General features: G+C 38.1%; 9 protein-coding genes, 2 long non-coding RNA genes and 1 pseudogene across 11 annotated transcripts; 10 read left to right on the top strand and 2 right to left on the bottom strand.

Annotated features, from left to right (window-relative positions):
• Positions 1-14,958: 14,958 nt before the first annotated feature.
• LOC122074378 (cytosolic sulfotransferase 15-like) lies at positions 14,959-15,411 on the top strand. Its single transcript, XM_042639203.1, has one exon. The coding sequence runs from the start codon at positions 14,959-14,961 to the stop codon at positions 15,409-15,411; it is 453 nt and encodes a 150-aa protein (XP_042495137.1).
• A 9,599-nt stretch (positions 15,412-25,010) lies between these two features.
• Positions 25,011-26,048, top strand: LOC122074377 (cytosolic sulfotransferase 5-like). Its single transcript, XM_042639202.1, has one exon. It carries the CDS (start codon positions 25,011-25,013, stop codon positions 26,046-26,048), a length of 1,038 nt encoding a protein of 345 aa, XP_042495136.1.
• Positions 26,049-30,724: 4,676 nt separating this feature from the next.
• LOC122072849 (cytosolic sulfotransferase 5-like) lies at positions 30,725-31,967 on the top strand. Its single transcript, XM_042637279.1, has 2 exons — positions 30,725-31,231; positions 31,319-31,967. Exons 1-2 carry the CDS (start codon positions 30,820-30,822, stop codon positions 31,855-31,857), a joined length of 951 nt encoding a protein of 316 aa, XP_042493213.1. The 5' UTR covers positions 30,725-30,819; the 3' UTR covers positions 31,858-31,967.
• A 4,173-nt stretch (positions 31,968-36,140) lies between these two features.
• Positions 36,141-38,737, top strand: LOC122072852 (ervatamin-B-like). The gene is made up of 4 exons (XM_042637281.1): positions 36,141-36,440; positions 36,933-37,192; positions 37,295-37,432; positions 38,307-38,737. Exons 1-4 carry the CDS (start codon positions 36,170-36,172, stop codon positions 38,577-38,579), a joined length of 942 nt encoding a protein of 313 aa, XP_042493215.1. The 5' UTR covers positions 36,141-36,169; the 3' UTR covers positions 38,580-38,737.
• A 3,656-nt stretch (positions 38,738-42,393) lies between these two features.
• LOC122072848 (cytosolic sulfotransferase 5-like) lies at positions 42,394-43,613 on the top strand. The gene has a single exon (XM_042637278.1). It carries the CDS (start codon positions 42,417-42,419, stop codon positions 43,458-43,460), a length of 1,044 nt encoding a protein of 347 aa, XP_042493212.1. The 5' UTR covers positions 42,394-42,416; the 3' UTR covers positions 43,461-43,613.
• A 4,399-nt stretch (positions 43,614-48,012) lies between these two features.
• LOC122072853 lies at positions 48,013-49,109 on the bottom strand. The gene is made up of 3 exons (XR_006138595.1): positions 48,690-49,109; positions 48,513-48,579; positions 48,013-48,435 (listed from the first exon to the last, which is right to left on the bottom strand). It is a non-coding gene; the product is annotated as an uncharacterized LOC122072853 (long non-coding RNA).
• A 366-nt stretch (positions 49,110-49,475) lies between these two features.
• LOC122072851 (ervatamin-B-like) lies at positions 49,476-51,923 on the top strand. The gene is made up of 4 exons (XM_042637280.1): positions 49,476-49,861; positions 50,143-50,399; positions 50,502-50,639; positions 51,497-51,923. Exons 1-4 carry the CDS (start codon positions 49,507-49,509, stop codon positions 51,743-51,745), a joined length of 999 nt encoding a protein of 332 aa, XP_042493214.1. The 5' UTR covers positions 49,476-49,506; the 3' UTR covers positions 51,746-51,923.
• A 2,567-nt stretch (positions 51,924-54,490) lies between these two features.
• On the top strand, positions 54,491-55,830 carry LOC122074113 (annotated as a pseudogene).
• A 3,514-nt stretch (positions 55,831-59,344) lies between these two features.
• On the top strand, positions 59,345-60,382 carry LOC122074376 (cytosolic sulfotransferase 5-like). The gene has a single exon (XM_042639201.1). It carries the CDS (start codon positions 59,345-59,347, stop codon positions 60,380-60,382), a length of 1,038 nt encoding a protein of 345 aa, XP_042495135.1.
• A 173-nt stretch (positions 60,383-60,555) lies between these two features.
• On the bottom strand, positions 60,556-61,854 carry LOC122074112. Its single transcript, XR_006138963.1, has 2 exons — positions 61,144-61,854; positions 60,556-61,087 (listed from the first exon to the last, which is right to left on the bottom strand). It is a non-coding gene; the product is annotated as an uncharacterized LOC122074112 (long non-coding RNA).
• Positions 61,855-64,809: 2,955 nt separating this feature from the next.
• On the top strand, positions 64,810-65,850 carry LOC122074375 (cytosolic sulfotransferase 5-like). Its single transcript, XM_042639200.1, has one exon. It carries the CDS (start codon positions 64,810-64,812, stop codon positions 65,848-65,850), a length of 1,041 nt encoding a protein of 346 aa, XP_042495134.1.
• A 2,564-nt stretch (positions 65,851-68,414) lies between these two features.
• Positions 68,415-69,455, top strand: LOC122074374 (cytosolic sulfotransferase 5-like). The gene has a single exon (XM_042639199.1). The coding sequence runs from the start codon at positions 68,415-68,417 to the stop codon at positions 69,453-69,455; it is 1,041 nt and encodes a 346-aa protein (XP_042495133.1).
• Positions 69,456-70,449: the final 994 nt, after the last annotated feature.

Below are 70,449 nucleotides of genomic sequence, written 5' to 3'. Positions count from 1 at the left end.
CTCCTTGCCAACTATGTAATGACAGGAGAGGGTACTAAAGCGGCAACACAGGGATTTCTGCTCGGGTTAGAAGAAACAATCAAGAAGAGATGGGAGGTGCATCAAATATGGAGTGATCTCGTGGAACTTGAATCTCTAGTGACAAAGTTGAGGTAGTGGCAAATTTAGAGATGGTGTTCAAACCTATTTTGACGTGCAATTCATGGCAATTGCCTCAGGGATTAAGAATGCAGTGAGATTAGGTGTTCACCGTCTATGGATCAAGTGTGATTCGGTAGTGGTGATTACCTTGATCTTGAAAAAGAAAACCCCATGGAATGTTCGTCTGTGATGGATGAATTGACTTTTGTATTTGGAAGCAGTGAAATGGAAAATCACTCATTTTTACCGTGAAGCAAACTCAATTGCTAACTATCTATCCAAATTGGCTGCAAGATCTGAAGATTCAAATCCTATTCTGCCTTGGCCTCCTATGGTCAATTTGGATTTGAAAATTGATGTTGTAGGATGGCCTAGGTATCAATTTACCTAGTCTTTGATTTTATGATTTATCTAGTCTGGGATGAGTTTTAGTTTGATGTCCTAATCTGCTGATGGCAATGCCGAAGGTGGATCAGTGACATCACTATTCTCGTCTTGTTTTGGTTGGGTTGTATTTTGACCTGCTTTGTATTTGGCTTTTTTTTTTTTTTTCTCTTTTTTGTTCATATTTTTATTTTAATAAAAAAGACTTTTTAGCAGAAAAAATATTCCTAACAATAGTGGCCATGGGTCATTATTCCTCTTCGAACTGAAATGGAGAGTTTTTTTGTTTAAACCCAATGTTTGTGTAAAAATGCTAATAACAAAGCAGTAAGTATGATCAAACATATTGCTTACAAGGTCATGGTAGGGAAATCCTGATAAAGGATACTAACTATTTATATCAAACCCTAGACAATATGTAATTCTCTTTTTATTTCTTCTCAAAAAAAAATCGTGGGGAAAGACATGTTTTCATTATAATTACAAGTATGCTCTCCCACTAAGCTGCGTTCTATTTAACCTATCCATGAATTAGATTTACCTAATTAACCTCTAGTGCTTTAATTCTTTGAATGCATTCACATTGTTATATTCCAGAAATACCCTCATATGTCAAATTGAGTTTGATAGTGTTTCTCATGCCAAAAGGGACCCTACGCTATTTAATAGACTGTCATTATCCCTTGCAAATCAGTATGTATATTACCAAATTGCCGTTACTATTACACTTGTCCTATCCCATTGGCTCTTTTGCTTACCAATTCCCTTGGACATTTTTGGTTAATTACGGTTCAGCCTTTACCTCTTGCTATTTCCTATTATGTTACTTGGATGGGTTTATACCGAACCCAATTTGAGTATTATGAGCCAGGTTCCGAATCAAATTGAGATTGCATGGATTATTTATAGCACTACCATTGGTCTATATATTTTTCTGACGGACTCAAATCACATTTTTGGGATTGACAGTGTTTCTGGCACACTGGTAATGACATGTCATGGTGGTTGGAAATTCTGTTCAGCTTAGCTGCCTTGAGGGGGAGTTGGAAACTATTCCATTATGATGCTCATTCTTCGGGATGCTAATAATTGGAATTATTTGTTCACGTGTAATGCTACACATGTAGGGAAGTTTAGTGGGGAGAGGAAGAGAAGAGCCATGCACCTCTCCACCACCCACGTACATATATTCTTTGCGTTGAGTAATAGCTTCATCCTCCACCTTGAATTCAGGCCTCCATCGTTGGAAACACAATAGCTGACCTTCTACCCGGATTGGTCCACGCTTCCAAACATACATCATGTCCACCTCCAATTGAAAGCGAAAGAGCACAAACTCCTTGCCTAGTGACTTCAGAACGACCGCCTCCTTAACAGCCCAAGAAGTTTGCACCATAGCTCGCAACACATCCATCGTGATAACCCTAAAATTCACCCTTCCAAGAAAGGGAGAATTTAAGCTTTGTCATCTACTTCACATACGCAGCCTGTGGAATCTTAATACTTATAATCAAGTTCCCAACTCGAACAGATTATCTATCCTGCCATTCCCCTCCAAGCCTCTCCAATCACTATCGCCCTTCACTCTTGGGAACCCTATTCGCCGCTCCGTTCTTACTCATTCTTCCTAATTAGATCATGTTTTAATTCACAAGTAAAGACATTTACCAATATATACATAAAACGTAAAGTAACTCTAACTTCTCCCACTTACTATAGTTGATTACGTTTAGATGTCTCCACTTAACAATATCTCGTAATACTGTTCAGAGAATGGTAAAAAATATTATTGCCACCCTAAATCGTCATAATAACATCAACAGAGAATTTGTACAATCGGACTAATAGACTATTTCAAAATTTTTAATTATTAATACTAATATTTTCAAAACCTTTTGTAAAACTTACCATCGGATCTAAAGGGATATAGGTGTTAAGGATTAGTTATGTTATGTATTCCATTGTAGCTAACCATGTGAGGTGATCAGTTAGGTTGTTAGAATATTCTTTCCCACTTGTAACAATGTATATATATGTGTAATGCAATCGGTTAATGTAATATGAGAAATACTTAAGTTCTTACAGTTGGGACCTTTAGTGCCACAACAATCCGTCCCCTAGAACCATAATTTCTTGTACTAGAATTACTATTAACTTCATCCATTCAAATAAGCTTCTCTCATACAGTGTGGAAACGAAATTCCAACTTACCAACTGACTTCTTAACCCCTTCTAGCAATGCACTCAGCTGGACCCCAAACATGTTAACTGGTAACCATTTAGGGAAATTATGTGTCAGAATATTGAGAGAGCAAACCTAGAGTCACCTTTGTGTAGGAGAACTTTCAATCTATCACCTGCATGGAATTATCATAAACCTGTAATAAAAATTGTTAGAAAATTGGTGGGCTGAGTCATGTCAATTGACACTGTCCTTAAGACCGTAGATGCCCCCTATGGTGCAACCGGGAATAATGCAAATCGGCCACCAAGATAAAACAGCCCAATGGCTCCCCCAGTAATTTTGCACTTGGCTACTGGACTCCTCCAAATGTTACAGGGTTGTGCTCAAACTAGAAAACAAAACACCTTATTGAAATGGACATGTAAAATCCGAACATAAGTTTAGGAGGAGAATATGCAAGGAGGAGAGAGAGTGCCTGGCGATTCAGGGGAGAATGGAGCTATGGCTGTGGAGGATGAAGATGGTGGAGCTCGGGAGTCTCTGGATCGTGGTCCAGATGGTCCTCCATAGGATGAAAGACACAAGGATGCAAGCCAGCGACGTACATATGCAAAAGCCTTGGGTTTTTCGTCTTGGCCTGCCATTGATACTCTCCCAGAGCCGATTCAGGTAGGGAGTAAACGACGAGTAATGATCCCGCAGAGAGACTATGAATCGAAGAGACAAAATTTCCGTTTTGCCTTAATCGGTAGGGTTAACTTCCGATTGATCTCTTTGGATGCCTTGAGAGGGGAGGCTCGGGAAAAATGGAACCTCAGTCAAGGGGTGCTAATGCATCCATTGGGAAAAGGTTATGTAATCTTTCAATTTCAGTGCGAGGGCGACAAGGCAGCGGTGTGGCGAAGGTCTCCCCTTAGGATTGGTGATCAGGTCATTCGATTTCAACATTGGAAACCTGATTTCAATATTCACGAGAAGCAACTTTTTACAAAGCTTGCATGGATACGGTTTCCTGATCTCCCGCTTGAATACTGGCACGAAAATGTGTTATTGTCTATAGCAAAGGCGGTAGGGCGCCCTGTGGCCCTAGACAGACGAACATGACAAGGCATTCTTGGCTTCTTTGCGAGAGTGCTGGTGGAGATTGATATCTCTGACTTGGCAGAGAGGGTGGAGGAAGTACAGGTCAAAAGATTAGAACCAGGTACATCTCAGGTGTATGGTTTTTGTCAAAAGGTGGTGTATGAAGATAATGTGGAGCGTTGTGGCTACTGTAAACGAGTAGGACATTTGATTTCCAAGTGTAGGCTGAAAAGATTGGATGATGAAAAGCAATGTGCGGATGAAAAATTAGCAAAGGTTCCAGGGGCGGTATATGTTGAAGATGGAGTCAACTCAGGTGGGAGTAACTCGGTGAGAGAGTCTCCTTCTAGGGGAAGATCTTTGCCACATCAGCAGAATAATTTTGATCCTATTCAAGATTCAATCTCTCCTAATTCAAATTCGTCTAACGCTGGGGGAGATATTCAAATACTTTTGGATCCTTCCAACTTTGTCTCAAACGTCTTAGGAAAGGAGTCCAACGGAGATGAAAATTCTGGAATTAAGGAAGGCTTTGTGTCAGGGACGGTTATAGAATTAGAGTCTGATTCTAATCCTCTAAATAAGGAAGGAGAGATTTCTAATACTCTACCTAAGGAAGGAGAGATATTTGGAATGGAAGAGGGATCGGATGCTGATTCTGACCCAAAGCCAACTGAGAACCCGATCCATGGAGTTCCTGGTGATCCGCCAGTGGATCCATTGGGGAGGAACGAACCCAGAATGAGGATTACTCCTGAGGGCGAGGTTGTTGATCCGGAGGGGAGGTATCCTTCTCGTTACAGAAGACTCGGTGGGGTTCAAGGACCTGGATGTGGTGTTGCCATGGCCAGTGCTGTGCAGCCAGTTGTTGAAGACCCTGGTGAGGATCACGTGGTTTCTTCTTTGCCCAGGGTGGAATGTTCAAGGGGAACAGTCTCTATTGTGCATTCAGAAATTATGAGAATGGATACGGTGGCAGTGGCTCGGGAGAAGGAGGCTGGAGGCATGCTTGTGGGTGGAAAGCAAAGAAAGAAAACAGCTAGTCAGGCTAAAAAGTCTGATAAAAATCAATTCTCTAAGAAGTAATTCATAAAGATTCTGTATTGGAACATTCGGGGTGTTAGGAAGGCAGCAGGGTTGTGCGCTTTACGTCAACTGGTGAAGGAGCATGCCCCGGATGTGCTATGCTTGGCTGAACCCATGGTTCAGGTATGTAAATTTCCTGTTATTTTCTTTAGTCGGCTGGGGTATGCTGTGGATTTCATTCATAATATTCGGGATGAAAAAGTCCCAAATTTATGGATTATATGGAAGTTGGGGGTTTCGAGACCAGTCGTTGCAGGTATGTCTGATCAACATATATCAGTCATCTTTGATTGGCCAGGTAGTAAAGTGGGTTTCTCTTTTGTACATGCAAGTTCTTTTAAAATTATGCATAGGCAATTGTGGTTAGATTTGGAGTTGTCGATATCCGCTTTGGTTCCGTGGTCTGTGATGGGGGATTTCAATGCAACCCTGCTCTCGCATGAGAAAAGAGGTCCTGGTAAGTTTAATCTTGGATCAGCTGCGGAATTCCAGGCAATGGTTGATGCGTGTGAATTGCTTTCTATCCCTTCTCAGGGAAAGAAATTCACTTGGACTAACAATCGTCGAAGGGGTCATGCAGTTGCAGTGTTAGATCGGAGTTTTTGTAATGGGAAGTGGATAGATGTGTTTAGAAATGTGAAGCAGCGTGTTTTGTTGTCTTCGGTATCAGATCATGCCCCTCTAATTGTTGTCTCTGATGATGTTCAAAGACCTACAAATATCCCCTTTAGATTCCATAGCTTTTGGATGGAAAATGATCAATTTATCTCCGTGGTTGAGGAAGCTTGGAAAACTCCGATAGGAGGTAATCCAATTTTCGTTCTGGCACAAAAATTAAAGCAGGTCAAGGAGAATTTAAAGGTTTAGGCGAGGGCTACCTTTCCTAACCTGAATGATGAGGTCGATAAAGCAAAGCTGGAATTAAAGAAGGTTCAAGACATGATAGAGGTGGCTGGGATGACTGATGAATTATTTAACAGAGAGGCAGATGCAAAAACAGTATTATTGAAGGCCAACCAAATGTACGAGAAGTTGTGGGCTGAAAAAGCTAAACTGAGATGGATGAAAAATGGAGATTGTAACTCAAAAATTTTTCATCTTTCCGTGAAGCTTAGGAGGTTGAAAAATCAGATCACCTCCCTAAAAAAGGAAGATGGAACTTGGGTTTCAGACCAACAGGGAATATCGTCTTATGTCTCTGATTTTTTTGAGAAATTTCATGAGGCTGATGCAATCACTGTTCATAATGACCTTCTTGATAATATTCCCAGAGTGTTGGAGGAGGAGGAGGACGTGGTAGGATTGGAGATTGTCCCGAGTGGGGATGAAATAAAACAAGCTGTTTGGGATTTAGATCCTGTAAGCTCTCCAGGTCTTGATGGGTTCCTAGGTAGTTTCTTCAGGCGATGTTGGGCTATTGTTGAGGGTGATTTTTGCAGGGCAGTGAAAAAATTCTTTGAGGAAGGGCGGCTTCCTAAAGGAATAAACAATTGCTTTATTTCCTTGATCCCCAAAGTTGAGGGTGCGGCCTCTCTAGATAGGTTTCGACCTATATGTATGGGGAATTTTTATTGCAAAGTGATATCAAAAATTCTATCTTCAAGATTACTTGTTGTTTTGCCTAAATTGGTTTCGGAAGAGCAAGGCGCTTTCCAGCAGGGTAAAATAATTTCAGCAAATATCAGCCTCACCTCAGAACTATCAAATTTGATGCATTCTTCGGTTAGGGGTGGTGGAATGGGGCTGAAGCTCGATGTTCAAAAGGCGTATGACTCTCTAGCTTGGGAATTCCTCTTTGCAGTTCTGTGCAAATTTGGGTTCTCCTCTAGGTGGATTTCTTGGATTCACAACCTTCTTCTATCCTCCAGAGTATCAATTTTGGTGAACGGTGGCCCGGTGGGGTTCTTTGGGGTTGGTAGAGGTCTCCGGCAAGGAGATCCTTTGTCTCCCTTTTTATTTATTCTGGCAGAAGAGGTTCTTTGTAGAGGTCTTAGAAGCATGGTAAAGAATGGTTTGATAAAATCTCTTCCTGGGCCTCGAGGTGTGTTAACTCCCTCCCATTTATTGTTTGCTGACGACATTTTCATTTTCATTAATGCATCTGCTCAGTTCGTCAAAAATCTTAAGGCCTTTCTTGATAAATATCAGGCATTCTCTAGCCAAATATTTAATCTAGAAAAAAGTAGTTTGTTCTTTGGAAAGGTTGCCCCTCACAGGAAACATTTTATAAGTAATTTTATGGGAATCCAATATGCAAGGCAGCCTACTAAATATTTAGGTGTGGAGCTCTTCAAGGGGAGAGTTAAACGGGACCACATGTTACCGCTGATGGATAAAATCAAGAAGAGGCTATCGGGATGGAAGGGTCGGCTTCTCTCCATGGCTGGTAGGGTGGAGCTGGTTAAATCAGTGATTTCAAGCATCCCAATTCATAATTTTGGGATTTATTGGTGGCCAGGAAGCTCAATAAAATTAGTAGAAAAGTGGATGCGAAACTTCATATGGTCTGGTGACATGGAGACAGGGAAGAAGATAGTGGTGAAGTGGGATGAGGTATGTAAACCTACCAGGGAAGGCGGTCTTGGCATTAGGAGGTTGCGAGACATTAATTTTGCATGCCTGTGCAAATTAGCATGGCAAATCAAACATGGAAATTCTCTAATGAGTGTTTTCTTTCGTGCCCGTTTTCTGAAGGTTGATGGTTCGCTGAAAACTACCTACCTTTCCTCTTCGATATGGCCTGGTCTTAAAAAGGTGTGGCGGTGGGTACAGTCTCATGAGCAATGGACTGTTAGGAATGGTCAGAGGATAAATTTTTGGAAAGATAGCTGGCTGGGAAAGAAGCCTATTGAGGAGTTGTATGGCCTGCAGTTAGATATCTTTGATTCGATGCAGGCAAAGGTTTCCGATTTCATTTGCCAAGATGAGTGGAATTTTCCCCAGGTGAGTTCTGAATTATTTCAAAACATCTTTGATCAGGCCAAGGATATCATAATTTCAGATCTGGATGATATTTGTCATTGGGAATTAAATTCATCTGGAGTTTTTACAATAAAATCGGCTTGGGAAAAAGTAAGACGGGAATCGCCAAAGGTGGGGTGGTATTCATTGATTTGGAATTCTCATCTCCAGCCTCGCCAATCGGTTTTTGGATGGAGAATGTTGAAAAACAAGCTAGCTACTGATGATAATGTGAAAAAGAGAGGGGTTCCATTGCCATCTCAGTGCACTCTCTGTGGCATAGCGGAAGAGTCTATAAATCATACCATGTATGAATGCTCTTTTGCAGATTTCATGTGGCAGAAATTTTGTTGCTGTTTTGGGTTTAGGTGGCCTGGATTTGAAGGAGTTGAAAGATTGATAGCTTGGTGGAAAGATCAGGCCAAGAAGACCATCTTTAAAGGGGTGTGGCTGAAGGGTTTTGTTTTAATCCCTTACTTTACTTGGTTGGAGAGGAATGGAAGAAAATTCGAAGGAACCTCAAAATCAAAAGAGCATTGTTTTGGCCAAGTGAAGAGCGAAATTAGCTGCCAAGAACTGGTTCATTCAGGGGCAGCCATCTCAATTTCGGATCTTGTCACTGCAAGAAGCTTGGGTATTTTAGGGGTGCGGAGAAGGCCTCGGGAAATCTTCAATATTTTATGGTGCCCTCCTAATCCAGGTTGGATAAAAATCAATTCGGATGGTTGCTCTATTGGTAATCCAGGGAAGTTTGGAGTAGGGGGAATCCTTCGCAATGAAAAGGCAGAGGTAGTGGCAAACTTCAGAAAATTTCTAGGAACTCGCACAAATTTCGAGGCTGAATTTCTAGCGCTTATGATAGGGATTGAATTAGCTAAGCAGCACAATGTGAAACGGCTATGGATAGAATGTGATTCAGTTGCAGTTGTGACTATTTTTCAGAAGAGGCAAAGTCCATGGATAGCTCGTCAAAGATGGATAAATTGTAATTCTTATTTGGAGGATGTGGAATGGAAAATAACCCATTGCTATAGGGAAGCAAATTCAGTGGCGGATTTTTTGTCAAAGTCAGCTGCTCGTTTTGAAGTGTCAGAGCCGATTTCAATTTGGCCAACTCTGGTCCAGATGGAATTAGACATGGATGCATCGGGTCGGCCTAGGTTCAGATTCACCTAGGAATTTTTCTTTTTCCAGATTTTTTGTTTTGGTGGAGTTGGGTTGTTGCGTAATTCTGCTGATGGCAATGCCGAAGGTGGAATTTCTGCTTCTCCCTCTCTTCTTATTGTGAGTGTTGGGTATTGCTCCCACCCTCATCTGATGTACTATATTTCTTTTTTCTTCTTTTTTTCCATTTAATATACATGACTTTTTTAGCGAAAAAAACTATAGCCACGGAGTCATATTCAATCCATAATTGTATTGTTCACAGTTCTTTAGTAGCTAACAACAAGATAATTACTTAAGAAATTAAAAAAATAATAATAAAGGGAATAAGATCCGCACATTGTTTGCGGACTCTTTCCCATTCTCTCACATAATGTGAGGGCCCAATGCATGAAGCAAATCCTGTGGCTGATTTCTTGGCAAAAACAGCAGCAAAATTCGAAGTTTCTTCTCCTATCCAATCCTGGCCTGCGCTGATTGCTATAGAGTTGGAAGTGGATGGTCAATCTCGGCCTAGATACCGCTTCTTTTAATGTATTCTGTTTTTTATTTCCAATTTTTGTGATTTGGTTTCTGTTGTGAGTTCTTTCTCTGCTGATGGCAATGCCGAAGGTGGAGTAGAATTTTCCAGATTCCAAATGTGTTATTGCTTTTGTATATTCTTTTTCCCCTTCTTTTAATACAATGAATTTTTAGCGAAAAAAGTGAGGGCCCAATGCATGTCTTTGTTTTATCTTTTCTTTTATATATTTTGAAAAAGTGTGATCCACAAAGATTAATACCTTTTTTTTTTAACCATTGTGGTGGTTGCGTGCAGATTCCTCCCACTCTTTCACTGTGGGAAATCCTCTCCCAGTAGCAAATTATTAAATAATGTTTCATTTTACACTAGTTAAATGATAAAACATTTAAAAATTCTAAAATTTAATTAATTATTACTTAAAAATGATAAATCTGTAAATAAATATAAATTAATAATAATTCACATTGTTGAAACATTAAGGATTAAGGGAAAGAGTCCATTACAAAGCCTTGTCTTTGTGGCCTAATAATTTTGGGTCATATGAAGTGCTAATTTGGTCAGACGGACCATTTGATAATTGTTTCCCATTTGAATTAGTCATATGTCAAGCTTTTTGAACCCAATTTCCATTGTATGGCCTAGGATGTTTGGACTTTTACTCTTTTATTTTCAGTGGCTGAATTGAAGTTGCCTAAAGTTGCAAAAGTTGAATTCTCAACCAATCAAGACTCAAATTTGATAGATGGATAGGTGGTGATTTGAAGAACTCTCAAGTCATCAGAGCCTTAAGGGAATTGCCATGTAAATAAAGTATCTAAGCAATCAAGAGAAATTTATCTAAGTGGACCAACTAAGAACTGTTGCCACATTAATTACGAGTTATATGAGAATTTTCCAATAGAAAAATCTTCTTCCTCCTTCCTTTTCATATGTTCTTCACACCCCTCATTCTTTCCTAAATGAAGCGTGTGGGATACGCTTTATGCTTAGCATACACTTAGCCTAAGTGAAGTGCTTGGATTGCACTTTCATGTTATCATTAAATTGCGCATTCATGTCCTTTTGGCAACAATGAATAAGGCCATAATGTCCATTCCATCGCTTGTATATTTAAGTGTGACTAAATCCTGGATATGGATGCATACAGTATTTAATGTATTTGAAAGTTGATTATATAATTATTTTCTTAGAAAAATAAGAACTAAGCAGATGCCACAAAATTTCAGATACAGCTACGTTCATGTTTCATTTAAGAATTTGAGGATGGAAATTTTGAGATGTGCTCAACATATAAAATAATGTTTATAATTCAATTAACATCTAATAAAATTAGAAAATAATAATCATTCAATAATTGGATTAAATAAATTAGAATAAAATATTTTCCTTTAGTTTCATCCCTGATGATGGCCCGTGTGTAACTATCAACTATCCAAAAAAAAAAAAAAAATTGTCAACTATCTACATGTATGCAACTCAAATTTAAAAAATCTCTCATAAAAAAATATATATCATTCTCTAACAAACTATACATTATTCATTACATATTATTATTATTATTATTATTATTATTATTATTATTATTATTTTGGTATACATTGTACCTAACTTCTTTTATTTGAACCTTGTCTTGTAGCAATACTATATATCTGTAGCACGAGAACTATCACGATTGGCTGGAGTATGTCAAGCTCCAATTACACAACATTTTGTTGAATCTAGTTTAGGTTCAACAACAATCAGGTGCTTCGATCAAGAAGATAGGTTTATGGACACAAACCTCAAGCTAGTGGATGGATATTTTCGGCCCAAATTTTATTTTTCTGGTGCAATAGAATGGTTATGCTTTCGCATGGATATATTAGCATCCATCACATATGCCGTCTTTTTGGTTTTCGTGATCTCAATGTCGAAGGAAGTACTTAGTCCTGGTAAACGTTGAACTTGAGATCTTATAAAATCATTATTTCAGGCACCCATGATGGTTATTTATACGAAAGCATATTTTTGAGTTTAATTTTTTCTTTTTTTTTTTTAATCTCTTGAAGGTGTTGTGAGTTTAGGAGTCACATACGGGCTTGGTTTTAGTATGCATGGGGTCATTTGGGATCTTTGCGGTCTTGAGAATAGCATCATATCTATTGAGAGAATATTGCAGTACACATCCATCCCTAGTGAATCCCCTTTGTTGGTGGAAGAAAACAAGCCAGGTCCTGAATGGCCATCACAAGGGAAAATTGATGTTATTAATCTACAAGTAATTTCCCTATTCTAGGTTCCTCGAAGTCTTTTATCTCCATATTTGTTTTCTCGTCTTGTGGAATGGATTCTTTAAATTCTAATATTTGTGGACATTCTTCTTGCTCTTATGAAATTCCGCTAAGCTTCATGATTTGATTGTTTAATATGAATGTAGGTCCGGTATGCCCCACATCTTCCTCTTGTCTTGCGAGGTCTCACATGTACGTTTCCTGATGGGATCAAGATTGGTATTGTTGGGCGAATAGGAAGTGGAAAATCAACTCTCGTACAAGCACTTTTCCACATGCTTGAGCCTACTGCTGGTCAGATTTGGATAGATGGTATCAACATTTTCAAGATTGGCCTTCATAATTTGCGGTCAAGATTGAGCATCATCCCCCAAGATCCAATAATGTTTGAAGGGAGTCTAAGAAATAATCTTGACCCACTTGAAGATTACACTGATGAACAGATCTGGGAGGTGGGTTTTTTTTCTCTTCCTCCATTTGATGAATAGTCTTCAATCATTGACAAACATAAGATAGACAAATTTTCTTCTAAATTGAGGATTTGCGCACAAAACAATCACATGCAATTGATTGGTTAGGACATATATCTCAAATTTCCTTTCTCGTGGTCATATTCTTTTTCTTTTATTTAATTTTTTCAATTATTTCATTGGATGGATTGGATCATCTTTGGGGCTAAGTTTGGCTTAATGTATTCTCTTAGTTGGGACCTAGGAAGTGCAATGTGTTTATTGCCTTGTTTTAGATTCCACTTGCAACCCCTTGCTTGTTCATTTCATCTTTTGCTTAGCTCATTTTTAATGATCAAATCTATGTCCGCTAAATCAAGCAAAGTCATAAGTTGACATTGGCCTTTCATTGTCATAGGTTTTAGATAAATGCCAACTTGGTGATGAAGTTAGAAAAAAGGAAGGGAAGTTGGATTCTCCAGGTTGGTTCTTCTTATATTCACTATATACCAAATTTGCCAATTTCCATTTATCGATGCACAATCCTTTCAAAATCAAATTATTATTGTACAATATATCTAACTTCTAGTGCAAAACAACCCGCAATCTCAACCCCTTTTTCCAAAAAAANCGTGAAGACCACACTTCCCCGCAGAAGAAATTTTCCCTATTGTGAAGAAGGTCGCCATGGAACAATTTGATAATGTTTAGCTCAATTCTATACTCTCACTGCTAGAAATGATATCAAGCTTCTCACCAGAACTTTCTTAGAAATAGAGGTTGAAAGGAACCCAACTAGGAATTGGTATCTCATATGAATGTGGTTTTCGGTAATTGTCTATTTTTCTTTTTGGTGTCCATGTATCTGTACTGTTTGTGTCATCTTCTCTGTTACATTATTTTCTTTTGTGGAATGTGGTTTTGGATTACTGTCTTTTTTTTCCTTTTGGGGGTCCATGTATATGGGCTGTTTGTGTCATCTTCTCTGTTACATCTTTTTTTTCTCTTGACTTCATCCAGTCAACCTAAAGCCACTGATTTACTTCTCCTCTCTCCCTTTTTTCTTTGGGTAAATTTTGACATTAATTATATCTTATAAAATCATGTAATCTTCTATTTGTTTCAATATTATTTCTTAATTATATCTTCAGGGGTGTTTAGTTCTCTTGATTGTTTTTGGTGAAAGTTAAATGATCCTCATTCAACCCTGATATAACCCGGTCTATGTGATTGTGGGGTCAGTATGAATCCGCTAGACTAATCAGGCCGAATACATGGATATCTGTTGGGTAATTGTACTACAATTTCTTACAAAAATATAACACATTGCAATACAAAGCTTTTGCAGTAGAAACTACTATGATGTTGTAGTATTGATCCTTGGCTGAAATGAGACGGGGACAAACTTCAAATAGATATTGAATCACCACCACAACAACTGAAGAAGCTTCGATCAGAATTGAGGTTGAGTCACACTTATAGTGCTGCCTTTAAGGTAATTGATGCCTTCTACTGCCAAGAGTTGTTCTGCATCTCTACCTCCAAGATAAAACAACCTTCCACTAGAAGATGAGACAGTTCTTCTAGTCCCTTCTAGGAGCAAAAAGCTACAGCACAGCAACCCCCTCTTACCTTACACAAGACTTAGAGAAAAAGGAGAAAGAGAAAGACTTGTATGGTTGCAAAGAGTAGAAATAGATAGAGTGTGAATGTGTGAATGTATGTCTCTGCAAGGTATTTGGTTAGGTTTATATAGACCCAAAACCAACCCTTGCACCATCTTGGAGTCCCCAAGAGTAACCTCCAACTAATGGTAAGTTAATTGAAAAATAATGTCATATGGACATGAATTGGGAATTAATTCAATAAATTGAATTAATCACAATCAATTCCTTAGCCCACCTCCCCACTCATGATAATAACCATGAATGAAATTTAGAGCTCTCATAGGGTGTTATTGACCATTTCCTAGCCCACCTCCCCACTCATGGTAGTGACCATGAATGGACTTTAGGGCACCCACATAGTGACATTGACCATTTACCTCCATTTGGCAATAACCTATGGCATGAATTAAGAATTAATTTCATAAATGAAATTAATCACAATCAATTCTCTTTGCCCCATCTCTCCACTCATGGTAATGGTCATAAATGGAATTTAGGGCACCCATAGGGTGTTATTGACCCTTTTCCACTACCTTGACCCTAAGGGTCCCACACCATTACAAGTCATAAAACACATAAAAGAAAAACCTCATTTTGAAACTTAATTATAATAAAACAAATATAAATTCTAACAATATCCGTTATTAGAAAGAAAAAAAAAATGAAAAGATTATTTCTTAAGATGCCAATAAAATGCATTTTGAAGTGTCAATACAAAAGATCTTAATGTAGGATATTGACACAAGTTTGCATTATGTTAGGGCGCTAAAATATCTTACAACAATTGCTCAACAAGAACAGATAAATTGACCAGGTTAACCTGGGATTTTAGGCAGAAAACAGAGAAAACTAAGGCATGAGTCTCTGTCTTCTGGTATTGTGAATTTGTGATGAGACATCACCCATCCAAAAATTGGCCTACCATATATCAATAGTTTTTTATCTGCTCTGGGTGGGACTGTGGGAGGACTGGTTTGGGTTATAAAAGCTCTTCAAGGGGCTGGCCTAGCTACTTCACAACAAAGCCTTCTTATTTCTTTCACTCATGGCTCAAATCCCTCCTTACAAAATATGTTCTGGACCCAAAAGCAACGAAGAAGAGGAAGAAGATGAGAAAATCTACAAGAGATACAGCGAAATTGCTGCAACTACACTTCCCACAACTGAAGGTTGGACGGGTAAACCAATGTACCAGTACCAAGGCTTTTGGTACAACTCTGGATTGCATGGTATTGGGCCATTGGCAGTTCAAGATCACTTCAAGGCAAGACCCAGTGACATTCTTCTTGCTAGCATCCCCAAGAGTGGAACGACTTGGCTGAAATCACTAGCCTTTGCTGTCATCAATCGCAAATCTAATCCTCCTTCAGCTCGGCAGCAGCACCCTTTGCACATATTCAACTCGCATGATCTCGTGCCAGGGCTGGAGTTGTTGCTATATAACAACAACTGGAATAGTAACCGAATTCCTAACCTTGATGTCCTTCCATCACCGTGATTGTTTAGCACACACATGCCTTACCCATCACTACCACAATCTGTAGCACTTTCAGGCTCCGGGATTATTTATATTTGTAGGAACACTAAGGATAACCAAGTATCTTGGTGGCATTTTATCAACAAAATAAGGACTGATGTTTCCTTGGAGCCAATGAAATTGAAAGATTTCTTTGAGTTGTTTTGCAAAGGGATGACTTCATGCGGGCCATTTTGGGATCATGTAATGGGTTATTGGAGAGAGAGCTTAGAGAGGCCTCAAAATATGCTATTCCTCAAGTACGGCGAGATAGTGGCTGAACCAGCTATTCACTTAAAAAGGGTTGCAGAGTTTATGGGATGTCCCTTGTCCTCAATTGAAGAGAAGGATTGGTTGATGAAATAATAAAGCTCGGCAGTTACGAGAATTTAAGCAATTTGGCAGTGAATAAAACTGAAAAAAATGCTTTTGGTCTTCCCAATAGTAGCTTCTTCAGGCAAGGTAATGTTGGAGATTCGGCAAATTACCTCTCACCTGAGATGTTGGAGCAGCTTGGCCGCATCACAGAGCAAAAATTTCATTGTTCGGGCTTAACGCTCTAAGTTAGTTACCTCGTATCTTGGTTTTTCTATGGTAGTTTACTGTAAGTTATTGCTTTGTTTTGTTGGCTTTGAGAGGAAGAAAGAATGATATTGGCGTTCTGTTCTCTCTCTCTCTCTCTCTCTCTCTCTCTCTCTCTCTCTCTCTCTCACTTTGTATCTTTTTCAAAATCTCTATGGTGCGTACCAACCCATCTCTGTCCGTGAATTTACTACTCTGGGAAGAAACGATTTTGTTGTTGCTGTTATCGTGGTATCTAGGCTCATTGCTGCTATTTACGAACAGGGGAAGGGTGTGAGCGATGGGACTGGTGCGTCCAGTCCATCGCACTACCCCCATCTAAAATCATGGCTTCTAGGCGATTCTCCTCTCTGCATTCTTTCCCTCCTTCACCTCTTCATTTTCCTCTCCTCCATCATCTACAAATCCACCCCATTGTTGGGTCCTCCACACAAAGTCAAGGGGAGGGCCAGCTCTTTCACACTTCACCACCACAAGACAAAAGAGGTGGCGATGGAGTCAAAAAAAATAATAAAAAAATAAAATAAAATAGGGAAGACACAAGCTGCCGCCAGTGACGACGGCCAAAAAACGATGAAAGGAGAAAGGGAGGGTGGGTGCCATATCCTTCTGCTAATCCATGCTACGTACCAAATACTGTAGAATTCGTTAATGCCATGTGCTAGGGTAGGATAGTATTAGTATATGTTATTTACATTTTTTCACACGAAGCATGCTAGTGAAATCATTCAACTATGGTCATATATGTGAGTTTAGGACTTTTAAATCTAGAGGAGAATATTCAAAATCTGAGCATCTGGTAGAAATAAGACCTTTTTTGCTTTTTGAACGAGATAAGTGCTAACACCTTCGACCCAACCCCGTAACCTCCCACGAACCTATTACCAGAAAGAACTTGACACAAACTTGTAAATATGGTAAAGACCATATATGAAGTCAAATTCGAGCTTGATCCCTAACTAGAATTAGGCTCCCCAATAGAATTCTAGGCACTTCAACCTAGGTGGCGATTATAAGAATCATGTTTTTCCTATCCCCCTCTATCGTCAAGAAGAGCCAAAAACAATGGTGAGAAGAAAAAGGATCTCGAGAAAGAGAGAGGGATCAACCTGAGAAGGAGAGAACTAGGGAACCTGATGAACTCAAAGGTCCCTCAGTTGCTATTCTCACATATTTGTATTTTGTTGGGATATCAATGGGAGAATTAGAATTCTACAAAACTGAGTCTACGAGGCTTCTTTGGCTCAAATAGGTTGTTTTCGACTTCATCATTTTATTTAGGGTAATTTACAATGCCACCCCTTGGAGAATGCTAGTATTATAGGAACATCTACTCTCTTTCACTAAATTAGACTCAGACCCCCTTCCGTCAATTATTGTTAACTGATGTTGTGAAATGACACTTTAGTCCTTATAAGTAAAACACCCTTATCTTATTATCCTAAAAATACCTCTCTTTACCTGTATACCATTTCATTCTCTCCTTCTATCCTTTTCTCCCTACCTGCATCTTCAAATTTGAATTATAATATCTCTACTCCACTTGTGAAGATAAGAGGAAAACCGAAAAGAGAATCATCAAATGTAATACCCCACCCCCTCAATAATTAGTTAAGAGCCACCTAAAGAGGAGGAAGGAAAAAGAAGGGAAGAGAAGAAGGAAAAGAGAGGGGAAAAAAGAGAGGAGTGAGGTGGACCCTCACCTCCCTCACTTTTTCGTTAAGAGACAAAAATAAAGAAAAAAGAAAAGGAAAAGGAGAAGAAGAAAAGAGAAGGGAAGGGGGGGAGGAAAGAGAGAGACAAAGGAAAGGAAGAGAGAGAGAGAGAGAGAGAGAGAGAGAGAGAGAGAGAGAGGGTGTTCGTACTCTCTGTAAGAAGGAGAAGAAGGAAAGAAAGATAGCAAGAAAGAAAGAAAGAAAGAAAGAAAGAAAGAAGGAAAGAATAGGAAGAAAAGAAGAGAGACAGAGGGAGAGAAAAACAGAGAGACCAAGAGAGGGAGATTGAAAGCCAGAAAAGGGTATGAGGAAGCAAAGAATGGAGAAGGTTTGTGTACATGTAACTGTACCTCAATGTAAGTGGAGCCTGTCATGATTCACCTATTATATATGTAGTTTTCTATAGTATATATATGTAAGTGGACTATGTTATGATTTTCATGTTTTGCATGAATTTTCTATAATACATGTATGTATTTTTTTGTGTGAAAATAGTAACGGTTTGCTAAAGTAATTTCTAACAAAGAAAATGGGAAGGATAATGGGGCCTTCTAATGTCCACCCTGCTGGAATGGGACAGTTAGGGGAGGACCACTAAGGGTTCCATCAATATCCTCTCTAATTGGATGTTAAGGAATGTCTTTGACAACTAGATGAAGTCTTAAAGCACTGTTCATGAAAGTATAAGGAAGTAAGAGAAAGTAAGAAAAAGTAAGAAAAAAATGAATGAGATAAAGGTCAATGAGAACAATAACACCTTGTGACTACCGTCCCTTTTCAGTAGGGGGTAATGTACTGGATGAGGTTTTGTAAGTTTGGAAGTGTCCTCCCTAGTGCTCTTGGTGACCAGAACAAGGAGTAGACACGACCTATAAGAAAGTAAGAAAGGAATCCTCCCAAGTGTTCCTGATGACCGGATACATGGAGTCAATTATGGTTTGTGATAGATAGCATTCTGCTTAGTGCTCCTGGTGACCGGATACATGGAGTAGTTCGTCTATCTATGAGTTAGCCGCATCATTCCTCCCCAATGTTGCAGAGACTGGGATACATGAGTAGAATATGATGCGAGGCTTGGCTGACCTCACTTTATTGTGCACATTCGGTAGTTCACTAATGGCTAGACTTGACTTAACAGTAAACTTATTTTCTATTTAACTGATGAGGTGATATGGAGAAGAGATTTAAACATGTTTTGAAAGATGTTTTTACGCATGTATGAGAAAGTTTAAAAAATTTTAAACTTATGAATTGTTGTACTAAGTGTGATCATGCCATGTTCCGTCTTACTGAGCTAATCCCCTTTAGCTCACCCCACTACAGTTTCATGTCTCATAGATCAGGTGTGGCTGGCATAGAGGAAAAGTCAATTGAGGAGATTTGGGGGAAATGCAATTGAGGAGATTTAACTGTATTTTATTGTAATTTATGATACAGCTACATGACTTGTATTATTGAGTTTTTGACAGACTATGTATATTTGGTGTAATTTTATTAGACTGTGTAGTGGAAGCGCGATGGGACCTGTGAATAGTATGGTGAATAGTGTGAATAGTAAGGCAAATAGTAGAGGTGGGCCTATGATTAATCGACCAAATTTTTGAGATTTTCAAGTTGATCGGTCGTTTTTATGCTGTTATTTATCGGTGGCCCACGAGGGCCTGCACCAATATCTCACCTGGATTTGGGGGCGTTACAAATGGTATCAAAGAGAGTTTTAGGTCGTTACAAATGGTATCAAAGCAAAACCCATAAAGAGTCCTACCTTGCCTCTTAAGAGCATAAATCACATCTGTAATGGTCATGATCTTCCTGCAAGCATGCACTGTGTAAGTAATTGCATCATGTATAATGCTCTCAAGGAAGATCTTAAGAACTCCTCGGGTTTCTTCATAGATCAATCCACTAATATGCTTGACACTTCCACGCTTCGCGAGACAACGAATTGCTTGGTTAGTGATGCCCTAAATATTATCTCTCAAATACCTTACAATGCCTCTTTGCCCCTCCCTTTCCCAATCCCTTCCCTCCTTTGATCTACCAAAACCAGCAAAACTACTGGAATACCCATCAAACAAAATCGATAAGACAACCTTAAAATTTTTGAAAAAATAAAATAAAATAAAATCTCCTAAGGAACGAAAGGAGATGAAAGCACAAGAAGAAGACAGATAAATGAAGGAAGGACGCACCTTGAAATGAATTTCTGAATGGTTTTCTCGCGGTGGGAAGCGAAATGAAGCTAAAGCTTCTGGTTATTTTCAACAGAGAGAAAAGGACTTGGTTTTTGGAGTTGAGTGAACAAACCCACCACGGCCATGTAATTTGTTGCAGAGAATTGATGGATGCAAAGTGAAGAAATGGAGGGAACACAAGGTGCTGCCATTTTCTCTGTATTTTCAATAACAAGAAATGGCAGCTGTATTTTCACAGCCGCCATACCCACCGTCGCTGGAAGGGTTGTGGTGAAATCGGTTTGAGACTACTAAGTAATGAGGGTAATTTCGGTTCTTCATTATTTTTAAGGGCAAAATGGTATATAGAAAGAAAAATGAATTGCTGATGTCAGCATTCTTGGTATATTTTGTAAGAATGACTGACGATAGGGGGTCTGAGTCTAATTTGGTGAAAAAGAGGGGGTGTTCCTATAATACTGACATTCTCTAGGGGGTGGCGCTGTAAATTACCATTTTATTTATTTAATTTTAATTAAATACTTATTGTAGTAAATGATATAGCTATATGTTAGTTATTTTCCATGCACATACTCCATTTTTTTTTTTTTTTTTTTTTTCCTCAAAAAACTTTTTTCACCGTTGTAATTTGAAATTTTTGTAAATAGTACTAAAAATTTTATTTTACACTGTTATGACACCAAAATAGATGTTTAAAAATTACTTTTTACTCTACAATGCCATTAAAATGAATTTTTAATCAAACTATAAAAACTGTCAATTCTGTTGGTCAACTCCGGCCCTCTGTAAGGGAAAATACCTTTTTTTTGGTTTCCGGCTCTTTTCCTCCCTCTCACCTGGTCTGCCTTGCAGGGGTGATAGAATTGAATGGTCTCCAAATATGGTCTGGCGACTATGGGGGGATGGGGAAAGCATGATTTTTGGAGTCGCCGTCTAGGAATTAGAGCCTAGAACCCTATGGTAGAGCCGAATTTCGATCAAGAGATCGAGCTCGAGTAGGGGGTTGGATTCCTATGAAAGGAAGGAACCTCCGAATTTGACTTCATATTTTGGTCTATTTCAGAGATAGGGGTCCATGTCAGGTTATGAGTGTGGGAAGGTGTTAAGCACCCACCTCGCCTGGAATTTTCGGTCTTTCTACCAGAGGCTTGGATTTCGAATATTCTCCCCGGAGAATTTTAACAGCCTAAGCTAGCATGGAAGTCTTATTATATGAAATAACGCCAACACATATACATAAACTTGCATGAAAGAATTGTAGGAAATTATTGAAATATCACAAGAAATATAGCTCTATATTAAAACCACACGAAATAATAAAATCTACATAAAAAAATAAAAAATGCAATTACCTTATCTACATACACTTATAATGCCCCATGACATAACAATTATGATCTTTATTTCATGTGAGGAACACATGCCATAACACATAAAATGATAAAACAGATTACATTTAATGTACAGATGCTAAAATTAATACATGAAATGACAACAATAAATCATTATTTTATGTAATAGACACATAAAATAATACATGCAGAGATGAGGTACATATTATACATGCAAATGGAATTACGATATAATATTTACATGACAATGACCGATGAAAACGGTGAAATTTTTTATAATTTCCTCGACTCAAGGGCAACGATTTAATTTTCTTCTCTCCTTTTTGGAGAAATTAAAAACTTCCAACACCTGGGTAAGAAAGTTTACAGGGCTTTTATGCTAGGGTGTGAACATGGGTTTCGATTTCTGGGAATTTGACAGGGCTTCCACACTATATTCTTAGAATTGGAATCAGCTGTGGCAATTTGGGCAGGGCTTCCGCGCCATATTCCTAGGGTCAGAATCAACTATGGTAATTTGGGTATTGGAATCAGCTGTGGAAATTTAGGCAGGGCTTCTGCGCCTTATTCCTAGGGTTGGAATCAAATGTAGAAATTTGGGCAGGGCTTCTGCGTCGTATTCCTAGGGTTGAAATCAGCTTTGGAAATTTAGGCAGGGCTTCCGCGGCGTATTCCTAGGGTCAGAATCAGCTGTGGAAATTTGGACAGGGCTTCCACGTTGTATTCCTAAGTTTGAAATCAGCTGTGGAAATTTGAACAGGGCTTTCACGCCATATTTCTAGAGTCAGAATCAGATGTGAAAATTTGGGCAGGACTTCCGTGCCATATTCCTAGGGTCAGATCGAAATCAACTGTGAAAATTTGGGCAGGGCGTCAGCACCGTAATGAAAATATTGAAATCAAATACAAAAGAACTTAAACAGAAGTTTCATAATAACCTGATATGGATGACGTGGACTTTCAAAGATAAGGCAGGACTCTGTCAACTTCAGTAAGCTCGGATTGGAATTTCTACAAACTCTCGTCTCTTCTTTCTCTCTCTCTCTCTCTTGTAAGGTCTCTGGAACATGGTTTTTTCTTCAGGGGTTCTTCTCCTTTTTTTTTCCTGGGTTTTCACATTGACCCAAGGTCACTATTTATGGAAGGAAGGAGGGATCCGTGTAAAGTTGCCACACAGGAGCTTGCAAAGGGAATTTAGGGGCTTGTAAGACCTTTACACATTCGTGTAAGCCTTACACAGATGTGTAAAGGCTTACACTCATCTGTGTAAGGCCTTCCCCCCCGTGTCACTCTTGTATGTCTCCAAAAATGTCGTGGCACCCCGTTATTCTTCCAGGTATGCCCATAGACTGGGCGGCTATCCCGTAGGCTGGGCGACAGTAGCCCTCGGTGAAAATCTTATCACGATAGTAGCCATAGGCTGGGCGACAAGTTTTGGATAGGGTTTGGTTTGGTTTGGTTTAGGGTTTGGTCTGGTTTAGGGTTTGGTTTGATTTGGTTTAGGAATTGGTCCGATTTAGGGTTTGGTTTGGTTTAGGGTTGGTTTGGTTTAGAGTTTGGTTTGATTTAGGGTTTGGTCTGGTTTAGGGTATAGGGTTTGATTTGGTTTAGGGTTTAGTTTGGTTTGGTTTAGGGTTTGGTTTGGTCTAGGATTTGGTTTGGTTTGGTTGAGGGTTTGGTCTGGTTTAGGGTTTGGTTTGGTTTGGTTTGGTTTAGGGTTTGGTTTGGTTTAGGTTTTGGTTTGGGTTGATTTGGTTTAACCTAGTTCAAAGTTCAGGTAGGCAATACGGCACATCTCGGTATTCGTTTTTCCTTACAGATATCAATGAGACCATATTTTAGAATGCTATCCAATGATATGGCGTCGTTTGAGCGAGCGCGAGAGAGAGAGAGAGGCAGATTTCACCAGTGATATGCGAGAGAGAGGCATATTTCACCGGCGATATAGCGTCGTTTGATCGTGAGAGAGAGGCATATTTCACTGGCGATATGTGAGAGAGAGAGGCAGATTTCACCAGTGATATGGCGTCATTTGAGCAAGAGAGAGAGGCAGAGAGAGAACATGAGGCATCATCTTCAAATGTCAAGGGAATAATGTTGGGTTTGGGGGAAAAACAGGTCCACAAGTCTGTTTCCAGAAACGATGAAACGAGTTCTACATGTTTTGTCGTTTCTGTTTCTTGAACCAAAATAGATATAAATTTCTATTTTTGTTTCTATAATTAGGTGAAACAGAACAGTTTTGTCAAACGCTTTAACGTTATCAAACAAGCCTTAAGTCCTCATATTTTGTTACCCCTTTGGATTCGCCCACTTGAGTTAAGTTTAGTAAGACCAGAAACTCAGGAAAGCACATGTTTTGTTTGGTCAGCCACTTGGCTGTATCTAGACCTTTGTTTTGGCTGGTAGGCCCCACACAATAATATTTAGGAAGTGTTTTATGTAGGAGAGTATTACTACACATGCCTGAAGACTAATGAGAGCACATGAAGTATCAATAGATGCATCATTTTCTATTTCATTGTGGCAGGTCCAACATTCCATCCAACCGTATCTGGGCATGCATCATTTCCTATTTCATTGTGGCAGGTCCAACATTTCATCCAAACATATCTGGGCGTGAGGACCACATTCCCCCACAGAAGAAATTCTCCCTATTGTGAAGAAGGTCGCCATGGAACAAATTGATAATGTCTAGCTCAATTCTATGCTCTCACTGCTAGAAATGATATCAAGCTTCTCATCTGAACTTTCTTAAGAAGTAGAGGTTGAAAGGAACCCAACTAGGAATTGGTATCTCATACGAATGTGGTTTTCGATAACTGTCTATTTTTCTTTTTGGTGTCCATGTATTTGTACTGTTTGTGTCATCTTCTCCGTTACATTATTTTCTTTTGTGTAATGTGGTTTTGGATTACTGTCTTTTTCCTTTTCGGTGTTCGTGTATATGGGTTGTTTGTGTCATCTTCTCTGTTGCATTATTATTATTTTTTCTTGACTTCATCCATGTCAAGCTAAAGCCACTGATTTACTTCTCCTCTCCCCCTTTTTCCTTTGGGTATATTTTGACATTAATTATATCTTATAAAATCATGTAATCTTCTATTTGTTTCAATATTATTTCTTAATTATTTCTTCAGGGGTGTTTAGTTCTCTTGACTGTTTTTGGTGAAAGTTGAATGATCCTCATTCAACCCTGATATGACCCAATTTATGGGGTATGAACCTGCTAGACTAATCAGGCCGAATACCTGGATACCCGCTATTAGAAAAAAAAAAAAAAAAAAAGATTATTTCTTAAGATGCCAATAAAATGCATTTTGAAGTGTCAATACAAAAGATCTTAATGTAGGATATTGAAACAAGTTTGCTTTATGTTAGGGCGCTAAAATATCATGTAATTTCAATTTTACAATAACAATTGCTCAACAAGAACAGATTAATTGACAAGGTATTGCATTGCCAGGTTAACTTGGGATTTTAGGCAGAAAACAGAGAAAATTAAGGCATGAGTCTCTGTCTTCTGGAATTGTGATGAGACATCACCCATGCAAGAATTGGCCTACCATATATCAAGTTGTTTATCTGCTCTGGGTGGGACTGTGGGAGTTGGAATATTTTTCCACCCTTAATTTCTCATGCCATTATTTCTCTAAGTGGACTGGTTTGGGTTATAAAAGCTCTCCAAGGGGCTGGCCTAGCTACCTCACAACAAAGCCTTCTTCTTTCTTTCACTCATGGCTCAAATCCCTCCTTACAAAATATGTTTTGTACTCAAAAGCAAAGAAGAAGAGGAAGAAGATGAGAAAATCTACAAGAGATGCAGCGAAATTGCTGCAGCTACACTTCCCACAACTGAAGGTTGGACGGGTAAACCAATGTTCCAGTACCAAGGCGTTTGGTACAACTCTGGATTGCATGGTATTGGGCCATTGGCAGTTCAAGATCACTTCAAGGCAAGACCCAGTGACATTCTTCTTGCCAGCATCCCCAAGAGTGGAACAACTTGGCTGAAATCACTAGCCTTTGCTGTCATCAGTCGCAAATCTAATCCTCCTTCAGCTCAGCAGCAGCACCCTTTGCACATATTCAACTCGCATGATCTCGTGCCAGGGCTGGAGACGTTGCTATATAACAACTTGTTGAATGGTAATCGAATTCCTAACCTCGATGTCCTTCCATCACCGCGATTGTTTAGCACACACATGCCTTACCCATCACTACCACAATCTGTAGCACTTTCAGGCTCTCGGATTATTTATATTTGTAGGAACACTAAGGATAACCTAGTATCTTGGTGGCATTTTCTCAACAAAATAAGGACTGATCTTTCCTTGGAGCCTATGAAATTGGAAGATTTCTTTGAGTTGTTTTGCAAAGGGATGACTGCATTCGGGCCATTTTGGGATCATGTAATGGGTTATTGGAGAGAGAGCTTAGAGAGGCCTCAAAATATGCTATTCCTCAAGTACGACGAGATGGTGGCTGAACCAGCTATTCACTTAAAAAGGATTGCAGAGTTTATGGGATGTCCCTTCTCCTCAGTGGAAGAGAAGGAAGGATTGGTTGATGAAATAATAAAGCTCTGCAGTTACGAGAATTTAAGCAATTTGGCAGTGAATAAAACAGAAAAAAATGCTTCTGGTCTTCCGAATAGTAGCTACTTCAGGCAAGGTAATGTTGGAGATTCGGCAAATTACCTCTCACCTGAGATGTTGGAGCAGCTTGACCGCATCACAGAGCAAAAATTTCAAGGTTCGGGCTTAAAGCTCTAAGTTAGTTACCTCGTATCATGGTTTTTCAATGGTTACCTTTACTGTAAGTTATTGCTCTGTTCTGTTGGCTTTGAGAGGAAGAAAGAATGATATTGGCGTTCTGTTCTCTCTCTCTCTCTCTCTCTCTCTCTCTCTCACTTTGTATCTTTTTCAAAATCTGTGTAGTGTGTACCAACCCATCTCTGTCCATGAATTTACCACTCTGGGAAGAAACGATTTTGTTGTCGCAGTTATCGTGGTATCTGGGCTTATTGCTGCTATTTGCGAGCAGGGGAAGGAAGGTGTGAACGATAGGACTGGTGCGTCCAGTCCATCGCACTACCGCCATCTAAAATCATGGCTTCTAGGCTATTCTTCTCTCTCCATTATTTCCCTCCTTCACCTCTTCATTTTCCTCTCCTCCATCATCAACAAATCCACCCCATTGTTGGGTCCTCCACACAAAGTCAAGGGGAGGGCTAGCTCTTTCACACTTCACCACCACAAGACAAAAGAGGTGGCGATGGAGTCAAAAAAATAATAAAAAAATAAAATAAAATAGAGAAGACACAAGCTCCCGCCAGTGAACGACAGCCAAAAAAGAAGAAAGCAGAAAGGGAGGGTGGGTGCCATATCCTTCTGCTGTTAAAATTCTCCCTTTTAACAGCCTAAGCAAGCATGAAAGTGTAATTACATAAAATAAGGCCAACACATATACATAAACTTGCATGAAAGAATTGCTGGAAATTATTGAAATATCACATGAAATATAACTCTATATTAAAACCACATGAAATAATAAAATCTGCATAAAATAATAGAAAATGCAATTACCTTATCTACATACACGTATAATGCCCCATGACATGACAATTATGATCTTTATTTCATGTGAGGAACACATGCGATAACACATAAAATGATAAAACAGATTACATTTAATGTACAGATGCTAAAATTAATACATGAAATGACAACAATAAATGATTATTTTATGCAATAGACACATAAAATAATACATGCAGAGATGAAGTACGTTTTATACATGGAAATGGAATTACGATATAATATTTACATGACAATGACCGATTAAAATGGCAAAATTTTCGATAATTTTCCTCAACTCAGGGGCAACGATTTAATTTTCTTCTCTCTTTCTTGGAGAAATTAAAAACTTCCAATACCTGGGTAAGAAAGTTGACAGGGCTTCTATGCTAGGGTGTGAACATGGGCTCTAGTTTCTAGGAATTTGAGGAGGGTCTCCACATTATATTTCTAGAATCGGAATCAGCTGTGATAATTTGGGCAGGGCTTCCACGTCGTATTCCTAGGGTCGAAATCAACTGTGGAAATTTGGGTGTTGAAATCAACTGTGGAGATTTGGGCAGGGCTTCTGCACCGTATTCCTAGGATCGAAATTAGCTATAAAAATTTGGGTAGGACTTCCACGTTGTATTCCTAAGTTTAGAATCAGCTATGGAAATTTGGATAGAGCTTTCACACCATATATCTAGGGTCAAAATCAGATGTGAAAATTTGGGTTAGGCTTTCGCTCCGTAATCCTAGGGTCAGGTCGAAATCAGCTCTAAAAATTTGGGCAAGGCGTCCACGTCGTAATGAAAATATTGAAATCAAATACAAAAGAACTTAAACAGAAGTTTCATAATAACCTGATATGGACGACGTGGACTTTCGAAAATAGGGCAAGACTCCGTCAACTTTAGTAAGCACGACTTAGAATTTCTACAAACTCTCGTCTCTTCTCTCTCTCTCTCTCTCTCTCTCTCTCTCTCTCTCTCTCTCTCTCTCTCTCTCTCTCTCTTTTGTAAGGTCTCTAGAATAGGGTTTTTTCTTCAAGGTTTCTTCTCCTTTTTTTTTTTCGAGGTTTTCACAGTGACCCGAGGTCACTATTTATAAAAGGAAGGAGGGATCCATGTAAAGCTGCCACACAAGAGTTTGTAAAGGAAATTTAGGGGCATGTAAGGCCTTTACACATCCATGTAAGGTCTTACAAGGGATGTGTAAAGGCTTACACTCATCCGTGTAAGGCCTTCCCCCCCGTGTCACTCTGGTATGTCTCCAAAAATGTCGTGGCACCCCATTATTCTTTCAGGTGTGTCCGTAGACTAGGTGACTATCCTGTAGGCTGGGCGGCAGTAGCCCTCAGTGGAAATCTTAACACAGCAGTAGCCATAGGATGGGCGGCAAGTTTTGAATAGGGTTTGGTTTGGTTTAGGGTTCGATTTGGGTTAGGGTTTGGTTTGGTTTAGGGTTTTGGTCTGGTTTAGGGTTTGGTTTGGTTTAGGGTTTGGTTTGGTTTGCTTTGGTCTGGTTTAGGATTTGGTCTAGTTCAGGGTTTGGTCTGGTTTAGGGTTTGCTTTGATTTGGTTTAGGGATTGGTCCAATTTAGGGTTTGGTTTGGTTTAGGATTTCATTTGGGTTAACGTTTGGTCTGGTTTAGGGTTTAGGGTTCGGTCTGGTTTAGGTTTGGTTTGGTTTAGGGTTTGGTCTAGTTTAGGGTTTAGTCGGTTTGGTCAGTTTGGTTTGGTTTAAGGCTTGGTGTGGTCCAGGGTTTGGTTTCGTTTAGGGTTTGGTTTGGTTTAGGTTTTGGTATGGTTTAGGGTTTGGTTTGGTTTAGGTTTTAGTCTAGTTTAGGGTTTGGTTTGGTTTGGTTTAGGGTTTGATCTGGTTTAGGGTTTGGTTTGGTTTGGTTTGGTTTAGGGTTTGGTCTGGGTTAGGGTTTGGTCTGGTTTAGGGTTTGGTCTCATTTAGGGTTTGGTCTAGTTTAGGATTTGGTTTGGTTTGGTTTAGGATTTGGTCTAGTTTAGGGTTTGGTATGGTTTTGGGTTTGGTTTAGGATTTGGTCTAGTTTAGGGTTTGGTTTTGTTTAGGGTTTGGTCTGGGTTTAGGGTTTGGTTTGGGTTGATTTGGTTTAACCTAGTTCAAAGTTCAGGTAGGCAATACAACACATCTTGGTATCTGTTTTTTCCTTATAAGATATCAATGGGATCGTATTTCTGAATGCTATCCAATGATATCGCATTGTTTGAGCAAGAGAGAGAGAGAGAGAGAGAGAGAGAGAGAGAGAGAGAGAGAGAGAGAGAGAGGCAGATTTCACCTGAGATATGGCATCGTTTGAGCAAGAGAGAGGGCAGAGACAGAATATGAGGCATCGTCTTCAATTGTCGAGGGAATAATGTTGGGTTTGGGGAAAAAAAAGGTCCACAAGTCTGTTTCCAGAAATGATGAAACGGTTCTACTTGTTCCGTCGTTTCTGTTTCTTGAATCAGAAATAGATATAAATTTTATTTTTGTTTATGTAATTAGGTGAAATGGAACAGTTTTGTCAAATGCTTAATCTGTATCAAACGGGCCCTAAGTCCTCATATTCTGTTACCCCTTTGGATTGGCCCACTTGAATTAAGTTCAGTAAGACCAGAAACTCAAGAAAGCACATGTTTTGTTTGGTCAGCCACTTGGTTGTATCTAGACCTTTGTTTTGGCTGGTAGGCCCCACATAATAATATTCGGGAAGTGTTTTATGTAGGAGAGTGTATTACTACACGTGCCTGAAGACCAATGAGAGCAAATGAAGTATCAATAGAGGCATCATTTCCTATTTCATTGTGGCAGGTCCAACATTTCATCCCAACGTATCTGGGCGTGAGGACCACACTTCCCCACAGAAGAAATTCTCCCTATTGTGAAGAAGGTCACCATGGAACAACTTGATAATGTTTAGCTCAATTCTATGCTCTCACTGCTAGAAATGATATCAAGCTTCTCATTTGAACTTTCTTAAGAAATAGAGGTTGAAAGGAACCCAACTACGAATTGGTATCTCATATGAATGTGGTTTTCGATAACTGTCTATTTTGCTTTTTGGGGTCCATGTATCTGTACTGTTTGTGTCATCTTCTCTGTTACATTATTTTCTTTTGTGGAATGTGGCTTTGGATTACTGTCTTTTTTTCCTTTTGGGGTCCATGGATGTGGGCTGTTTGTGTCATCTTCTCTGTTACATTATTATTTTTTTCTCTTGACTTCATCCAAATCAAGCTAAAGCCACTGATTTACTTCCCCTCTCCCCCTTTTTCCTTTGGGTAAATTTTGACATCAATTATATCTTATAAAATCATGTAATCTTCTATTTGTTTCAATATTATTTCTTAATTATTTCTTTAGGGGTGTTTAGTTCTCTTGACTGTTTTCAGTGAAAGTTGAATGGTTCTCATTCAATCCTGATATGACCCAGTTTATGTGGTTGTGGGGTCAGTATGACCCCGCTAAACTAATCAAGCCGAATACCTGGATATCCGTTATTAGAAAAAAAAAAAAAAAAAGATTATTTCTTAAGATGCCAATAAAATGCATTTTGAAGTGTCAATACAAAAGATCTTAATGTAGGATATTGGCACAAGTTTGCTTTATGTTAGGGCGCTAAAATATCATGTAATTTCAATTTTACAATAACAATTGCTCAACAAGAACAGATTAATTGACAAGGTATTGCATTGTCAGGTTAACTTGGGATTTTAGGCAGAAAACAGAGAAAATTAAGGCATGAGTCTCTGTCTTCTGGAATTGTGATGAGACATCACCCATGCAAGAATTGGCCTACCATATATCAAGTTGTCTATCTGCTCTGGGTGGGACTGTGGGAGTTGGAATATTTTTCCACCCTTAATTTCTCATGCCATTATGTCTCCAAGTGGACTGGTTTGGGTTATAAAAGCTCTTCAAGGGGCTGGCCTAGCTACCTCACAACAAAGTGTTCTTCTTTCTTTCACTCATGGCTCAAATCCCTCCTTACAAAATATGTTTTGTACCCAAAAGCAAAGAAGAAGAGGAAGAAGATGAGAAAATCTACAAGAGATACAGCGAAATTGCTGCAGCTACACTTCCCACAACTGAAGGTTGGACGGGTAAACCAATGTACCAGTACCAAGGCTTTTGGTACAACTCTGGATTGCATGGTATTGGGCCATTGGCAGTTCAAGATCACTTCAAGGCAAGACCCAGTGACATTCTTCTTGCTAGCATCCCCAAGAGTGGCACAACTTGGCTGAAATCACTGGCCTTCGCTGTCATCAATCGCAAATCTAATCCTCCTTCAGCTCAGCAGCAGCACCCTTTGCACATATTCAACTCGCATGATCTCGTGCCAGGGCTGGAGTGGTTGCTATATAACAACAACTTGAATGGTAACCGAATTCCTAACCTTGATGTCCTTCCATCGCCGCGATTGTTTAGCACACACATGCCTTACCCATCACTACCACAATCTGTAGCACTTTCAGGTTCTCGGATTGTTTATATTTGTCGGAACACCAAGGATACTCTGGTATCATGGTGGCATTTTAACAACAAGATGAGATCGAATATATCCTTAGACGCTATGGAATTGGAAGAAGCCTTGCACTGGTTTTGCAAAGGGATGTCTTCATTTGGGCCATTCTGGGAACATGTATTGGGTTATTGGAAAGCGAGCTTAGAAAGGCCTCAAAATGTGCTATTCCTTAAGTACGATGAGATGGTGGTTGAACCAGTTCTTCACCTGAAAAAGATTGCAGAGTTTATGGGGTGTTCCTTCTCTCCAATTGAAGAGAAGGAAGGATTGGTTGATGAAATAATAAAGCTTTGCAGTTTCGAGAATTTAAGCAATTTGGCAGTGAATAAAACTGAAAAAAATGCTTCTGGTCTTCCCAATAGTAGCTTCTTCAGGCAAGGTAAAGTTGGAGATTCGTCAAATTACCTCTCACCTGAGATGTTGGAGCAGCTTGACCGCATCACAGAGCAAAAATTTCATGGTTCGGGCTTAAAGCTCTAAGTTAGTTACCTCGTATCTTGGTTTTTCTATGGTAGCCTTTACCGTAAGTTTTTGCTCTGTTTTGTTGGCTTTGAGTGGAAGAAAGAATGATATTGGCGCTCTGTTCTCTCTCTCTCTCTCTCTCTCACTTTGTATCTTTTTCAAAATCTGTGTAGTGTGTACCAACCCATCTCTGTCCATGAATTTACTACTCTGGGAAGAAACGATTTTGTTGTTGCTGTTATCGTGGTATCTGGGCTCATTGCTGCTATTTGCGAACAGGGGAAGGAAGGTGTGAACGATGGGACTGGTGCGTCCAGTCCATCGCACTACCCCCATCTAAAATCATGGCTTCTAGGCTATTCTCCTCTCTGCATTCTTTCCCTCCTTCACCTCTTCATTTTCCTCTCCTCCATTTACAAATCCACCCCATGGTTGGGTCCTCCACACAAAGTCAAGGGGAGGGCCAGCTCTTTCACACATCACCACCACAAGACAAAAGAGGTGGCAAATGGAGTTAAAAAAATAATAAAAAAATAAAATAAAATAGAGAAGACACAAGCCGCCGCCAGTGACGACGGCCAAAAAGAGAAGAGAGGAAAAAGGGAGGGTGGGTGCCATATCCTTCTGCTAATCCATGCTACGTACCAAATAACGAGTCGGCTAACATCTGTGACTATGGGCAGTTCTCAGTTCCTCGATCACAATCGCGGCATTGAAGAATGCCGGGTCTCGTTCATCGGCTAAATCAGCCAATACCTTATGAAAAAGATGGTAACGACCTAATTTGGACCTAGGTGAGAGGATTTAAGGCTGTGTGAGGTCGCTAAGCGGAGAAAAAAAAAACAAAAATTGTATTATGTTTTTTGAATTAATAAACTCTTATTGTGTTTGGTATGTTTTGAAACCAGAAAAATATTTTTTTTTCAAATGTAAAATTATGGTGAAGTTTTCTTTTGCTGTCAAAAAAAAAAGTCTTATCTAAGACACAAGAAAATAAAAAAATAAAAAATTCTATTTTTTGCTTTTATTGGTAACCAAACATACATAATTTTTTATTTCCTTACCATTTGATTTCTTTTATTTTCTTCTTTTGGCTACCAAACACGGCCTACGAGAATAGTTTTGGAGAAAATCTTCTTCCACCTTAATCAACCACCCATTAGACTTACTTGATTTGTCTCAATCCTAATTCCTAACTAGGGTGTCAATTTTAGGCTCTCATCAGTAGGCCCGATTCAGCCCGATACATTTATGGCCCGATCTGGATTGGTCCGATTAACAAATGTGTTGGGCTTGAGCCCAATAACTTTATAAATAGCTAGTACACAGTGCAACTTTGTAGCCCGATGGACAACCAATCTGCCCAACACATTTATAAACCCGATCTGAAATGACTCCTTTAAGCTTGACCTAGCCCAACCTCTTTAATACTATTTGAAATTCTCATTTTGCTTCCAATAAAATTGAAGAGTAAAGCAAAAGTCCAAGTGGGTTTGCTCCAATTTTCAAGATGAACAAGAGATCGATCGGTGAACAAACGTCTTTAACAATAGAAAATTAAATTTTAAAATGAAATTTATGTAACTATGGTGGTAAATTAATGGTGGGTTTGTAGGATATGGTTGAAGCAGAATTGTGCTTTCAATGGAATAAACTTTTCAACTTGAGTACTTCGACTATTGCATCAATATTAGGAAGGTCCGTTTAGACCCGTTAAATGTTCGTTAGGGATAAACATGTCCGTACCCTAGCTAAGACCCATTTATGGTAGCTCGATTCTAGCCTGAGACCAACCGCCCTGATTATAAACCGAATAATGTCTACCTTTGCTAAACCCATTTAGCTAAACCGGGGTTCATGGTGGTGCCTAAAATTTGACCGAGAAAAATTAGGCATGACCAAGACCGGCCCATCCTGATAAATCCCTCTTCCATTCTAATTCATTGTCGTCATCTTGTTTTGAAAAAATATCTACTGTATGCTAATGAATAACAACATTCACTTAAAATGGGAAAAGACTGTTTTAACCATGTTATGTCCCTCACTATGTGAACCCTAGAAGACCGCCGACCTGCTCTAACCGTCAACCTACCTCTTACCGCCAACCTACTTAAGATTGGAAAAGACTGTTTTGAAAAAATATCTACTCTATCCTAATAATGTAGAATTCATTAATGCCATGTGTTAGGATAGGATAGCATAAATATATGTTTTTTTTTTTTTTTCACATGAAGCATGCTAGGGTAATCATTCAACTATAGTCATATATGTGAGTTTAGGACTTTTAAATCTAAAGGAGAATATTCAAAATCTAAGCATCTGGTATAGAAATAAGACATTTTTTTATTCTTTTTTGTAACTTGCCATGAACCTATTACTAAAAAGAACTTGACACAAACCTGTACCTATGCTAAATACCATATATAAAGTTAAATTCAAGCTTGATCCCTAACCGGAATTGGGCTCCCCATCAAAGTTCTAGGCCCTTCAACCTAGGAGGCAACTATAAGAATCATGTTTTTCCTATCCCCCTCTATCGTCAATAAGAGCCAACAACAATGGTGAGAAAAAAAAAATATAATACCCCTCGAGAAAGAGAGAGGGATCAACCCGAGAAAGAGAGAACTGGGGACCCCGATGAACTCAAAGGTCCCTCAATTGCTATTCTCACATATTTGTATTTCGTTGGGATACCAATGGGAGCGTTAGAATTCTACAAAACTGAGTCTACGAGGCTTCTGTGGCCAAAATAGATTGTTTTCTCCTTCATCATTTTCTTTATTTATTTAATTTATTTTACTTAAATACTTACTGTAGTAAATGATATAGCTATATATATGTTAGTTATTTTCCATGCACATACTCCATTTTTTTTTTATCTGTTCTCAAAATCCCTTTTTACACCGTTGTAATGTTGAAATTTCTGTAAATAGTGTTAAAGTATTTTATTTTACACGGTTATGAAACCAAAATAGATGTTTAAAAATGATTTTTTTACGCTACAATGCCATTAAAATGAATTTTTAATTAAAATATAAAAACTGTCGATTCTATTGGTCAATTCCGACCCTCAAAATGGAATATTTTCTGTAGGAATCTGATAGACACTAGTTAATGTCATCAGTCTCCAAGCTTAATTAAATGGTTGAAATGAAAGTGGTTTTGCCCTGTTGGGCTCTTGTGTATTTCATTCATTCTTTTTTTTAATAAATTTCTTGATAATTTTAAGTAAAACAAAACAATAAAGTGGCTTTGCTCAAAAGCCGACATGATTGATTATTCTTGCTATGATTTCAAAGAAAAAGTCAGATCAACCCTAATACTCATCCATCAATCTAAAATAACTTTAGCGTGCAGTTTATCTCCAATGTGAAAATTTTCATCACTTGGATGAGTCACTTGGATGGCCGCCTTGTTTACAATTTAAATGATCGTAGAGACTTTATGATCCTCAATTTTCTTCACCATGTGAAGAGATTTTATGATCTAATCTGTGTTTTTTGCATGTTTTCCATGGACAAATGAGCTTAAGAATTTTATAATAAAGATACTCCACACAACCTTCACCTATAATCCATAATCCATTGCATAAGCCAAGGCCAAGCTAGCATAGGGTAGGTTGTGTCTTTTTTCTCCACAATAATCATTTTTTATTAAATAATATAGAAAATAATAGTTTGATTAGTGTGATCTGCTAAAAAAAACTATGTAACATAGGGAGATGCTAGGTGTTGAAATTTGTAACAAAGTAACTAAGAAATAGACTTATTCTAAATGGTTCACTATACGGAATTGTGATATCACTTTACTATGGAAGAGTTTGTTACAATCTCAATCTTGTGGATTGAAATTAATAATGTTTCTTACACACTTCTTAAGGTTCATGACATGTAACTTGGTAGGTGGCAGTCAGTGGGAGGTCCATGATAGGGCCATATGCCTACTTTCTACTTGAACAAATGTTTCCCATGATTTGCACCACATTGTTTGCATGCAAGCATGTGAGCAATCTATCTCCCAATTATTTTTTTCTTTTTGGTAGGTAGGGAGATGAAGTAGATAAGAACAGGAGGTTCGAACTTGAGACTTACTCGTAACCGTGAATTTTTGACACATCATAATTCATCAACTATGCTTGACAACATTTGTTATCTATCTCCCAATAATTCAGAGTATGAAAAATCTCCCTCTTCCGTAGTTATTCTTATTCACATCATCAATCTGTTCCTCCAATAATGTTCCTCCATTATGGTCCAACCCTAGCTCCTCCTCCTCTATATAAGGAGGCAGCAGAGAGGCTTAAGTTCCACACTAAAGCATCAAAGCAGTAATGGATATGGGAATGGTTGCTGTTTTTGTTTCTCTCTCACTACTGCCTCTAGTTGTTCCTGGGTTAGCCCAGATCTGTTTCAACTTCGACGAATTCGTCACCCCCTCACCATCCCCTTCGCCCTCACCCTCGCCCTCGCCCTCACCCTCGCCCTCAGTGGGGCAAATGCTGAACAATATGTTCAAAGCCAAGGCAAAGTATGGCCTTCCTGACTCTGTCGATTGGACGAAGAGCGGGGCCGTCACCAGTGTCAAGGACCAAGGGACATGTGGTAAGTAGTATCTTTCCCATGTCCGGTTGCGTTTTCCATGTCACACGCATATATATATATATATATATATATATGGTGGGCTGTGAAAAGACGTCACTGCCCCTGACAGTCAGCCCACCCCCCATGTGTTTGGGTCAGAAAAAAATCGTCTGCAATTCCCATCTCGTACAATTCCGTGCAATACCCCCTTCAAGGGGTGACACGTGTATTGATACCAATGCAATGGTCCATATCTGATTTAAATTTGATATCAATACACGTGTCACCCCCTAAAGGGGGTATTGCACGGAATTGTACAAGATCGGAATTGCAGACGATTTCAACCCGTTTGGGTCTGAGTGTGGGAGAACACAAGCAAAGTTAACTTGTCACGGCCTAACATAATCCTTATAATTATTATATGTATGATTATATGAAATCACATTCCAGATTATCAGATAAAAATGAAATTAATATCCATATATTTGTTTTTCCATGAATTAATTATTACAGAAAGTGGGTGGGCTTTCTCGGCAGTGGCTGCCGTTGAGGGCATAAACCATATCGTGACGAATACACAACTACTGAATCTTTCAGCGCAACAGCTGGTGGATTGCGACAAAAGCAGCAAAGCTTGTTGTGGAGGGAGCTATATTACTGCTTTTGCCAAAATCCTGGAAATGAACGGGATAACCACAGAGGATCACTATTACTACAGAGACGCGACTTCGATCTGTACCAACGACGACAATCGGACTTGTCATCACAATTTGGTACCTCAATTACTTTAGATGCCCTTTTTTTTCCCCTCTTTTTTTTTTTTTTTATTAATATGATAGTAGTTAGGGGATGATGATTTTATCATTTTTATGCAGGTGGTTGATCCTTTGGTAACAATTGATGCCATGTGGTGCGTAGATCCAAATGACGAGACTGCCTTGAAGGAAGCTGTTGCTCGCCAACCTATATCCGTGACCATTGATATTGGTGAAGATTTCAAAAACTACCAAGGGGTATGTAATAGTAATACCATCTAAATCTAAATCTAAATCTAAATCTAAAGTACCAAAAATAAAAAGAGAAAAAAAATAACCCGTGGGTGCTGGGAATTTTAATAGTCGACTAGTTGCGTCTGGGTGTGAAAACCCTAGACTAGCAGTGTCAATCCTAGGCATGTACGCATCAATTTGACTAACCAGACTCGATCGTTTAAAGATTGGCCCAATCTACACTAATTACTAAATATGTCGAGCATAGGCCTGACCCGTTTATAAATAAGGAGTACGTGGTGCAAGGGGTAAGCCTAACGTGTGCCTTATCGTCCCGTCCCATTAAAAAGCCTAACTTGGCTGGACACATTTAACTTGACAGTTTATATATATATATATATATATCTATATATGTATGTATATGTATATTTTGATTTTTTTTTTGATGGGATAAGGTATTTATTGATATTTTTTTATCAATTATTAAATGTAATTAAATATAATATATTTTCTAAATTGTTGATGATATAATAAAATATATTAAATTATCTTAAATCTAAGACAATTAAAGATTGTTTAAGGCCTGTTTAAGACTTTATTGGTATATTACATCGTTTAGGACCCGATTAGGAGAAGCCCAGTTAAAGTTCGGAATCCGACCAAGCATGACATGAGACAGACCCTTTCCTTTATTAGGTAGGTCAGGTCCAAGAGTATAGACCTACTAGGCCCGGCCGATTGACACCCCTATGTTAGACTGACAGGAGGATCCTTTTGCCTAAGAAAAAATAAATAAATACATAAAGAGATTTTTTTTTTTAATTATGAGAATAATTGATTTCAAACACTAATTAATGAGAGTGTTTAATTATTCCACTCAACTGTGATCTACATACAGGACGAGGTAATCCAGAATCCAATATTTGAAGGACCGTGCGGGAACCAAAGTCATGCAGTGACTATTGTGGGCTATGGTACTCAAGAAGAAGATGGAACTAACTACTGGTTGGTGAAGAACTCGTATGGAACACAATGGGGTGAAAATGGTTACATTAAAATGAAGCGTGATATCCCAGACCAAGCTGGACTATGTGGCATAGCCACAAAACCCTGGTTTCCCATCAAATTTCCCTCACAACCAAATGTTACTCCTCTTGCAAGTGCCCAGTGAATCTTCTCTATCTACGCACTCGAAGACCTACTACTGCTACTCTGAGGAATGCATGCATGCATGCATTATGTGATATTATAGTATATGAATAAATATCTACGTACGTATATGTACTGTATGTTTCTTCTAATCAGACGGTGTACGTGCTAAATAAATAAATAAATTTGGTTGTGATGAAATTGTCTTTTTAATTTTTGTGCAGGAGCTCCTACCTTCATTTACTATTTTCTTACTTTGGTTTAAGAAAAATAACAAATAAAAATACATGGTCAATCTCAAATTTAATTTTTTATCTAATCACACCAGTAAATCTTTTTGTAATGTTGAAACCATGTACAAAATGGGATTAAAAATTAATTTAAGGCCAATGAGAGTATACATAAGGGCATATAGATATGAGCTATGGATTGGGAGAGTTAAGGACACACTACCATAAATGTGTATAATCGAGTAACACTGCAAAGAGAAAAAGCTATAGTTCTTCAAGAATGTAGTAACTCTCTTGAGATAATTAAGAGATAAAATCCTAAATCATAGAACAATTGATAATTTATAAAGAAAATAAGCTTAAACTAGGTAAACTTTACTAAGGTAGCTTCTTTAGTACACGATTTATTCCTAAAAGTAATTTAATCAAAAAATGGAGAAAGCAATAAAAATCATCTTCTAAGGCTGCTCCATAGTTAGCGCTTCTAGCTTGCTGCCTTGCTCTTCAAATCCGTTTTACTAAAAAAAATTGAAGATATGGAAATATTCTTTAACTAGCACTCTCTATAATGTCTACTAAGCTAAGATCACTTCTAAAAATAAGCTATTTTCATAATTTAAGAATCTCCATATATTATCTTAAATCTTCCAAGCTTGCTAGCAAAGACATACTAAAATAGATAATGGACGAATCTAGAAGTAGCCGAGGTGGCAATTTCCATAATCAATCGAAGAATCCTTGAAGATTCTGTCAAATCGGTGAAGGCTACTGAAGTAGCCGAGCTGGATTTAGGGAAGGATTGGGATATTGATTAGGAGTTGATATTAGGTCTCACCTTGGACTTGCCCATCTTCGGTAATCTTACCAACCTTATGATAAATTATTAAAAAAAAAATGTATATGTATATATATATATATATATATTTATATATATATATATTTTTTTTAAATTGATCGAGTTGGATTGATTGATCCAGATCAATATCTAATACTTTAAACGATACCAATATCCATCTCAAGATAGATCACATATTGAACTTGATCTCAGCTAATATTAATATAATATAATCGATCCAATACCAATACTTAAAACCATACATGTTGGTGAAAGATTTTAGTTACTATACTTCTATGGTCGATAAGCTAGCATCTCCTTTACCCAAAAAAAAAAAAAAATAAGCTAGCATCTCAAAGCCCAGTCCCAGAAGCTCATTAAACTTATCCAAATATGCCCATAGGTAGACAAAAGGGCTAGACTAAGGGCTAGGGTAGAGCGGACACTGTATTCCATAAGCATGTTTGTCTCAGGTAAATTGGTTAAAGAAAAATCTATTATTCAATTTGGAAAACCCATACTACTTTATGTAATCTAATAATTTTTTTTTCAATAAAATCTGACAATTTGTCCACTTTTTGGATTTTTTTCTTTTTCTTTTTCTTTTTTGGGGTAGAATCCACCTTTAGGATTATTGGTTCGGTAAAACGAAAAGGTAGATCATGTTTTGTTGAAGGGTACATTATCCTTTTTTTTTTTTTAATGGGAGGAGCGGTTTCGCACAATAAAGGTCTCCAAGCTTCTCCTCAATGGAAGAGAAGGAAGGAGGTTTTCTTATTGTGGGTTTTACCTCTTTGTAATCCCCCTCTCCCCCTCGTCATTTTGATATATTAATAAACCATTATGACTATAGTAAATTAAAGGACAGTTGTGCGTTGCAATGTTTGGTGGCTTCAGTACAACGGTACTACTACTACATTACAAACCAATGGAGTTGGTAGCCTAATGATGAAAATGCTCATAATTTATTATTGTTCAAGTCTACTGATTGCGGATTCAAGCTATGGCGTGTTTACTATCTTCCATTAGTCTTGAGGAAGCGATGCTTACCATAGGAGGACTTGTCTTGGGGCTATGATCACTACTATAGAGCACCTTTTTGGATTATGAAAAAAAAAAAAAAACCCTAAGACATTACAAAATAATGTGGACACTTGGTGGATTTATGTTTTGTGTGTTATACGTGGATATGACCTGGTTATAGTAGTACAGATCCAAGGATTGGGAGCCTTTAGGCATGGACAACAGCACGTAGACTCCCAGCCCTTAGACCTGTGCTACACATAATGTCACGTAACAGAGGATTCTGGTCCAATGGATCCACCAACTCATCTTGACCCATTACCGTTGAACCACTCAAACTCGGAATCATTCAAAATTAATTTGGTTTGTGGGTTAAATCACCCTCTCATGTATCATACACGTGCACATACATCGCATGATAAATTAGTCATCTGTGCCTTCGCATGTGCCAACATTAGGGTCTAAAAATGTTGAGTTACTTCAAGGACCACATAGAGGTGGCTTATCGATGATCACCACTTGTATGTGATACCTGCTAATATATAATATTAAATTAATTGAGTGGGAGTAATATATGAGGCTGTATGAAGCCACCATCATAAAATCAAAGTCACATTTTTGTAGACAGGGTGTCAATTTGATTTAGATAACATCATATAACTATTGTATATTTATTAACATTTTTTATTGTTCGTAATATTGGAATTATAAGTATCAAAGGGAAAAAATTATGTATCTGTTAGGGATTTGGTATTGACTTACAAGTTTTTACCCAAAAAAAAAAGTATTGACTTACAAGTGGCAGAGGACAGAACAAAAAAACATCCAAACCCCATTTTCAAATGTGCATCATTGGGTTGTCATGAAAAGGTCTGATTTGTTATCATTATATCTCTCAAAATTATAATTATGGATGAAAGAATTTTGTAAAGGATACATTAGATGCACGAGCCAATGAGAGCACATATGGAAGCATCTTCAGTGCACAATGGGTGGGGGTAGCATAATCATTTCCCTTCTGAAATGTCTAGACATTTTCTGCACCAAACTGACAAGACTCTTTTTCATTTATTTATAAAGAGTTTCATGTATGACCATCTATAGTATGCATGATGCATGGTCCTACTTGAACCTTGGGATGAAAAAAAAAAAACCCCTCTTGAAATTCCAAAACCCACCTCCTATATAACATATTGCTGAACGGTAACTATTCTGTACTTAATAGACAACGTGTTTGAGGCTAGTTCATGATTTTATTTTATTTATTTTTGTGTAAAAAGCCCATAAGAGACAAAAAACTTCCAAACCCAAAGGGCAACAACCGTCGAATAATATCCATCAAATCCTCATGAAACAAGAATACCTAAAGGCGCTTGCTAGGATAATCAATCGCATATTTAAAAATATAACAAGCTAAAACAGTCTCTGCCCTTATAGCTCATTACTTGAGATGAGTAGTAAAACAAACTTTGACTGGTGATAGATAAATGAGTGAGATCAGACATCACCCAATGCGAAAAATTGACCCTACCATATATCAAATTATGCATTATTGCCAAAAATGTTGATCGGCTCTGGGAGGGAGTTGTTGGAATATTTTTCTCCCATCATTTTTCACATGCCATTGTTTCTCTAAACGGACTGGAATTTTATTTTATTTTATTTTTTTTCTCCTAGTGGACTTGGATTGGTTTATAAAAGTTATTAAGGGGCTGGCTTAGCTACCTCACTGACATAGAAAACTTTCTTTCTTATTACTACTGTTTCACTCATGGCCCCAAACCCTCCTTACAAAATATGCTTTGTACCCAAGAGCAGAGAAGAAGAGGAAGAAGATGAGAAAATCTACAAGAGATGCAAGGAAATCGTTGCCACTACACTTCCCACAACAAAAGGTAGGTCAGGTAAACCAATCTATCAGTACCAAGGCTTTTGGTACGACTCTGGAGTGCATGGTGTTGGACCATTGGCACTTCAAGAACACTTCAAGGCAAGACCCAGTGACATTCTTCTTGCTAGCATCCCCAAGTGCGGCACAACTTGTCTGAAATCATTAGCCTTTGCTGTCATGAATCGCAAATCTCATCCTCCTTCAGTTCAGCTGCAGCAGCAGCACCCTTTGCACATATTCAACTCGCATGATCTAGTGCCAAGGATGGAGTGGATCCTATATAACAACAACTTGAATGGTGACCGAATTTCCAACCTCGATATCCTTCCATCTCCTAGACTGTTTAGCACACACATGCCTTACACATCACTACCACAATCTGTAGCACTTTCAGGCTCCCGGATCGTATATATTTGCCGGAACACAAAGGATAATCTAATATCGTGGTGGCACTTTATCAACAAGATAAGATCCAACAACTCCTTAGAACCTATAAAACTAGAAGAAGCATTTGAGATGTTTTGCAAAGGGAAGTCTTCACTTGGGCCATTTTGGGAACATGTGTTGGGTTATTGGAAAGCAAGCTTAGAAAGGCCTCAAAATGTTCTATTTTTAAAGTATGGAGAAATGGTGGCTGAACCAGCTCTTCACTTAATAAGGATTGCAGAGTTTATAGGGTGTTCCTTCTCTTTGATGGAAGAGAAGCAAGGCGTGGTTGATCAAATTATAAAGCTTTGCAGTTTTGAGAATTTAAGCAACTTGGAAGTGAATAAAACTGGAACATGTGGTATTGGTATTCCAAACAATGCCTTCTTCAGGCAAGGTAAAGTTGGAGATTCTGCAAATTATCTCACATCTGAGATGTTAGAGCAACTTGATCAGATCACAAAGCAAAAATGGCATGGTTCGGGCTTGACACTCTAAATTAATTACCATGTATCTTGGTTTTTCTATTGTTTGGTTTGCTTCCATATTTCTTGTGTTAGGAGACAGGTTCGCTATCGGTTTTGGCCTTGTATTATTGGTTTACTATTTTGATTATCTGAGTGTTCTGTTTTATTTTTCTTTTGATTGGCTTTGGACAAGACATAATGGTTATTTATTATTAAATTTCACATTTCATTGAAGCCGTTGTTCAATAATTTTTTGACAAGAGATCGTTGTCTAGTCGCTTGGCATTTACATCAGCATGAGGCCAATAAGAGCATGCAATTATATCAATGTGAATGGGATTTTATTTTATTTTATAAGGGGTAAAACAATAATTTTACAGGGATCACACGAGTAGGCAACTTTTTTTTTTTATTAGGACAAAAAAATAATTAACTATTAGAAAGTACAATAAACTTTAGTATTCTCTATCCTAGCACTGCATGCTAAGTGATGATGCTTAAGTGGACCAACATCATTCAATACAAATAATTAGCATAGAATGATAAAGTTTGTTTTTTATTTATTTTTTTATTTTTTTCATTTATTTTATCTACTATCCTATTGAGCGTTGCTGGAATGGCTAGCCAACTGGGTGCTAGTAGAGCCAATGACCATCTACTCCTACATACACCCACTCACTGACACATGCATACGATAAGGTTTGATCTCACGACCTCCTCCTTGGAGCGTCGGCACTTCAAGTCGAAACTGCCACCAATAGGCTAAGCTAGTCAGCTAGAGCTCCTGAGAACCGAAGACTTTCAAGATGAAGGTCTAATGGTCATACAATCCAAGTATGCCTTAATACAATACGCAATAAAAACAAATACCAATGAAAAAAAAAAAAAAAATTTTTTTGGGTAGAATGTCAGATTCCATTTCACTTTAGATATGACTAGGGACAATACCAATGACCTAGCTCAAGGAATACACTACAAGAAAAATGGGTTTTTGAGACGGAAATTTTCTGTCACAAATACCAAAATAGTGTCGCTAATACCTATTAGGGACAGTAAAATTTTCGTTACACATCTGTCGTTACAACGGCCGTCGCATAATTTACGAGACGGAAAAAATTTTTCGTCCCTAAGGGGTCAATTGCAACAGATTTCGATACGAAAGTTTTTCGTCGCAAATAATTATTAAAGCGACGAAAATATCTGTTGTAAATACTGTGTTGTTAAGGCCATGTAGCAACAGTTTTTTTCTGTTGCAAAAGAGCATAAATTATTTGAGATGGAATTTTTCCGTTGTAAAAAATTTCAAAACTTGGTTTTTTGGGACAGATTTTTCTTGTCGCAAATAGAGTCTTCTTTTTAGAGATAGCTATCTCCGTCCCAACTAACGAGGGCTGTAATTTTTAGGGAGAGTAAAATTCCGTCCCTAAAAGTTTTTAAGTAAAAAAAAAATAATTATGATATTTTCAGACATATTTACCTTGTTGTTACACATTAGAAGATCCAACTAGACATTTAATGATTACATCATCCAAAAGTATTAACATTAGATAAATCTATACAAGTTAAACAAGTATATCATCCTCAAACAAAATGATAGATAAAACTATTTTTGTTCCCAATTTCTCATTTGCCACAGAACTCATGTGCCCTAAACTTATGTGCTCAGTTGCTATAGTCATTCTTTTATGTAGGAGCACTAGTTTATGGCATGTTGTTTTTTGGATAGAAATGTATCTACCTGTGGTCTTTTCTATCTTCAGACAAAACATTCCAATCAATTGATCTCCATTTTATGGAAGAATTTTTATCCTACTGAAATGGATTTAGTTTTTATACAATATCTACTGTCAAAATACTTGATAGAGGGTTACTTGAAGCACACAGGATTGAAGCGAAATGGTACACATGTATGAAGAAGTTTTTGAGGTAATATGTGCTAAAGCTCTCACTTTTTCCTTCTCTCATAATTGGTCGGATGCATTGTAAAAGTTACTACTATTCATTAATTCTTACCCTTCTTTAAATGTTGTTGTTTAAGTAAGGTCTCTAGTTTTTGGGTTTTCATTTTATTGGTAATAAAAGTTCCTCTGGGAAAGTTATAAGAAAGCTGATTATTTAGGCATCAGTCATAGGAAATTTTGCTTGGATGTAGTTATTTAATTATTTATTGAGATCATTCTTTGTGTTAATTTATTACCTGGTCTAGATAGAGAGCACATAGATGCTGTGTTGAGCATTAGAGATGTTAAAAGAATAATTTGTTACTGGAAGGAAAGCTGATCACCAACTAATACAACAATTAACTAGATATAGTTTTGATTGTGTCAGTCTTGTAGGATGAGGTTGTTCTGTTAACCTGGTTAGTCCATGTAATGGTTTATACAAGTAAATGAAATCGTCAAAGTTTAGTTGGGGAATCCTCCAGATGTTAAGCCTCTACCTAGGGGCACTTTCCTGCTGCAAGTTGATTTATTGTATTGTTCATAGTTGATGAGTCTGTCTCCTCTAAATTCCATAAATGTAAAGGCTCACAGCCTACACCTTGATTTTATGAAAACACAGTTCAGTTCTCTCCATATCTGCTGTGGTTTATGTACTTCTTTGAGTAGACTCTTTGGTTCAACTAGATGGATTCCTGGCCTATTTACCTTCTAATCTTCTATTTTCTAATTCTAGATCAGATCTCCTTTTCTAAACTTGTGGCTCCCCTGTTTCATTCAAGTTTGCTGATTGCTTTACTTTAATCTCTCTCTGAATATTGATCTTATTTATCTCAAAGTTCGCATATTAGTTTCCATTCATCAGTTCTCTTGAATTCTGGGTTCAATTTCTGAGAACTATTAGTTGATATTCAAGTTATGGATATCGAACTTTGTTTTCCAGTTAGCTAGGGCTTAATGCACAGCCCAATCTAGAGTTCTGTTTTCATGTATATTTTCCAAGCCTTTTCTATTGATTCTTATTAGCACTTGACCAGAAAAGCTGCCCCATCTTGTCACTCTGTTACAAGTTATCAATTTTCTCCCTAATTGTTCTCTAGTTCTCTATTTTGGTGATCCTGTTCTGCTAGTCAGTTTTATTTCTTCATTTTGGAACTGATTTTGCACTTATTGAATTTTACCCACCTTCATTTCCTTTACTTGAGACAGGTCTATCTTGAAATGCTAGGAACAGATGCATCCATTCAGATTTCACAACTTGCAATCAGTGCTAAGAAAAAATCTATCTGTTTTCAATTCCTAAAAGTTATTTAGTGAAGTAATTAAGAACAAAAACATATGATTTTTCATCCCAATATCCAGTAGACAACGTAAGAAACCACAATGGTTAAGCCTAAGTTCTCCCCCTAATCTCACACTTATTTCCCCTATAAAGGAGCAAGTTGAAGCTATATCTTAAAAGCCATTGCGTCTACAAATTCATGATTGGATGCCCAGAGAGTTTAAGATATCCCTACAAAACTCTCAAGAAACCCTCTCTTTTAACTCGTAGGAAACATATGCCAGTGTTCTATTTTGACTTGGAAATGAATATAAATATTGCAAGTTCTAATCTTGGTATCCCTACAATACACTTGGTATCCCTACAATACTGTATTGTAGGGATACCAAGATTAGAACTTGCAATATCAAAATACAGTTCATAAGTTTAGTGTAACTGACCTCACAACACCACCACCATAATGTCATGTAGCATGCAAGGCAATACAAGAAACAGAATTTATGTGAGAAGGGATAAGAAACAAGATCAGATATCAAACAGCAGTGTAAAAGAGAGATGGAAAAAATATCATTTTTGCAAAGGGGTTTGAAATTGAATCAAAGCAGCATTAAGGAAAGAACTTAATCTTGCTTTTGAAACCCAATTTTGGGTAATCTGGTAATATCCCAACAGTTATTCTAATGGAAGAAACTAGACAGGGAAAAGAAAAAGAATCTAATGGAAGAAACTAAGTAGGGAAAAGAAAAAGAAGAAATACAATAATTGGTTTACAAATATGGCCAAAAAACAATGTCTAGTAATGATGTCAAAAGTTTGATATATATGTCCAATAATGGTGTCTGACACTGCACATTTCACCCAGATGGAGTGTCTGTGTGGCAAACATATGTTAAATATAAGGATTCATTTTTATCTTCAACAAAAGACAATTAAACAAGGCAATGAAAGAGTGCCCAATTCAGTATAAATCAGACAATTAAACAAGGCAGTAAAGACATTAGACTCTGTTGTGGATGTAGGTTGAGACTAAACTAGATAGAATAATTTTTTAATATAGTGCAGACCAGTAAGCCTAGAGATCACCCTCAACCCCCCCCCCAACCCAATAATAAAAAATAATAATAATAATTTAAATTTCTGAGATGATACATAACAACTAACATTGCATCCGAGAATCAAGCCTACATTACAAGAGTTTCCACCAAAATATGAAAGCACATTGAGAGTTAGATTAGACGTTTGCCCTCATTGTCTACATCACTCTGATCTACAATTGGAAAATACAAATGGAAAAAAAGAAAATCAAATATATTAGCTTTAAATCCCACCCTAGCTATGAATTTAGTGATCCAACCACAACCAATCCAGAATCGTCATCGGTTACTCTCACATAAACACTATCGGAAACTCAAAAATCTATGATGAAGTTCCACCCAATGTGGCGAAGTCCGTTGCCATTAATCCCCCAGTATAGCTAGTCCATTACAAACCCAACCAACACTTGGAGGATCCTTAAAACCCTATATAGCATGAAAGCATCAAATCAGGAGAAACAGAGAACAGGTACCAGAAATTTTGGTGAAGAAAGCCCACAAAGTAACGATTTGGGCGGAGGAGTAGCTCCTCCCGGTGGCAAATAGCATGGTTTTCTACAAAAAAAAAAATGGAACCGAGGATTTAGATGGAAGAGATAGTAGCAGAAGAAGAAAGAGACATACATGTGTTCAAAACCAGGGCGGAGGTGGATCTGGTCTCTTCTATCTATGCACGAAGAGCAGGGTTTTCTGCCTTAAAAAAATAAAATCAGTGAACTGAGGATGTAGATGGAAGAGAATAGTAACAGAAGAAGAAAGAGACATACCTGTGTTCAGAACCAAGGGCGGAGGCGGATCTGGTCTCTTCTCTCTATGCACGAAGAGCAGGGTTTTCTGCTTTAAAAAAAAGAAAACAAAAGCAAAAACAAAACAAAAAAGGGGAAACCGATGATGAAGAAGATGGAAGAGAGTAGAAGAAGAAGAAAAAGATGAAAAAGGCATACCTGCTGTCTTCAGAGCCAGGGCGGAAATGCTTTTCCTCTCTCTCTACACAAAGAGAAGGGAGAAGAAGCAATCTATCGTTTTGATCGGGAACAATTTCTCAAAACTCATCAAATTGTTTGAGATTTGAGCGTGAGCGGGAAGGGGTCTCGGATTTTTTATTTAGGGACATTTAATTATCCACCCCCAATTTACGATGGAAAATTTGCGGTGGAAAACTTCAAGGCTAGACCCAGTGACATTCTTCTGGATAGGTAGGGAGAGAGTAGATAACAACAAGAGACTCAAACTTGAGACCTAATGGTGAGCGTGAATTTTTTACATATCATAACTCACCAACTATACTTAACAACTGTTGCTATCTATCTCCCAACATTAGTTTCTCCTCCAATAATTCATCAAGTTTGAAAAATCTCCCTCTTTCGTACTTATTCTTGTACACATCATCAATCATTACAATCTCAATCTTGTGGATTGAGAATTATAATGTTTCTTACACACTTTTGAAGGGTCATGACATGTAACGTGGTGGGAGGCAATCAGTGGGAGGTCCATGATAGGGCCATATGCCTACTTTCTACTTGAACAAATGTTTCCCATGCATTGGCACCACGTTGTTTGCATGCAAGCTGTTGTTATCTATCTCCCAATAATTCATCAAGTTTGAAAATTCTCCCTCTTTCGTACTTATTCTTATTCACATCATCAATCTGTTCCTCCAATAATGTTCCTCCAATTTGTTCCAACCCTAGCTCCTCGTCCTCTATATAAGGAGGCAGCGGAGAGGTCTAAGTTCCACACTAAAGCATCAAAGCAGTAATGGATATGGGAATGGTTGCTGTTTTTGTTTCTCTCTCACTACTGCCTCTAGTTGTTCCTGGGTTAGCCCAGATCTGTTTCAACTTCGACGAATTTGTCACCCCCTCACCATCCCCTTCGCCCTTGCCCTCACCCTCGCCTTCGCCCTCACCCTCGCCTTCGCCCTCGCCTTCGCCTTCGCCTTCGCCTTCGCCCTCGCCCTCGCCCTCACCCTCACCCTCGCCCTCGCCCTCGCCCTCAGTGGGGCAAATGCTGAACAATATGTTCAAAGCCAAGGCAGAGTACGGCCTTCCTGACTCTGTCAATTGGACGAAGAGCGGGGCCGTCACCAGTGTCAAGGACCAAGGCACATGTGGTAAGTAGTATCTTTCCCATGTCCGGTTGCGTTTTCCATGTCACACACATATATGTGGTGGGCTGTGAAAAGACGTCACTGCCCCTGACAGCCAGCCCACCCCACCCACGTGTTTGGGTCTGAGTGTGGGAGAATGCAAGCCGACAGGGTTAACTTGTCATGGCCTAACATAATCCTTATAATTATTATATGTATGATTATATGAAATCACATTCCAGATTGTCAGATAAAAATGAAATTAATATTCATATATTTGTTTCTTCATGAATTAATTGTTACAGAAAGTGGGTGGGCTTTCTCGGCAGTCGCTGCCGTTGAGGGCATAAACCAAATCGTGACGAATCACCTGCTGAACCTTTCAGCGCAACAGCTAGTGGATTGCGACAAAAGCAGCAAAGCTTGCTGTGGAGGGAGCTATATTACTGCATTTGCCAGAATCCTCGAAATGAATGGGATAACCACACAGGATAACTATCCCTACAGAGACGCGACTTCGGACTGTACCAACAACTACAATCGGACTTGTCTTTACCATTTGGTACCTCAATTATTTTAGATGCCCTTTTTTGCCCCTCTATTTAATTTATTTATTTTTTGTATGATAATAATTAGGGGATGATGTATTATCATTTTTATGCAGGTGGTTAATCCTTTGGTAACAATTGATGCCACGTGGTGCGTAGATCCAAATGACGAGACTGCCTTGAAGAAAGCTGTTGCTCGCCAACCTATATCCGTGACCATTGATATTGGCGCAGATTTCATAAACTACACAGGGGTATGTAATAGTAATACCATCTAAATCTAAATCTAAATCTAAATCTGAAGTACCAAAAATAAAATAAAAAAATAAAAAATAAAAACCCGCGGGTGCTAGGTATTTTAATAATCTACCACCAGTGTCTAGTTGTAGAAACGCTAGACTAGGGGTGTCAATCCTAGGCACTTCCGCATCAATCTGACTGACGAGACTCGATCGTTTAAAGATTGACCAGGTTTGCATCAATAATTAAATATGTCAGGTTTAGGCTTGACCTGTTTATAAACAAAGAGTACGTGGTGCAAGGGCTAAGCCTAGCATGCGCCTGTTGTCCCGTCCCATTAACAAGCCTGACTTGGTTGGACACATTTAGCTTGACTGTATATTTTGATTTTTTTTTTTTTTGATAGAATAAAGTATTTATTGATATTTTTATCAATTATTAAATATAATTAAGTATAATATATGTTCTAAATTATTGATGATATAATAAAATATATTAAATTATCTTAAATCTAAGACAATTAAAGACTGTTTAAGGCCTGTTTAATACTTTATTGGTATATTACTTTGTTTAAAATCCGATTAGGAGAAGTCCGATTAAAGCTCGAAATCCGACCAAGCGTAACATGATACAGACTCATTCCTTAAATAGGTAGGTCACAGTCCAAGAGTATAGGCCCGCTAGGCCTGATAGAGACTAATTTGGCCGACCGATTGACACCCCTATGTTAGAATGACAAGATCCTCTTGTTTAAGAATAAATAAATAAATAGATAAATAAAGAGAATTCTTTTTAATTATGAGAAATAATTGATTTCAAACACTAATTAATGAGATTGTTTAATTATTCCACTCAACTGTATGTAATCCAGAATGCAATATTTAAAGGACCGTGCGGGACCCAAAGTCATGCAGTGACTATTGTGGGCTATGGTACTCAAAATGGAACTGACTACTGGTTGGTGAAGAACTCGTATGGAACACAATGGGGTGAAAATGGTTACATTAAAATGGAGCGTAATATCCCAAACCAAGCTGGACTATGTGGCATAGCCACAAAACCTTGGTTTCCCATCAAATTTCACTCACCACCATATGTTCCTCTTGCAAGTGCCCAATGAATCTTCTCTATCCACGTACTCGAAGACCTACTACTACTACTCTAAGGAATGCATGCATGCATCATTACGTGATATTGTATTATATGAATAAATATCCTTGTACGTATATGTAGTGTATGTTTCTTCTAATCAGACGGCATACGTGCTAAATTAATAAATAAATCTGGTTGTGATGAAATTGTCTTTTTATTTTTTGTGCAGGAGCTCCTAGCTTTATTTACTATTTTCTTTCTTTGGTTTAAGAAAAATAAAAAATAAAAATCACATCAACAATGAAAATACATTGTCAATCTCAAATTTAATTTTTTATCTAATCACACCACTAATTCTTTTGTCATGTTGGGACCATGCACAAAATGAGTTTAAAAATTAATTTAAGGTCAAGAGATCATTGCTTAATCGCATAGTTCTTGCATAGAATGTAATGACTCTCTTGAGATTAAGTGATAAAGCCTATATATTAGAAAAATTGATAATTTATAAAGAAAATAAACTTCAACAAGGTAATCTTTAGTCTTTACTAAGGTAGCATCCTCGGTACACAATTTATTCCTAAAAATAGCTTAATAAAAAAATAGAGAAAGCAATAAAAATCATCTTCTAAGGCTGCTCCATACTTAGCCCTTCTAGCTTGCTCTTCAAGTCAATCTTTACTCTGTACTAAAAAAGAAAATTAAAGATATGAAAATATTCTTTAATTAGCACTCTCTATAATCGCTACCAAGCTAAGATCGCCTTCTACAAGCATGAGATGGAAATATTGCTATTTTCATAATTTAAGAATCTCTATATATTATCTTAAATTTTCCAAGCTTGCTAGCAAAGACATACCAAAATAGATAATGGACGAATCCAAAAGTACCCGAGATGGCAATCTCCATAATCAATAGAAGAATCCTTGAAGATTCTGTCAAATCGGCGACCGCTCATCTTCGGTAATATTACCATTCCCATGATAAATTGTTAAAAAATCATATTTTTTAAATGGATCGAGTTGGATTGATCAATTTGGATCAACATCTGACACCTTGAACGTATCAATATCCATCTCCGGACGATCATGCATTGGTATCAGTTTCGGTTGATATCAATACAATATGATCGATTCAATCGATTCAATTTCAATACTTGAAACCATGTTGGTGAATTATTTTAATTTAAAAAAAAATGATTTTTGTTATTATACTTCTAATGGCCGAACGTTAGTAAAGTTGATAAGCTAGCATCTCAAAGCCCAGTCCCAGAAGCTCATTAGGCTAATCCAAATATGCCCTTAGATAGACAAAGGACTAGACTAAGGGCTAGGGTAGAGCGGACACTGTTTTCCATATTTCCACATGATAAGCATGTTTGTCTCAGGTAAATTGGTTAAAGTAAAATCAAACCCATACTACTTTAGTTAATTTAATAATATTTTTTCAATAAAATCTAATATTTTGTCCACTTTTAGGATTTTTTTTTTCTTCGTTTTGGGATAGAATCCACCTTTAGGATTCTTGGTTAGGCAAACTGAAAAGGCAGATCGCGCATGTTTGGTTGAAGGGTTTAGTATATGTTTTTCATAGGAGCAGCAGTTTCGCACAATAAAGGTCTCCAAGCTTCTCCTCGATCAATGGAAGAGGAGGAAGGAGGTTTTCTTTTTGTGGGTTTTACCTCTTTGTAATCCCCCTCCCCCCTTGTCATTTTGATATATTAATAAACCATGATGATTTTAGTAAAGAAAAGGACAGTTGTGCGCTGCATGTTTGGTGGCTTCAGTACAACATTACTACTGGCATATGCCAACATTGGGGTCTCTAAAAGTTAGGGGTACTTCAAGGACCACATTGAGGTGGCTTATCGATGATCACCACTATGTGATACCTGCTAACATATAATATTAAATTAATTGAGTGGGAGTAATATGTAAGGCTGTATACTCCTACCCATCGTAAAATCCTGGGTGTCAATTTGATTTTGGATAACATCTTATAACTACTACATATTTATTAACGTTTTTTATTGTTTACATATATAAGATGTTTGTTGTCATGTAATATTGGAAATATAAGTAGCAAAGGGAAAAAATTAAGTCTGTTATTAGGGATCTGGTATTGACTAATAAGTGGAGTAGACATAACAAAAAACATCCAAAACCCATTTTCGGGGGCAAGCTGTGCATCATTGGCTTTTTGTCATAGAAAAAAAAAAAGTGCATGAGATTTTCGCTACTTCAGGATCTAATTTGTTGTCATTATGTCTCTTTCAATTATATTTATGGGCGAAAGAACTCTATCGATCAGATGAAGGAAACATCAAATGTGTAAGTCAATGAGAGCATAAGTGAGAGTATCTTAGTACACATAGGGGTGGAGGGTAGCATAATCATTTAGCGCCCATAGTGTCTAGGCATTTCTTTCGTCAATCTAGTAAATTTCATTTTCATTTATTTATGAAAAAAAGTTTGCATGGTGTGCATGATGCATAGTCCTACTTGGATGAAAGCAAAAACCCTCTTTGAATTCCAAACCCACCTCGTATAAGACATATTGCTGACTAATAAAACAAACATTGATTCGCGATAGATAAATGAGTCTGATAAGACATCACCCAATGCAAAAATTGGCCCCACCATACCTCAAATTATTGGCATAATTGTTGTTCTGCTCTGGGTGGGAGTTGTTGGAATATTTTTCTCTCATCATTTTTCACATGCCATTATTTCTCTAAGTGGACTGGAATTTTATTTTATTTTTTCCCCTAGTGGACTGGATTGGTTTATAAAAGCTCTCAACAGGCTGGCTTAGCTATCTCACTGAGTTAGACATATGCTTATTACCACCGTTTCACTCATGGCCCAAAAACCTCCTTACAAAATATGTTTTGTACTCAAAAGCAGAGAAGAAGAGGAAGAAGATGAGAAAATCTACAAGAGATGCAAGGAAATCGTTGCCACTACACTTCCCACAACAAAAGGTTGGTCAGGTAAACCAATGTACCAGTACCAAGGCTTTTGGTACGACTCTGGTGTGCATGGTGTTGGACCATTGGCACTTCAAGAACACTTCAAGGCAAGACCCAGTGACACTCTTCTTGCTAGCATCCCCAAGTGCGGCACAACTTGGCTGAAATCCTTAGCCTTTTCTGTCATGAATCGCAAATCTTATCCTCCTTCAGCTCAGCAGCAGCAGCAGCAGCAGCACCAGCAGCACCTTTTACACATATTCAACTCACATGATCTCGTGCCAGGGATGGAGTGGATGCTATATAACAACAACTTGAATGGTAACCGAATTCCTAACCTCGATATCCTTCCATCGCCGCGACTGTTTGGCACACACATGCCTTATACATCACTACCACAATCTGTAACACTTTCAGGATCCCGGATTGTTTATATTTGCCGGAACACAAAGGATAATCTAATATCCTGGTGGCATTTTATCAACAAGATAAGATCGAACAACTCCATAGAGCCTATAAAACTGGAAGAAGCATTTGAGATGTTTTGCAAAGGGAAGTCTTCACTTGGGCCATTCTGGGAACATGTGTTGGGTTATTGGAAAGCAAGCTTAGAAAGGCTCAATATGTGCTATTTTTAAAGTATGGAGAAATGGTGGCTGAACCAGCTCTTCACTTAAAAAGGATTGCAGAGTTTATAGGATGTTCCTTCTCTTTGATGGAAGAGAAGGAAGGGGTGGTTGATCAAATTATAAAGCTTTGCAGTTTTTAGAATTTAAGCAACTTGGAAGTGAATAAAACTGGAACATGTGATTTTGGTATTCCAAACAATGCCTTCTTCAGGCAAGGTAAAGTTGGAGATTCGGCAAATTATCTCACATCTGAGATGTTAGAGCAGCTTGATCGGATCACAAAGCAAAAATTTCATGGTTCGGGATTGACACTCTAAATTAATTACCGTGTATCTTGGTTTCTCTATTTTTGGTTTGCTTCCGTATTTCTTGTGTTAGGAGACAGGTTCGCTATAGGTTTTGGCCTTGTATTATGGTTTAGTATTTTGATTACCTGAGTGTTCTGTTCTAGTTTTCTTTTGATTGGCTCTGGGATAAGACAGAATGGTTATTTATTAATAAATTTCACGTTTCATTGAAGCCATTGTTTAATAATTTTTTGACAAGAGATCGTTGTCTGATCGTTTGGCATTTGCATGAGTACAGGCTAATGAGAGCATACAATTATATCAATGTGAATGAGATTTTTTGATTTCATAAGGGTGGAGCAATAATTTCACAGGGACCACAAGAGTTGGCAGCTTCTTCTTTTTCTTTCTTTTTTTGTTAGGACAAAAAAATAATTAACTATTAGAAAGTACAGTAAACTTTAGTATTCTCTATCCTAGGTTGCATGCTAAGTGATGATGCTTAAGTAGACCAGCATCATTCAATGCAAATAGTTACCACAGAGTGATAATGAAGGTCTATTTTTTTTTATCTATTATCCTATTGACCGCCGCTAGCCAATGGCCAACATACTGGGCACTAGTAGGGCTCATGCACGGCCACCTACTCTTAACATGCATACGACAGGGTTTGATCCCATAATCTCTTCCCTTGGACGTCGGCTCTTCAAATCAAAGTTGCCACCAATAAGCTAAGCTAGCATTCGTGAGAACGAAGACTTTTAGTACGGATCCAATGGTCTTACAACCCAGATATACTTTGGTACAAGACACAATGAAAATAAATGCCAATCAATTTTCACAAAAAAAAAAAAAATGCCAATCAAATTTTTTTTTTTTTGGGTAGAATGTCAGATTCCATTTCATTCTAGATATGACTAGGGACAATACAAATGACTTAGTTCAAGGAATAGTAATTGTTACAGCAAACACACACAAAATAAATAAATAAATAGACAATTGATCTGCACAATACAGAGATTTAATGAGGTTCACACACCAATATAGTGTGCTACGTCCTCAGGTGAAGAAGAAGGTGTTTCACTATACAGAAAAGAGATTACACCCAAGCAGCGGTGAGAAAATTCGCCCTGAAACCCTAGCTTGAAAGAAAACCCCCAAATTACAATGACCTGTTTAACAATATGATGGTACATTATATGCTCTAAGTTGTGGGTTGATCCATCGGGTCGCGGTCAATCCAGTCGAACCATACCTCCCATTCAGATCATCACCAAAATATGTCAGAGTGGGTCAATCTTCAAAATGAGTCAAGAATTCGAGACAAACTTAACAGTAATAAGATCCTCAAATGAAGAGATTCATACATCAAATTCATGACCTACATGAAGCTACTAATAGAGGAACGAACATCCGTGGGCAGATTTGCTAAATAAAGTACCATGTTTGTCAAAATTAACCTTCTATCCAAATAAAAGGTGAGCTAATTAAGGTGAACAGTTATGTAGTCCAACGTCTGCAAAAAGCAATTTATATCGACCACTCCAACTCAGCTCATGAGTTACCTAAGGTGGTGTCAACTTATAGGGGCCTTTCTTTCTTTCTGACTCATCCCATCGAGGGCCCATATGCCGGTGGATGGGTGTACAAAGCAGGCAGCCTAGGGTGGCCGGGGCGACCAAGTGGAGGTAGTGAGTCTAGTGACTGCCGGCAGTGCTTACCACCGGGCTAAGCTGGCGTTTTACTTTTCTTTTGATTGGCTTTGGATAAGACAGAATGGTTATTTATTAATAAATTTCACGTTTCATTGAAGCTGTTGTTCAATAGTGTTTTGATAAGGGATCGTCGTCTGGTTGTTTGTCACTTGCATCATCACGGGGCGAATAAGGGCGTGCAAAGATAGGAATATGAATGAGATTTTTTATTTCATAAAGGTTGATGGAGTAATAATTTCATAGGGACCGCACGAGTAGGCAAGTTTGTTTTTTAGGAAAAAAATAATTAACTATTAAAAAGTACAATAAACTTTAGTATTCTCTATCATAGGTTGCATGCCAGGTGATGATTCTTAAGTAGATCAGCATCATTCAATACAAATAGTTACCATAGAGTGATAATGAATGTCTTTTTTTTTTTTATCAACTATCCTATTGACCCCCACTATCCAATGGCCAACATATTGGGCGTTAGTAGGGCCCATGCATGGCCACCTACTCTTACACACATTCATTCACAAAATATGCGTACGACAGGGTTTGATCCCACAATCTCCTCCCTAGACGTCGGCACTTCAAGTCAAAACTGTCACCAATAAGCTAAGCTAGCATTCGTGAGAACGAAGACTTTTAGTACGGATCCAATGGTCTTACAACCCAAATATGCTTTGGTACAAGATACAATGAAAATAAATGCCAATCAATTTTCACAAAAAAAAAAAATGCCAATCAAAATTTTTTTTTGGGTAGAATGTCAGATTCCATTTCACTCTAGATATAACTGGGGACAATACAAATGACTTAGCTCAAGGAATAGTAATTGTTATAGCAAACATAAAAAAAAAATAATAATAATAATAATAATAATTAATTAATTAATTAATTAGACAATAGAACTACACAATACAGAGATTTAATGAGGTTCATACACCAATGTGGTGTGCTACGCCCTCAGGCGAATAAGAAGATGTTTCACTATGCAGAAAAGAGATTACACCCAAGCAACGGCGAGAAAACTTGCCCTAAAACCCTAGCTCGCAAGAAAACCCCCAAATTACAATGACTTGCTTAACAATATGATGGTACATTATATGCTCTAAGTCGTGGGTTGACCCATTGGGTCGCGGTCAATCCAATCAAACCATACCTCCCATTCAGATCATCATCAAAATATGTCAGAGTGGATCAATCTTCAAAATGAGACAAGAATTCGAGACAAACTTAACAGTAATAGGATCCTCAAATGGAGAGATTCATACATCAAATTCATGACCCTCATGAAGCTACTAATAGAGGAACGAACATCCAAGGGCAGATTTGCTAAATAAAGTACCATGTTTGTCAAAATTAACTTTCTATCCAAATAAAAGGTGAGCTAATTAAGGTGAACAATTATGTAGTCCAACGTCTGCAAAAGCAATTTATATCGACCACTCCAACTCAGCTCATGAGTTACGTAAGGTAGTGCCAATTTATAGGGGCCTTTCTTTCTTTTTGACTCATCCCATCGAGGGCCCATATGCCAGTAAATGGGCGTACAAAGCAGGCAGCCTAGGGTGGCCGGGGCGACCAAGTTGGGGTAGTGAGTCTAGTGACTGCCGGCAATGCTTGCCACCAGGCTAAGCTGGTGTCTGCAACTTACAGGTACTTCAAATATCATTAGTTCACAAAGCTATCCCCATTACTTGTAGGGGTTGAAGAATTACAATGGGTTATCATATCTGTGCTGCTTCTAAAGTCCCACGATGGGGTAGGTAAGCACATGGTTTTTTGAACCCATCTACCCCAATATCCTTTTTCGTGGGAGCAGGAGCTTCACACACCCTCATCGAAAAATATTATAAAGTTCTTCAAGCGGACTAGCGTCACTGGCCTAAGCTCATTGGCCTAAAAAACTCTCCCTCCCCCCACTGCGTTTTGATGTGTCCCTGTTTTGATTTTATTTTCGGTGATTTAGGGTCCCCCCTTTCGACTCACCTTCGTGGGTGAGTTTCGTTTTTCTTCGTTTTAATATATTATCCACTCATGGCCCAAAACCCTCCTTACAAAATATGTTTTGTACCCAAAAGCAAAGAAGAGAAGGAAGAAGATGAGAAAAACTACAAGAGATACAGTGAAATTGTTGCAACTACATTTCCAACAGCAGAAGGTTGGTTCGATGTACCGATCTACCAGTGCCAAGGCTTTTGGTACAGCTTTGAAATGGCTGGTGTTGGACCATTGGCATTTCAAGATCACTTCAAGGCTAGACCCAGCGACATTCTTCTTGCTAGCATCCCCAAGTGTGGCACAACTTGGCTGAAATCTCTAGCGTTTTCTATCATGAATCGCAAATCTCATCCTCCTTCAGCCCTGCAGCAGCACCCATTGCTCAAATTCAACTCACATGATCTTGTTCCAGTGATGGAGATGATGCTATATAACAACAATTTAAATGGCAACCGAATTCCTAACCTCGATATCCTTCCATCGCCTAGACTGTTTGGCACACACATACCTTACACATCACTACCACAATCTATAGCACTTTCAGGTTCCAGAATTATATATATTTGCCGAAACACAAAGGATAATCTAGTATCGTGGTGGCATTTTATTAATAAGTTAAGATTGAAAAATTCCTTAGAGCCTATGAAAGTGGAAGAAGCCTTCAAGATGTTTTGCAAAGGGACGTCTTCATATGGGCCATTTTGGGAACATGTGTTGGGTTATTGGAAAGCAAGCTTAGAAAAGCCTCAAAGTGTGCTATTCCTCAAGTATGATGAATTGGTGATTGAACCAGCTCTTCACTTGAAAAGGATTGCAAAGTTTATGGGGTGCCCCTTCTCTTCAATGGAAGACAAGGAAGGGGTGGTAGATCAAATAATAAAGCTCTGCAGTTTCGAGAATTTAAGCAACTTAGAAGTGAATCAAACTGGAATATGTGATGTTGGTATTCCGAACAATGCCTTCTTCAGGAAAGGTAAAGTTGGAGATTCGGCAAATTACCTCTCACCTGAGATGTTGGAGCAGCTTGACCACATTACAAAGGAAAAATTGCATGGTTCTGGCTTGATGCTTTAGATTAATTATCAATGTATGTATCTTAATTGGTTTTTAATTCTATTGGAGGTTGTTCATTTTGGTTTGTGGGTTTCCTTTTATATTTCTTGCCTGTGTTAGAAGGTTGGTTTGTTGTATTGCCTCTTGTATTCGGGTTTGGTACCTGAGAATATTTGAGTGTGAACATATGAGTGTCAAAAATTGCTTTTTTGCTATTTTCTGTTCCTCAAATACAACTATTTTGATGGGAGAGGGATAGGTATGCTAGCACAATACCTAGTAATTAGGTATGCCAGCGAATAATGGTGATCAGATGAAAGATAAAAGATCTCATCCGTTTGTAATTTTTGTCGTACAAAACTTATTCAATATTGCTGCTCCACGGTTTTTCTTCCCCTTTTCCTCACTAGCTCCGACTCCGGTAGGGCTGCACTCTCTTTTTTTTTTTTTTTTTTGGTTTTTTCTGTTACTCCCTCTCTCCCCCGACCAAGTTGAGCTCAGTTCTCTTCTTCTTCTTCTTCTTCTTCTTCTTCTTTTTTCTGGTTTTTACTGTTCCTCTCTCTCTCCCCCTCCCTTTGAGCTTTCTTCGACCTCGGCAGCGGCTTCGGCTGCGGCAGCGGCTGCGGTTCCTCTCTCTCTCCCCTCCCTCTGAGCTTTCTTCAACCTCGGCAGTGGCAGCGGCTGCGGTTCCTCTCTCTCTCCCCCTCCCTCTGAGCTTTCTTCGACCTCGGCAGCGGCTGCGGTTTCTCTCTCTCTCCCCCTCCCTCTGAGCTTTCTTGGACAAAAATTACATACCTATCCCACTCCCTCCTTTCTTAGTCTTCTTTGCAGGAACTGAAATCGTCCTCGCCGCTGCTGTTGATCCCCAAACCGGTGTCTTCTTCTTGTGTCATCATCATCTTCACAGGTCCAAGAGACAAATCCCCGAAAACCCATTGTAAAAGAAAGAAAAAAGTTAAAATCGAGATGGGTTTTGACAAAAATAAAAGAAATCTTCAAAATTTTTGGTTCGTCAACAGATTTCTCGTCTAAGAGCAAGAACCTGAAGAAAAAAAAAGGAAAGGAGAAAAGACAAAGTGGGTAAAAACAGAGAGATACAATCTTGGTAAGCAAGAATCTGAAGAAAAAAAAACAGAGAAATACAATCTTGATAAGCAAGAATCTGAAGAAAAAAAAGGAAAGGAGAAAAGACAAAGTAGGTAAAAACAGAGAAATACTCATTGTGAAAACTAGAATTTCATCAACTGTAGGAGAGGGGTTGAGAAGATAACCCACAAAATCAAACGAAAAAGGGGGAGACGATGAAGAACAGTTCCTCTCACTCTCTGGATCCCTCTTTCTCTGCTCTTGTCTCTCGCTCTATGGCTGATTTGGAAGACAAAGAAGAAGAATGATAATGCCATTAAAATGGGTTAAAAATCGATCATTCATCGGAGGGAATGAGGGAATTGGTGTAAGGCGGTCAAATGATCAGTGCCGATTCCGATGTGAATAAGCTGGTCACTAGTCACTGGTCACCGGATCCGACTGGATCCGGTGAATGAATGATTTTTTCTAGTGAGGAGAGAGAGAGAGTAAAGGTGTTGCAACCGTGCATTGAAAATTTGTTTATCTTCTCTCCATTCAACGGTTCAATTCATGTTGATCTAATCCTACAATCAAAATTCCGCTAGCATTCCTAATTCCTAGGTACTACGCTAGCATACCTATCATTTTCCCTATTTTGATACACCTCGCTAGTAGCTGTCTTCATTTATGAAGAAACTTTTAGGGGGTGTTTGGTTCGGTAAATCAAATGGTGTATATATCGGATATGAATGTCAATCTTTTGATAGACATTCTTCTTAATTATGTTTCTTTCTGAAAAATCGTTTGGTTGCCTTGAGGTAGGGGTGTCAATCGGTCGGTCTGGCTCGATTTTGGTCAGGGTTGAGTCGGTTTCTGTGTGGGAAAGCTGAAACCGAAACCGAACCAATAAGAAAATTCCAGTTTCGGTTTGGTTTTGGTTTCGGTCCAGTTTGGTTTCGGTTTGTCTTCGGTTTCTTAAATCAATTTGTAACCGGGTTGGTTTTGGTTTTTGGTCCAGTTTGGATTCGATTTTCCATACAAATGTATACAAAACTATGCAAATTTTGATTTTTTTAATGAATTTTGGAGTGTTTCGGTTTGTTACCGGTTTGGTTTCAGTTTCGGTCTGGGTTTTGAGTCGGTTTCAGGTTCATCCGATTTTTGGTGCGGTTTGGTTTGGTTTTGGGGTTGCAATACTCCAAACCAAACCGAACCAATAATGCTTCGGTTCGGTTCTGTCCGTGTTGTTATCAGTTTGGTCCGGTCGGTTTTATCGGTTCGGTTTAGGAATTGACACCCCTACCTTGAGGCTAGTACATGTTTCTTGCGGGTTGAGATATTGGCTTCTGTAGAGAACTTCTTTCCGCTTTCTCTTTTTATATTATGTGGTAAAAAAGTTGCTCAAATCTGAGTTTAAATGTTGAGGTAAACTTAGATTCTAAACACATCCTTTGTAATATGGTCATTCATGAGAAGTAGGATGCTCACTTTTGAGGGTCAATCTAGTGAAACCAAACAATTCTAAAAATTAAGAATTATTATTCTAAAGAATATCATCCCAAAGATTTACTAAACCAAACTCCCCCTTATCCAATTGTACGATCCAATAATTCATCCACTGCTATTTTGTGGGGTGGGGTGGGGTGGGGTGGGGTGGGAGTAAACCCTTCGGCCCCCACCCCACCCAAATACACTACCACAAGGTTCTCTCCAACCCTTTAATTATTAGGCCCACACGAGACCTTTTGTTGGGAGGTCACTTTCAAATTTCAATGTAGTCACTGGTACCACTTGTTTTTAAATTTAATTTTTATTTTCTTCATTAATGAGCCCAATCATCCACATGGGATGGTCAGGTCTTCTTCAATATCATCCAGCCTTTCAAATTTCTATGTAAGTCACTGGTACCACTTGGTCTTATCCTTTTTTTTTTTTGTTTGTTTGCGGAAGACTCATCCTTATCTTGACACAGGTGAAAAGAACGGTTGCTCGGTAGCTAATGATCCACATGGGATGGTCTTTTCTATTTTTTTTTGTAATGAAAAAAGGATGCATCATGGTAATGATCATCACTCTCAAGACAAATCGTCATATGATAAGTAGCATTTTCACATGATCAATGGACGATAGTGGGCATGTCAAGACTCAACCCACAACTATCTTACTCGAGCAGTGATGGATTAAGGGCATTTTCACTAATAAGCTACCAACCCCATTGGTTTTTCTTCAATATTATCCATTACGAGAAGAAATGTTGTGTTTTACTTTTATAATAAAATTATTGTTATACCTATCAAATTAACTATGTGCTCAATAAATAGTACTAGTGAAATTAATAGCAATTTCAAGTTTAAAAACAATCTCCTCAGCTATTTCAAAATTTCTATTTCACTAAAATGAGTTACAAAAATCATATCAAATCATACCTTAATAGATGCTTGAGCAAGCTTCTGAGAAGGCTTTTCAACTTCAAAAATTCACAACCAATACTATTATAATGTTTAAAATCTATTTTACAAAAGTTAAAGGATCCCGAGAAGCCACTCTATGCAGACATTTGAGCTTCGAGCTTCTCATGGGTGAAAGATTTTAATGGGAAAGTATTCTCTATGGGGGAGCGTAGCCTCCACCAGCACCCCCATAGTCTGTCTCTCTCCTCTGTTCATATTGGTCATTTCACATAGGGGATGAGAGAGATAGACTGTGGTAGAGGCTATGCTCTGTGGTAGAGACTGTACTCCCCCCACAAAAAGATATTATGCCAATTTTAATTATTAGACAAGTGTTTTCTAATTGTAAAAGACCTTTGCACACATTACATAGAGGTACGATGGTCATTTTACATCATGTGTCTATTGCACTGGAGCTCTCAGACATAAAACTTTGCCCCTTGACTGTTATAGTTCTAACTTTTATAACTATTCGCTGAACTTCACGAGAGTTGATAAGCTTCTGTCCTTAGGTACGGACCAAGGGATAGGATAGTTAAGGTAGACACTATTTTCCATATTTCCACATGATAAGCATGTTTGTCTCAAGTAACTTTGTTAAAAAAAATCCAATTTGGGAAACCCATATAAAATCCGCTTTCCAATTTGGGAAACCCATTTAAAATCCGCTATCCAATTTGGGAAACCCTTTTAAAATCCGCTATCCAATTTGGGACTTAGATAACCAATAATTTATCCATTTCTTGAGATTCTGGGTTGGGTAGCATATCATTAATTGGCCAAAAGCTGAAAGGTAGACAGCACATGTTGAACGGTTGAACCTACCCATACCCTTATCCAAAAATACAATAAAGCTCACCAAGGCTGGAAACTTCTTTCACATCTCATTAGTGTTTTCCCCCAACTCTACCAATCTTCTTACTTTCACTCATGGCCAAAAACATTCCTTACAAAGTATCTTTTGTGCCCAAAAGCAGAGAAGAAGAGGAAGAAGATGAGAAAATCTACAACAGATACAGGGAAATTGTTGCAACTACACTTCCCACAACAAAAGGTTGGGCAGATAAACTGATCTACCAGTACGAAGGCTTCTGGTACTGCCCTGGAATTGTTGGTGTTGGGCCATTGGCAGTTCAAGATCATTTCAAAGCATGGCCCAGTGACATTCTTCTTGCTAGCTTCCCCAAATGTGGCACAACTTGGCTGAAATCTCTAGCCTTTGCTGTCATCAATCGTGAAACTCATCCTCCTTCAGCTCAGCAGCAGCACCCTTTGCTCGCATTCAACTCGCATGATCTCGTGCCAATGCTAGAGATAAGGCTATATAATGATAACTTCAATGGTAACCAAATTCCTAACCTCGATATGCTTCCATCACCTAGACTGTTTGGCACACACATGCCTTACACATCACTACCACAATCTGTAGCACTTTCAGGCTCCCGCATTATTTATATTTGTAGGAACACCAAGGATAACCTAGTGTCTTGGTGGCATTTTCTCAACAAAATAAGGACTGATCTTTCCTTGGAGCCTATGAAATTGGAAGAAGTCTTTGAGTTGTTCTGCAAAGGGATGTCTGCATCTGGGCCATTTTGGGGTCATGTGTTGGGTTATTGGAAAGAGAGCTTAGAGAGGCCTCAAAATGTGCTATTCCTCAAGTATGACGAGATGATGGCTGAACCAGCTCTTCACTTAAAAAGGATTGCGGAGTTTATAGGGTGCCCCTTCTCCTCAATGGAAGAGAAGGAAGGATTGGTTGATGAAATAATAAAGCTCTGCAGTTTCGAGAATTTAAGCAATTTGGCAGTGAATAAAAAGGGAAGTAGTGATCATACTGGTTTTCCTAACAGTGCCTACTTCAGGCAAGGTAAGGTTGGGGATTCAGCAAATTACCTCTCACCTGAGATGATGGAGGAGCTTGACTGCATCACAAAGCAAAAATTGCATGGTACGGGGTTGACACTCTAAACTGTTTACCACATGTATCTTGGTTTTTCTATAGTAGGCTTTCCATTTTAGTATGTGGGTTTCCTTGTTCCATATTTTTCTTGTGTTCTTTACTTAGATGTTTTTGGTTAAAAAAATGGTGAAGTCAGGCAGTTCCTCAACTCAGCTATGTTTGTATGTTAAAGAAAAGAAAAAAAAAATAAATAAATAATAAACACATGAAAAAAATGATTATGAAATAATCATTTGTGTTTTATTATGTCTTTTGTACGTTTTTGTATCTTAAGATCTGCCTTCTTCTTTATCGCCCTTTTCCAAATTTTCAACTTTTAACACATGATAAATTAAAGGTCTTGTTACAGCAAAGAAGGAAAAAAAAAATTAAAAAAATCGTCCTCTTGTCATGCACGGATACCGATATGGGGCACGTGGTGTTGTCTCTATTTTCTTTGTGAGGGAGAGTCATGGTCGGATATGGATAAGGATACCCGAGATTTTGAATTCACTGCACATACGATGACATGATTGTACATCTGAACATTCAATACATGTTTTACTTTATGTAAGTGTAAGGATGAAGAGAGATATATTTGAAAGTAAAAGAGATAGGTGTTGGATGTTTATATGTACGATTAAGTGAATATATGAACAATGGATCCAAATTCTAGATACCGATATAGGGGCTTGTGGGTTGTTTCTACATGTTGTGTGAGAGAGAAAAAGCAAGTGATTCTAAAACTCAGATCGAAGCGATCAGTATTGATTGGATCAAAATGGTGTCATCCTTGATCGATCTCAAATCTTAACCTTTTGAATCCCATTACACATGTATGGTTTAAGAGTAAAATTGTAATAAATAATTTTCTTTTAAACCAGGAATATATCTATAGATATTATCCGATCTAGGCCAATCTGGATCAAAAATTGTAACGGTATCGTCCCGTTCACGAGGGGAGTGTGTTATAAGGGGGAAAAATTTGAGTGGAGAGAAGTTATTCTCTGCTTACAATAACTAGCTACCTGCTATCTTCTTCAACTAATCCTTTTTTTTTTTAAACCATACAATGGAATGGTCCCACTAGTAATCTTAATTCTTCTTATTTCTAAGTGTTGTTCGGTGTTTTACTGGTTTCAATGCGTTTTAGTTTAGTTTTGGTCACACAAAACTCTATGGTTGCGTTTGGTAATCATTCAGTTTCAGAAACGATGTTTCATGTTAAGTACAGAATTTTCAGTTTCTGTGTTTTAAAACAAAAAATAATTGTGTTTGATGAACTTGTTTCAGGAACAATTATCCTAGTTCACTTTTTTTTTGTATCTATAATGAAATTAAAATGACGGAATAAGGTTTTGTCGTACCATGATTTTACAATTCTGACATTTTTTTCCTTCTCGTTAAATAATAATAATAATAATAATAATAATAATAATAATAATAATAATAATAATAATAATAATAATAATAATAAAAATAATAATATAAAAAAACACACACCACACATTGTATTCCATTTTTTTTTATTTTCATAGAATGAAAAAAGGATTTTGGATAACTACCAAACGCAATCTATTCCTATATTAGTTTCGATTTAGGCTAGGTTTTTGAAATCCCCAAGTAAAGCAAATAGATTTTTTCTCTTTTTTCTGGTCTTTGTCTTTATTACTTAAAAATTCTTTGATCAAATTTTCGTATACGGTGAATGGAAACTAAAAGGTAAAACAAGGAGTGGGGTGGGGTTGCAGATGTGTTTCTTCGTTTCTTTAGAGAAAAAGAAAGGGGGAGAGAGAATTGAATATTAAAAAAAATATATATTATCTTGTTGAATTCCTTTTGCCCAAAACAAGAGGTGCCAAAATGAATGTCCTACCTTTCTTGTTGGAATACTTTCTCAACCCAAGGGGGTAGCACAGTTGGTGAGCAACTTGGTATGAGTCGTAAACTCGGACGTCCCAAGTTCGATTCCCACTAGATATACCTTGGATCACTCACACGAGGGTGTTTAGTGTTCTTCACTACTTTCATTGTTAGCAAAAAAAAAAAAAACTTATGCATACTTTCTCATTGACCCCATGTCGATGCAAAGGCCACGTGATGGACAGCAACCTCTTTCCCAAGGGCCACAAGTGAGTCACGAGAGTACAAGGACTGGTAGCTGATGGAGTTGATCCGGACACTTTAATACAGGCTTTGTCGATTCTGGGTTTTAACAGATCGATTCTGACATGGTTTCAATTCCAATACCAAATTATTGACACCCCTTTTCTATCTTTAAACACATATGATGAATTGTTGGTCCTCTTGTTATGCATGGTATCCCCGTATGGGCATGCATGTTGAATTGTCTCTGCGTGTTCTATTTGAGAGAGAGAGAGATGGCATTCTTTCTTCCAATATAAATTAATTTGGGATTGGCTTATAAAACCTCTCCAAGGGGCTCACTAACTCACTGGCCTAGAATAACTTTCCTTCTTAAGTTTAGACACTTTTCTCTTCTTTCTTTCATATGCTCATTACCTTTTGTTTGCCTTAACTTTAGAACAAGAATTATCTAAGGATCGACCAAACCAATTTCTTATATTCACTCATGGCCCCAAACGCTCCTTATGAAATATGTTTTGTACCCAAGAGCAGAGAAGAAGAGGAAGAAGATGAGAAAATCTACAGGAGATACAAGGAAATTACTGCTACTACACTTCCTATAGCAAAAGGTTTATTAGGTGAACCGATGTACCAGTATCAAGGCTTTTGGTACTGCTCTAGACTTGTTGGTGTTGGACCATTGGCAGTTCAAGACCACTTCAAGGCAAGAGCCAGTGACATTCTTATTGCTAGCATCCCCAAGAGTGGCACAACCTGGCTGAATTCGCTTGCCTTTGCTGTCATCAACCACAAATATCATCCTCCTTCAGCTCAGCAACAACACCCTTTGCACAAATTCAACTCGCACGATCTCGTGCCAATGTTGGAGATGAGACTATATAACAACAACTTGAATGGTTATCGAATTCCTAACCTCGATATCCTTCCATCACCTAGACTGTTTGGCACACACATGCCTTGCACATCACTATCACAATCTATAGCACTTTTAGGCTCCCGGATTATTTATATCTGTAGGAACACCAAGGATAACCTAGTTTCTTGGTGGCATTTTCTGAACAAAATAAGGAGTGATCTTTCCTTGGAGCCTATGAAATTAGAAGATTTCTTTGAGTTGTTTTGCGAAGGAATGTCTACATTCGGGCCATTTTGGGATCATGTGTTGGGTTATTGGAAAGAGAGCTTAGAGAGGCCTCAAAATGTGCTATTCCTTAAGTACGACGAGATGGTAGCTGAACCAGCTTTTCACTTAAAAAGGATTGCAAAGTTTATGGGCTGTCCCTTCTCCTCAATGGAAGAGGAGGAAGGATTAGTTGGTGAAATAATAAAGCTCTGCAGTTTCGAGAATTTAAGCAATTTGGCAGTGAATAAAAAGGGAAGTAGTGATCATACTGGTTTTCCTAACAGTGCCTACTTCAGGCAAGGTAAAGTTGGTGATTCGGAAAATTACCTCTCGCTTGAGATGATGGAGCAGCTTGACCGCATCACAAAGCAAAAATTGCATGGTTCGGGATTGACACTATAAATTATTTACCACATGTATCTTGGTTTTTCTAATGTAGGCTTTCCATTTTTGTATGTGGGTTTCCTTATTCCATATTTCTTTTGGTATATGAGTGTTCTCTACTCAATTTTTTTTTTTTTGTGAAAGAAATGGTTGAGTCAGGTATTTCTTCTACTCTGATCATGGTTTCAAGTATCAGTATTGGATTGTCTGTATCATATCAATATCGACTGAGACTGATCCCCGATTCTTGATCTATCCGGATCAGTTACTCATATTGTTTCAAGGGTAAAGCAGTAAAAAAAAAAAATACTAAAGTAAGGGGCAAAAGTGATCGATACCCACTGATACCTATCGACTGAGATTGATCCCCGATTCTTGATCTATCCAGATCAGTTACTCATATTGTTTCAAGGGTAAAGCAGTAAAAAAAAAAAAAAAATACTAAAGTAAGGGGCAAAAGTGATCGATACCCACTGATACCTATCGACAGAGACTGATACCAGTACCGATACTGATACCAATACCAAGATCTATATCTTTGACTCCGATAGTTCTTACTTCTCATATTATGGAAGAGCTGTTGAGGGATGTTCATGTAGGCCATGATTTAGATTTTATTAATTTTGTTTAGAGTCGTAGTTTTTTCATACTGTTAATCCCAAGTTGGCACTGAGAGGGGGGTGAACAATGTCTATAAAATCTTTCCTAGAGATGTCTATTTGAAGCTACCCTATATTCTGTTCAACACACACAATCATATGTTTGTCCATCTTGCACCACTCAGTGGCCAAGTCTACCAAACAAACATACACATTCTACATGCATTCACAGTCCACGCACTCCAATAAACAAGCATACACAAATGGCACAAGATATACGTGGTTCAGCTCACTGCCTACTCCACAGAGCAATACTCTTTCTGGGTTTCGTATTTTGCTCAATACTCAACAAGCTTGTGATTGTTGCAACAGTTCAAGTGCTATGACACCTTCTTCAACTTGAGATAGAACTC

The sequence above is a fragment of the Macadamia integrifolia genome, chromosome 3, assembly GCF_013358625.1.
Source record: "Macadamia integrifolia cultivar HAES 741 chromosome 3, SCU_Mint_v3, whole genome shotgun sequence".
NCBI lineage: Eukaryota > Viridiplantae > Streptophyta > Magnoliopsida > Proteales > Proteaceae > Macadamia > Macadamia integrifolia.
Note: the sequence above shows the minus strand (reverse complement) of the source record. Positions and strands in the feature narration are given on the sequence as shown.

What these genes read in the sequence shown, in the direction of transcription:
- LOC122074378 (XM_042639203.1), top strand. Translation starts at nt 14,959, where the DNA reads ATGGCTCAAATCCCTCCTTACAAAATATGTTCTGGACCCAAAAGCAAC.
- LOC122074377 (XM_042639202.1), top strand. Translation starts at nt 25,011, where the DNA reads ATGGCTCAAATCCCTCCTTACAAAATATGTTTTGTACTCAAAAGCAAA.
- LOC122072849 (XM_042637279.1), top strand. Translation starts at nt 30,820, where the DNA reads ATGGCTCAAATCCCTCCTTACAAAATATGTTTTGTACCCAAAAGCAAA. An exon ending in ATATAACAACAACTTGAATG is followed by an intron (nt 31,232 to 31,318) that starts GTAACCGAATTC and finishes CACAATCTGTAG; the next exon opens with CACTTTCAGGTTCTCGGATT.
- LOC122072852 (XM_042637281.1), top strand. Translation starts at nt 36,170, where the DNA reads ATGGATATGGGAATGGTTGCTGTTTTTGTTTCTCTCTCACTACTGCCT. An exon ending in CAAGGACCAAGGGACATGTG is followed by an intron (nt 36,441 to 36,932) that starts GTAAGTAGTATC and finishes TAATTATTACAG; the next exon opens with AAAGTGGGTGGGCTTTCTCG. An exon ending in ATTTCAAAAACTACCAAGGG is followed by an intron (nt 37,433 to 38,306) that starts GTATGTAATAGT and finishes ATCTACATACAG; the next exon opens with GACGAGGTAATCCAGAATCC.
- LOC122072848 (XM_042637278.1), top strand. Translation starts at nt 42,417, where the DNA reads ATGGCCCCAAACCCTCCTTACAAAATATGCTTTGTACCCAAGAGCAGA.
- LOC122072851 (XM_042637280.1), top strand. Translation starts at nt 49,507, where the DNA reads ATGGATATGGGAATGGTTGCTGTTTTTGTTTCTCTCTCACTACTGCCT. An exon ending in CAAGGACCAAGGCACATGTG is followed by an intron (nt 49,862 to 50,142) that starts GTAAGTAGTATC and finishes TAATTGTTACAG; the next exon opens with AAAGTGGGTGGGCTTTCTCG. An exon ending in ATTTCATAAACTACACAGGG is followed by an intron (nt 50,640 to 51,496) that starts GTATGTAATAGT and finishes TATGTAATCCAG; the next exon opens with AATGCAATATTTAAAGGACC.
- LOC122074376 (XM_042639201.1), top strand. Translation starts at nt 59,345, where the DNA reads ATGGCCCAAAACCCTCCTTACAAAATATGTTTTGTACCCAAAAGCAAA.
- LOC122074375 (XM_042639200.1), top strand. Translation starts at nt 64,810, where the DNA reads ATGGCCAAAAACATTCCTTACAAAGTATCTTTTGTGCCCAAAAGCAGA.
- LOC122074374 (XM_042639199.1), top strand. Translation starts at nt 68,415, where the DNA reads ATGGCCCCAAACGCTCCTTATGAAATATGTTTTGTACCCAAGAGCAGA.